The following is a 72,089-nucleotide window of genomic DNA, read 5'->3' on the forward strand; positions in this document are numbered from 1 at the left end:
TCATAATTTTGATTTTAACTTTGATTTAAAAAAATAAAATATAAAAAATAAAAAAATCTGGCTGCACAAACGTTTGTACCTTCCGTAGTTCGGTCTTGGAGATTGAAGAATGTATGGGTGTCCGAGCTGTGTGCTAGTAGTTTAAAACAGACAGCTCGGTACATTCAGCTTGTCAACATTTCTTACAAAAACAAGTAGTGATGAAGTCAAGCTCTTCCCATTTGAGCCATGAGATTGACATGTATATAATTAGAAGAAATGTTCATATTTGGATGGAAACCAAGCTAATGAGAGGTATCAAGGAAAGTTGTAATTTCAGTTGAAAATTACCAACACTGCATCCAACCACAGCCCTGTTGACCTCACTTTGGCGAAACACCATCTGCTATAACATTGAGTCAGTTCATCCTACTGGACATTGGAAAGCTTGTTTTGACACCCATTGTTTGTCTTAGACAGGAAATTGGTGTGCAACACTTATCTCCCTCCGGTGGATGGTTCAGAGTTCCATGCTTACAAAAGGGTTGATTGATACACGTCAGATGACAAGCCTACTACATGCGCCTTGGTATTAACTGCAAATCAGATACAATTAAGGTAGTCCAACGGTTAGGATTGTTTTATATAGAACACTTTATTTGACATGTTAGAGACATTACACCCAAAGAATGTATCCAGAAGAAACATATAAATGACGCTCCTCAAAGAGGTCTTTGACATGTCGTTGACCTGTTGAGAGGGAGAGAAGCTATTAGTTCAGTTATGGTCTGCCAGGGTCTGAAAAGCATAAAACAAGACCAACCTCTTGTCGGGTTGTCCTGATTCACACATTGTCCACTACAGGGGCCGCCAGAGGGACTACTGGCATCACAGATGCCCACATCACAATGGACAAAGACCTAGGAATCAAAGATTTCATGGAGTCAGATTTAAAAAAATAAATGGATGAATGCCACACAAAATTAACCAATAAAGATTGTTGGGTGAACTTCGTTACCTGGCCACTCGGCTCAACCGCATCCTCGGCGAAGGCAAACATATAGACCTCAAAGCGTTTGACGTGAGGGGGGAAGTGGACCCTGGCGTCAGCTACCACCGGATGGAAGACCACACGGTATGGATCACCGGGGTTCTCACAGCTGCCAGTGTAGAGAGAGGGACCAAGTTAGGCACAAGAAAACGCTGCAAACCCCAACCGCCTTGTAGCGGTGTCATGAATGTCCTGTGAGGATCAGATCAATTTACAGCAGAAGTGGGTTATTTCTCCCCCTCCAGCATGAACTAAAGGAATGTCTTTGTTAATAGGCTTTTCCCACCAAAAATCACCTTTGTCTTGAAAAAAAATACAATGTAAAGGCTCAAGACTTCCTACCTGTAGAGTGAGCACTTTTCTAGGATTTCCTTTTTACAAATCAAAATAAAAACCAATATGACATTCATTTTCTATAGCTAATCTGTTAGAAATATTGTTCCAGTATTCACTTTTGAACATGTTAGAGAAACTCCCCTAGAAAATTTGCATAGTAAGTAGCCATGCCACGAGGGACATCAGAGAGCGGGTCAGACTGACAGAACCGTCCCCGGCGGCCAGAGTGCATAAAAGGACTGGTAACAGAAATTAACATTAGACCAGAAAAACGTGAGGCGCAAGCTACACGTTTGAAACTTTCCTAAACTCACAAGTACCTAGAAAAGCAAACTTAAGTGGGACCATTCTGCTACTATATCCAAACCATCCTACTCTCATCACCCACTGAGAAATCAGCGACAGGGTTGATTAGCCCATCTTCCAGAACGAGTGAAAGGATAATCCATCCTGTAGTTCTGTTCTAGACGCGTCATTGGAGCCACGAGCAACCAACGACATTGTGACCTCGTGTAGCCAATCAGAGAGAAGACCCAACCACCTACCTTTCCACGGCGCCATCCCACATAAATGCTTTTCCTCCAAGCTGGGGCCAGTTTGTGTGTTCAAAAATGTCTCAACAACAAGTGTCCCTTCTGGAACGGGGGGGGGGGGGGGGGAGACATCTTGTAACAAGCCATCATATTGTGTCAGTCCGCTAGGGACCTGTGTTTAGCTAGCAATTCAATTAAACCAATTTGTATAGTACTGAATCATAAGGTTGGGGTTTTGCAGCTGCAAGGAGGATACGATGTCATGGATAATAAGTTGACTTTATCAATGGAATAGATTTCTACCGTCGAGTTTAAGTAGGGAGACGGTAACTTTTTAAAACCGCTTCCTCGGCACCCCAAATCCTAACCTGATTCATTTAGTCGGCTAACAATTAAACAGTCCTCAGAATTCAAGGTCACGTCACGACAGTGGTTTGTTGGTTTTAATTGCTGATCTTTTGGCCCATCAGACCTGGATGAATCTGATTTAGGCCATTTTATTTTAAAACAGAAATTGAGCTGCCTATTTGAAAAACAAAAATGCACATTCAGCATTTCTCACCAACAACATTACTTTGTCTAGTGCAATGGCTTTTATAGCTTGTTAAATGACAGATGTCAAACATGTATATTCAATTACATTGACATGAGGTGAGATGTCCCTCTAAATGGTTCTTAAAATTCTAAATGATCACACTACAGGCGACCTGAATATTGATCAATTGACTGTGGTTTAACCAAAGTTGCCGAATAGACAGTCGGTATCAACAAGGCAATCATATTTTTCAAAATAAGTACTTCATTTTAATTAAGAATTTCATGCAATGCGCCAAAGCAATTCTTCCGCTGTCAGAAAGTGGTCACAAAATAAATTCTACACCCATGGCATCGGATTCAAACGTAGCTCTACTATACAAAGTAACCTACGCATTGGAAGTTTAGGCCTACTTTTTTTATTTGCATCTTTGGGAGGTTTATCATTTACTGTTTAACTGCCAGATATTAGCAAAAAGGATTTGTGAAATCTGAAGACATTATATTAAGAGACAAACGCCCACACCAGTACAAATCCACTTGAGCTGACAGACAATGGCCACGATTTTGCACAACGATATAGTTGCAGCTGAAGTGAAATCTAAACTGCCCATTTTGTGCACAGCCATGTGAATGGTGTCTTTTCCTATGATACACAAAACATTCAGCCTGTCTTTTTAAAACTGCTATGAAATTTGATTTAAGTTGCAAAGTTACTTCCGTGATAGATGAGCCTTGTCCACATTGACAAATTTAGGTTTTTGCGAACATTTCACAAAAATTGTCAAATTGCGTGATTTGTTAGCATTTTGCAAAACCGATCGCCCAAATGAATGGTTTTGACCAATAAAGTTGCTTCACTACACTGCTTGGTGTAACATGTATCCAGATACTGAAAAGGCACCCGCAAAATAGTCATTTGCAGTGTGCATAATCATGGGCAGTCATTGTAGCCCATTACGATGTAGGAAAAAAAAGTCATCTTTCAATAGTTACCCAATTTAAATTCTTGAGATAAAAATTAGGCCAGCAGTGTCCATCTGTGGCAAAGTGCTCACCCAAATCAAAAATGTAATGCATTTTTTAAAACTATGAACATTAGCAAGATGCTGCTACACTTGACCTTGGCATTTGTTCATGTTTAGCAACTCCCAATTAGCGCATTCCTCTAGGAGAGGAAATTCCATTGAAAGCGGCATCAACTTCTGGGGATCCTGTCAACTGATCCTATTCCATTTCAAACATCCATGCTGGACAGGCGTGTGAACCATCCTTTACGTTTAGTGCAATAACTGTTTTAAACACAAGAGGTCACTTGTGCCTGAATTCAACCCAAAACCAACAAGTATTCAGTCAGTGTTAAGAGCAGTTGTATGAAACCAATCGGAAAGGCAAGCTGAGCTTGCCAGCCGCTCTTGACTTCCATTCGACTGACCATCAGTTCGGCTAAACACTGAACTGTAGCAAACCAAAAGGATAACATTGAGTAAAAAGGTGTAGGTAACGCCAACAACCTTTTCACACGCGAGTTCCAAATATCTTCAACAGTCGCCCCAGCAGTGGGAGTTGATTTTATGCGCGTGACGTCACAATGCACTCCCTGCTCCAAAATGTGCACAGTTAACCTGCGCTGACCTCAAACCAAGGCACACTACCTGCTAATTTTCTATAGGCCGTTTCAACTTCTCATTTTCACAAAAGTAGCCCATTTCACTGTTGCAGACCATTTCTATTTGAGAATTTAATGAGCCGGACAAACTTTCCTTCAAAAGAAACTCCAAGCACTTCCCCAGATCAGGTATACAGGCCTTCCACATTTATTGCCTCCCTTACAAATAACTGTGGACATGCGTGCATTCACATCAAAGTGCCTTATTTTCCGCATAACGTGTTGTCGTTTCTACTGTAGCGTACCGTAAGTATAATGTACTTAGTGTTTTATTCGTATGCGTTCTGATTTTTGCCTAGATTGTAATGGACACGCGTGTAAAACACTTTTGAAGGTGGTACTGAATATGAGCTAATGCTAAAGCCATACAATGCAATCGGGTTAGACGCTTACGTGATGTCAGACTCGACTGACTTATGGTGATCAACTGGAGTACCCCCATTGTCTTGAATGCACTGAAGTCGTTAGTTGATTTGAACACGGGATCAGAGTGTAAACTATGGTACCTCAGGGTTGCCAGATCAGACCCCTCCTTTCCAGGGGTATTTAGCTTAGAAAAACTGTTGATAAATCCCCATCTTAGTAATGTTTCCTGCATCATCCTCCCCACAATACCATCCAAGGACTTAACCCCCCAAAATGGATTGAGCTATATCTTGCAACTCTGTTTAGCTTTTGTGCTACGGTTGTATTTGGGGAGGTGACAACAATTGGCTTTTTGATTAGTTAACTGTAAACTACTTGTCATGTGTACGCCGTAACAAGTACAAAGATTTGTCACATGCTGAAGTGGCCAAACTAAGTTAAGATCTCAGGCAACGGGCGCAGTGAACGGCATGCCATATTTTCTAAACTAGATTTACATGGTTCCCTTGTACCGCATCACATTGAAAAACAAGTCAACCTGTTATTTAGACTAGATGATAACGTTAACATTTAAGGTGGAATAAAGTTGTGAAGACCTTTATTTCTCATCAGTACAAAACATTGTTTAGATGCTTTTCAGACAACGCGGTTTAGAGTCGTTTGTTGCAGCATGCGTTCCGTTCCAATGGTACGCTGCAGGGACCACAAAAATGTGATCGTACGCACCAGAATTGGGTGGCGATCTGGTGACAGACCGCACACGGCTTTTTAAGCATTGTGACCACTCAGGACCTATGGATGGGGGCATAGCCACGGTAGCCAAAGTAAATGGCCTGCCAAGCATGATAGGTTGCTAATTACTCAGGAACCACACCTGTGGAATAACACTTGTTTAGGCCCAAAAACAACATGTTACCCATTAATGATGAGATTCCACCGGGGTCGAGAGTCGCGGTCCTCGTTCAGGGTGGCCCAGCAGTGGTCAAGCACCAGCACTACCTTGGGGTCAGAGGACGTGGTCAGCTCCACCTCAAAGTGCAGAGGCTGTCTCAGGTACCTCACCACTGGATAGTCCTCCTCCTGGTGGAACGTGTTATACGAGGCGTCTGGAACACAGAACAAGACAACCGGGGATCGTGTTCAGTGGGCACCATCTGAACATGTCCATTAAGAAATGCTCGTTTATCATATCCTGTTGTGCCCCGATGAACACAAGTCATTTATAGCCAACACTACCACCCCAAATCAGCTCCTCACCGTTACTCCATAGCCACACCTGTAGATCTCAGAACGCAAGGCTTACATTTTGTGGGAAGCGTTTTGTAAAAGGAGACCTTCCAAGATTCTTTTAGAGGCTAGGGGTCAAGTTGAAATTCTGAATTTGTGCACGCTTACCCTGAGCGAGTCTCATTCTGACCATTAGTCGACCCGTCCCAGTCTCGACAAAAGGCTCGTGGTCACGCGGCCTGGTCAGGAAGGCCAATGTGCGAGTGGTGTTGGCCACGTAGTAGCAGGAAACCTTTAACCTAAAAAGAGGGATGTAGGCAACTTCAAGCAGTGGAGTGGACACACTGGTAGTAGAGGCACATTTTCCCTGTATACAAAGCATTGAGCAATTGGCGAAGGAAAAAAAAAAAAACACCCAATAAAAGCCAATGCCACAATTGGGATGCGTAATACACTTACTGATATTCCTCCTCTGAAGACACCGTGGCATTCAGCTTCACCTCAAGTTCATCTGGCAAGGAGATTTCGTTCTCATACAGCATGACATTGTTGATAAACTGTAGTAGAGGGGAATTGCTTATTACAGCCTGCAGAAGCAAACAGTCCGTATCACCTCAGGGTAATCGTCATTTTACCTTCCTGGTGGTGCCACAGGAGTTCACAGTGAAGTGGAAGTAGGCGAAGCGATCGTCGCTGTAGGTGGGACCACAGGCGGGGTCGCTCAGGGTCAGCTGACCGGGGTTCAGACCGGGAGCAGACTCCACCTTCACCGCCAGCGCAGTCATCGTTCCGTTAGAGAAACACTCTTGGAGGTGGGGGAGCAAAAGACAGGTAGCCATCAGACCTGGGTTCTGTATTTGTGACACTTAATTGAGCTTGAACCAATGGAATAGCACCAAAAGTGCAAACCATGCCCATCTGTGGCACTACTATTAGACTCACAGTATTTGCAAGGAACCCAGGTTTGGTAACCATGTCAAACGACTATTTATCGGAAGCAATTGTTTGAGAACCAACCAGTCAGCGTTTTGAGGAAGCTGCAAGCCAGGGAAAAGTATTTGATGGTCATGTTGTTGTAAGGATTCAACAGAGCCACATCCAGTCTGCTCCTGACAGAGGACGAGTGAACCGACTGGGAACCAATGGGAGAGTTCATTAGTCCAATATCGTACGCAAGTATACAGGGTAGCTGCAGCAATTTAGGTTAACATGTTTTGGGAGAGCGTCGTACCTCAAACACTGCGTCCGGCGAAGAGAAGGGCAACGTGATGGTGAAGTCTGCGTCGCCCTCTGTCAAATACTGTTGAGCAAGCTCATGGTTAAGCAGCCGCTTGCCAACCAAGACCACGAAAAAGGGATCTTGGTTCCTGTAGTCCACAGTGATGTGGAAGTTCTCCTGATCACAGTTGCCAGTGACTGAGGGTGGCACTACAAGGACAAACAGGGTTGTGTTCATTAAGCACAAAAAACAGGAAGGTACTACTTGAACTTGTCCAAGAAGAAGCCCTTGTTTTGCAACGGTGGGCCTGAATAAACACGATTCTGGCAAATCAGGAACAGGACAACGGGGTCCAAATACTCTAAAGCTTAACATTTTCTTTGTAGAGAGACCGCATAGGAAAAACCTACAGTATGGCTAGTTGGGCTTCCACTGACAATTTCCTTTCAGGGCAATCATTAACGAGAGGAAACCATTCAACAGTAGTTTGGCGTAGTCCAGAGACATACCAATGTCCAGCAGTACAGCGTCCACAACGGCAGAGTGAGAGAAAGGAGCGTACTCTGGAAAGACGACCAGGCCGTAGATCAGCTGAAGAGTGAAGGTTGTGACACCTTGTTCCGCCCTTCTCTGTAGTGAAGTTAAAAGCATTGGTCAATTGATACAACAATAATGCTAACAGAACCTTACTCAACATCAAGTGACAAGTACATATGGGGACTATTAAAACAAACTATATACTTAAAGTAATGTTGCCCTCATTCCTCTAAATCAAGCACTATTGGCAACTGCCAAAATAATGGAAACACTTGAGTAAATGAGGGATACAAAGTACATTTGTGCCATTATTTCTATTTTGTTGGTGGCCCACTTATTAGGGCATGTACAAATCACTGCGTGTGGCTTTGCATTTAACAGAAACACACCTCCTTGACGACCACCGGGTCTGAGAAGGGCACCTCCATCCTGAAGGTCTTCAAGGTGTTGTCCGGGGATCTCTGCTCCTGAACATTGAAGCCTCTGGCGTTGCACTCTGCAACAGTTAGCACCATGGTGGGAAAGGTGATGTTCAGCAGCTCCACATCAAGGTTGAAGGTCCCCAACTCAAGCACAAACACTGCCTGCTCAGGAACTGTGTCTAAGGGCGTGTCTGTTCATTGGCAAACAAAGGAAAACATTTTGAAATGCGGTACAATGGAAGTTGAAAATGGACATTTGTTATTGGATAAGTCCGGGTATTGCCTCCCCGTTTCAGTACATTTTCTTCTGTTTCGTCGTGCCTAATGAACAACCCAGGCATCCCAAATTACCATAGGCACTGTTTAACTAAACCAGACTCACAGTTGCGAACTTGTGGAGGCCTGGCCATCGGAGGTGTTGTGATAGGGAAGAGGACTTTGTAGCTGGTGTCCTCGTGTGCGACCTCCTCGATCCACAGCAACTCAAGCATGGGCTCAATGGTGTAAGTGACAAAGTACTGGTCATCCTGAATATGGCTCTGTAAGGGAGACGAGTGATGCAGTCAGGCTGTAATACACAATTGGAGTGCAAAAACAGGTCAATGTTCCTTATAAGCCAGAAAGTTAAATACAATCATTCTACCGCTTGTCTTTTAGCCGCTTGTAATTTAAGACAAAATATCCAAAGGAAAGTATTGTTTACCAGACTTTAGAGAGCTGGTAAGTATACGCTTGCATTTTCAAAGCAACTGACACGCAAAGTAAACACTTGCACAATATGTAAACAGCAGCCGAGTGTTGCTTGCATTCAGTTGACAGTGGCAAAGCTACCGGCTCCCTAAAAAGTCCAGTAAACAATACTTTAGTGTGGATATTTGGTCTCAAATGTGAAGCGGCTAAAGGACAAACTGCAAAGACAAGCGGTAGAGTATGTTTAAGTGTCATTTTATACAGCATTCACACAATTTGCAATCCATTGTATATTAGCCTTATTAAGCAGACAATTGCTCAATAAGAAACATTTTACACAAAACAACGGTTCTAGGAGTTTACCCATGAGAGATGGCAAAGGGTTACTGCAAAGCACTGAAGGCTCTACAAATAAGATTTAGAAATTAAACAGGAACATTTTACTCATCCAACGCTGACCTTGAAATAGCCGCCAACAGCCCCCACCGGAATTTCAACAATAATATGAGCCTCCGTGACTAAAACCGAGTAGTTTCTGGCAGCCATTTCTTCAGTGTCCAGCCTCTTAGCGTCAATTCCCATGTACACCTCCAACATAGTGAAGGCATCAGAGGAGAAAAGTGGGTCTATGTGCTTGGGCATGTACCAGGTGATCACTTCTGGAGTAAAGACCACTGCCTCTGCAGTGACACAAGAAGCCAAGTGCACATCATAACAGAACATTTTGCAACTGAAAACAAATGTGCCATTATTTGGAAACAATTCACCCCCCAAAAAAATCCCAACTGAACACTACATAACACAAATGAAAGTCTTGTCTGGAGCCAATTAAGAACTGGGTTTAAAGGATCTTAAATGATTTCACACTCAACCTGGTGTTGGACAAACAGCCGTGGCATCTACTCGAGTAACCAGCCACTTCTGCTCAAAGAAGGTTGAGGTTGAGAGCACCCGCATCGGAACCCCAGCTACCTGTTCAGGGGGCAACCACACCAGGGCCGTGTTCAGTGGGGCAAACCGTATTAACAATGTTGCAGAGTTCAGGTAGGGCCACGCTTTCCAAATGTTTGCTCTACTGAACATGACCCAGTTCATGGAGGAAGTGGACAAAATCAGCTTACATTCTGGAGGTATGTCTCCTCTGCATTATGAGGGCTTCTTAACACCAGCCGTGTGGGTGTGTTGGCTATTGCATAGCCCTTTCTTTGGACCTCATCCACATTCATGACCTTCTTGCTAGGACTAAAGACAACTGTCATTTTGTATCCTGAAGCAACAGCCTGTCTCAGGAAATGGAAACATGAATTAAACAAATTGTCAATAAAAGCACATTGTTTAGCGCCATCCTGTCATTTTGTAATGAAATAAAATATGGCTACCTCAGCTCCTCTCCGGAAGTTGGCGCTCCTTGCTTTCGGTTCCCCAGTGGGCTGTCCGGGGACGGTTTGGATGTCTGGAAGAGTCCTTCTGACAGACACCTAGAGAAGAAAGGCCATTATTCCCTATGCATTTTCTCCCTCCCATACAATGGGAAATCAAGGGCCAGTTCTCAATCTATCCACTCGCCTCCTTAAATGCATTGAGAATAGGCCAAGATTCCTCACCTCTAAAGTTGTCCTATGTGCATTTTGAAGAGGCGTGCAGAATTGAGAGAGAGTCAAGACCTCTATGTTGTGTCACAGAAGAAATGAAACACTGGACAGTTGTAGCTCTAGACAGATCATTTATACAGGCTGTACGACAAGCTTGACTGTAAACATGTCCATTAGGGAATGCTCTGCTCACTTGCCTCCATGTAGTTGCGGTCGCACAGAATCTCTCGCGAGGTCCAGGGGGTGTAGCTACAGGTTTTGCCCACTCTATACACAGGGTCTTCAGTCATGTGGTTTCCTGGCAGCCTGAACTGCATGACCAAGCTGAACATCTTATCCTAAAATGAGGGGGAAGGAAAAAAAGGCTTTCATTATATGGCAAAAAAACAAATAATTCAGGTGACATTCATGCAAGTTATAGACTGTGGCAAAATTGGCTATATGAATGCAGCTGCCACTATTGAAGCCACACTACAGGAGAAGAGCTCAGTAGTTCACATCACTGCAGTCTGTATCAGAAAGTTGGCTGGCCCTCTGAAAGCCCTCCATAAACTTCTGCTGTACCTTCTGTCATCGTTAACTTAGAGGTAAGAGATACCAGACCCAGGGGTGGCCACAGAGTTCAGTAAAACTGCTTCAATGTTTCTGGCACCGTACTTCTAATAACCTCCATGCTCTAAAATTGTATGAATTACCACCTCTACGGCAACTCGGGCTTATTGAGGACATTTTTACTGAAGAATGTGTTTGTTTTCAATGATTTCATTTTTCCATCTAGTGATGCAAATATTGACTTGAGCCCTGTATACACCAGGATACATATGTAAAAGAGCCTGGTCTCAGCATGACTCCATGTCAAAGGTTAAATAAAATGACGTTGCTACATTATGGGTTGCAAATGCAGTGATACTGAAAGGCAAACTGTCCATTTGAAGTTCAAGCAAACACTACAGCGCTTACCATGTGTTGGGAAAAGCAGTTTTGAAGAGAAGCAAAAAACATGGCATTCCCCATGGGGTTAAATTTAAAGCTGAATCCACACTGAGTAGCAAGGCCAGGCGTCAGGTTAATGATTTGTGTGTCATCTGGAAGGGATGGAGATGGTGTGAACACAATAGTTGACAAGCAATATCAAGCAATGAATTATGAAAGGAGAGAAAGAGAATCATAAGAGGCAAACTCACTGAAGACAGCATCAACCTCTTCAAAGAGAGGAGCGACACTCAAACGAACAACGTTACCAAGGCATTCAGCGTGGAGGTCATCTGGAATTGGAAAGCTTAGTTAAAATTCAAAAAATATATATTGTCAAATGCTTAGTGCTTGAATTTGCAGGGTGCAAAATGCATACTTATAGAAGGTGTCTGTTGTGCTTTTATGCCCACAGCTGCCATCAAGAGGCAAAACAACCTGTAAGGCATTTGACAAATTATGATTGATTAAAAGGAGGACAAACTCCTCAAATGTTTGCGTCGCATAAGACTTTTCTAGGCCTGCTACTACTTACCCTGAGCTAAGGAAAAGAACCATTGTAGAACAGAATTGTTTCGATAAAATGCACAGCTACAGAACCTACTATTTGACCCAAGGTGTGCAGCCTACAGCCCAGGGGTATGCAACTTTTACCCTCTGACAAAGGCTTCCCACACTCAGTCACCTGAACCCCAAAGGGCTGCACATTTTCTTTTTATTCCCCTAGCCCTACAAAGCTGATTCAAATAATCAATCAGCTTTGTTAATCTGAATCAGCTGTGTAGTGTTAGGACAAAAACCAAAAGGAGCACCAAGTTTTGGAAACGCTGCTCTGCCCCTTCTTGCCCGTAAAGCAACTTATTTGAAAAGTCATTACGGGCTCTATGGACACTGCAGCTTCAGCATGCTTTTGGTGCACAGTCGACAGCACACTGGACTTCATGCAAGTGGGTTGAGGGTTCGAAACTTGCTCCCTGCTTGTTTCATTTGAAGTCGTGCACAGTTATTAGTTAAACATTTGGTTTATATTGCCCATTCATTGTCAGTTAGAGACACAGTAGTACATTGGGACCCAAAAGCATAATCAGTGCTCTAACTCCCTCTTGGTCTTTAGGGCAAATCTGGTCTGTGTGAGGATCCTGTTTTTTCACACCTAGCTCAGCTATTAGACTATTCTTTAGTAAAGGTTGAAAAGTCTATTGTTCAGCTATTAGCCCCCCTCCCCAACTTGCAAAAAATGGATGACTTTTAGTTGAGAGGAAAACCATTTTATTTTCAAGCCTCCCCCAAAAAATCTGAAAACAACTGTTTTATTTTTCGTCAAAAATAATTGTTCTGAAAGCAAAAACGAGGCTTCAAAATAAAAAACAAGTTTTGCAATCAAATATTTTGTAATGGAGTGCAAGACTTTATGCATTTAATTCCCCCAAAATATTTTGAGAACAAAAATAGTATTTGAAAACAAGACTCCAATTTAATTTTCGCTGTCAACCACCCTCCACTTTGGCCATTTGTTGAGTGTCAGTTTGGCTACAACCAATACAGCCTTTCTTTCCGACATAAAGGAAGTCATCGCTTCAAGATCCAAGATGGCGTAGCAGTCAGACGTATTTGTCGTATTTGTCCTTCGTCTTGTCGTGTAAGAGAGGCAAAGAAAAATACGTTAGAGAAAAAGCAGGTCCACACCACATTGGGTGAGGCGGGTTGCAGGAGAGTGTTTTGAAGTAAGGGTTTAGAAAAATCTAAAAAGATATGCGAAGAAAAATATATAAAAATATATATACATGGGGTATATATATTTTTATATATTTTTCTTCGCATATCATTTTAGATTCAGTGTCGGTTCATAACATTCTACTATATTACATACAGTTGAAGTCGGACGTTTACATACACCTTAGCCAAATACATTTAAACTCAGTTTTTCACAATGACTGACATTTAATCCTAGTAAAAATTCCCTGTCTTTGGTCGGTTAGGATTAATACTTTATTTTAAGACTGTGAAATGTCAGAATAATAGTAGAGAGAATGCTATATTTCAGCTTTTATTTCTTTCATCACATTCCCAATGAGTCATAAGTGTACATACACTCAATTCGTATTTGGTAGCATTGCCATTAAAATTGTTTAACTTGGGTTAAATGTTTCGGGTAGCCTTCCACAAGCTTCCCACAATAAGTTGGGTGAATTTTGGCCCATTCTTCCTGACAGAGCTCATATAACTGAGTCAGGTTTGTAGGCCTCTTTGCTCGCACACACTTTTTCAGTTCTGCCCACAAATTTACTATAGGATTGAGGTCCGGGCTTTGTGATGGCCACTCCAATACCGTGACTTTGTTGTCTTAAGCCATTAAATGTATTTGGCTAAGATGTATGTAAACGTTCAACTTCAACTGTGTCTATTGTAGATCCTAGGATACAACAATGAATAATGTGGAACAAATAAATACCATACAACTTACAATAATGAAAACCTCATGAAACAGCTGTGAAAACCAACCTGGTAATATTTAATATTTTAATACATGAACTTTTATAGTTTTTGGTACAGTTGTCATTATTTTATTTTCACAGATTTGTTGTACAATCACATGGCAATCATAGACTAAAATTCTGAATTATGGTGTGTGGAATTAAACCTGTCACTTGTTCTCAACATGCAGCCAGCCTCTGAAGGGGGACTTGAAGAGTGAGACTGCAAAGTCCAGGCACTGCTGCTCTCTTTGCTTATGTGTTTGTAGTGCTAGTGTTTTTAGTTAATCTGTGTATCTCACATATTATGTGCCCAGTAAGATAGTTTTTGCCCTTTCTTAGCAGACAATGACAACAACAGTAGCTGTAGATGATGTAATGAAAAGTTGGAGGGTGGTTTGTAATGGAGGACATCAGGTGGGTCCACGTCTGGGTTTTGGGCGGAAAACTTAGCTCCTGGAGAACAAGAGCAGAGTTATAGGGAACAGGGTAGGAGAGAGAGACGTAAACAAGCAAACACACAGGAGAAAATTTGATGGATTATTGCGGTGTTACAAAATAAATTAACAGCGGGCAATCTCAGTCCGTGCCTGAAACCCACATCAGGTGAGGTTTCAGTGATCTGAAAGTACGTTATTCAAAAATAGCAATACACAAACAACAACACTAAGTCAATCACAAATTTGAAAGACTGCAGTATATGCAATAATTTTATGTACAATTGCATCGTTTACCTCAGTCAACAGCTGAGGCTTCTAAACAGCTTCTACCTCCAAGCCATAAGACTACTGAACATCGAGTCAAATGACTACCCAGACTATTTGCATTGCCCCCCCCCCTCCACACCACTCTCTGTTGTCGTCAATGCATAGTCACTTTAATAACTCTACCTACATGTACATACTACCTCAACTAACCGGTGCCCCCGCATATTGTCTCTGTACTGGCTCCCCCCTGTATATATTGTCATCTTTTACTGCTGCTCTTTAATTACTTGTTACTTTTATCTCTTCTTATCCGTATTTTTTTTAAACTGCACTGTTAGTTAGGGCCTCGTAAGTAAGCATTTCACTGTACACCTGTTGTATTCGGCACATGTGACTAATAAAAGTTGATTTGACTTGACTTCACACAAGGCGCTAGTGTAGAAAGTAGGATTGTAGCTTTTATTGCATAGATAGTTTAGTACTGGTGACCACAGTTGGACCTATTATTGGACAGTTCACAGTTAAGTTTAGTGTAGAACAATTTTGTCTACCATTCGGCTTTCTCCGAAACAATTTAGACTGGGAACGAGGTTAGTGTCGAATGCAAGGTCAGCAGGAAGTAGGAATCTCAAACCGAGGCATCATGGGAAGAGGGAAGGATCTTGGCAGAATGGGAGAGTATGAGATAGTGAGATGAGGCCTGGTCCAGGACCGGTGCAAAATTCCCGATCGTCTGTGACATTCAGACTGGAGGTGTGTACTCACCTCTGGAACACACTCCTATAACTCAGGAGTGGGACATTCTTGAGGGGAGAAGAATGTGATGAAGCCATATGAATGGAGCTTTTGATTCCAGATAAAGCGATAACATCAGCAAAGGCCCAAACAGCATGTTACTGCGTTTATGTGTTTTAGCTTTTATGGGGATTGAGTTTGTATAAAGGCAAAGGAATAGTTCATTTAAATGTGAGACACCTAGTTTGGTAACTGTATATTTATTTTGTCTTTGATTGACACCGTAAGAAATCATTTCTGTCTAATGTAATATGCGAGACACCAAGCTTTGCTAGGGTGTATTGTTACTTTTTTATTGGCACGAGTTTGATTGACACTTGGTTTTGATTGAAACTTTACTTATTTGATTGACAGGTGGGTGCTGTATGAGGGGATCAACTACCGGGGTGCTCAGATTCTGCTGAAGCCCGGCGAGGTGCCTGATTGGCGCACGTTCAGTAGCTGGCAGCAAATCGGACCCCCGCGCCCACTTATCCAGGTGAAAAGCCATCTCAAATGTGATTATGTGATTATGTGGGGCATACAGAGATTAAGGCCAGGATTCAATCCAAGGCGCGTTAATAGAGCTGCACACTATAACAGACATTTAAAGGGAATTTACGCTTGCGAGCAAAATGAGAGCTCTACAAAAGTCAGGAAAAAAACACTTTTTAAAAGTGCTTTTTCAGCTATCTAGTGCACTGCTCTGTAACAGGCCTAGGATTGAATCTGTGCCTAAGCCTATTCATGGGTTTGCATAATGTTCTCCAATGTTGTGAGCAAAGGCCCTGGATGGCAGACATACAACACATGACCAAAAGTATGTGGACACCTGCTCGTCAAAAATCTCATTCCAAAATCATGGGCATTAATATGGAGTTGGTCCCCCCTATGCTGCTATAACAGCCTCCATTCTTCTGGGAAGGCTTTCCACAAGATGTTTCTGCAAGGACTTGCTTCCATTCAGCCACAATAGCTTTGTGTGTGTGTGTATCCATATCCATGCATGTCCATTTGTGTGTATATCCATGCGTGTGTGTGTGTGTGTTACCTGAGCAGCGACAGGTGTACTTCCGGTTGATATGGACGACGTCAATCTGATGCGTATCCAGACAATGGAGGAGAAGGGCGGAGTCAAACAGATCTGGATCTATCAGGACGGACATCTCCACTGCAAGGTATGTTAGCTACCATTGTCATGGCAACGGGGTGTTCAGAGGAGTAGGTGGACAGGCCAGGAAAGCCCTAAATTTAGTGCTGTGGCATATCAAGCTTTTGAGCAGGGGTATTTCAATCTTAGCCTGGAGTAGTTGGTTTTCCGCTCTATCTGATAATGAATTGCACACACCAGGTATCTGAGTTCTAATCAGTCCTTGATTGGAGGGGAAAAATAAAAATCAGCAGTGGAACTAGATTCATGGTCCAGATATAAATATCCCTGCACTAGAACCATCTTTGTAGGGTTTTGCGCAAAAATGTTTGTCAGACGCAGTTCTTGGTTAATACATTTTCCCTTGGGGATTTGTTAAGTATTCTACCTATTTACTAGTCTATGTCTCGGGCGTGGGCTCCTGGCTCTTCGATGGCCATGGCAGAACATGGCATTCCTGTCTTGCAGGAAATCACGCACAGAATGAGCAGTTTGGCTGGTGGCATTGTCATGCTGGAGGGTCATGTCAGGATGAGCCTGCAGGAAGGGCACAACATGAGGGAGGAGGATGTCTTCGCTGTAACGCACAGCGTTGAGAATTCCTGCAATGACAACAAGCTCAGTCCGATGATGCTGTGACACACCGCCCCAGACCATGACGGACCCTCCCCATCCAAATCGATCCCGCTCCAGGGTACAGGCCTCGGTGTAACGCTCTTTCCTTCGACGATAAATGCGAATCCGACCATCACCCCTGGTGAGACAAAACCACGACTCGTCAGTGAAGAGCACTTTTTACCAGTCCTGTCTGGTCCAGTGACGGTGGGTTTCTGCCCATAGGCAACATTGTTGCCGGTGATGTCTGGTGAGGACCTGCCTAACAGGCCTACAAGCCCTCAGTCCAGCCTCTCTCAGCCTATTGCGGACAGTCTGAGCACCGATGGAGGGATTGTGTGTTCCTGGTGTAACTTGGGCAGTTGTTGTTGCCATCCTGTACCTGTCCCACAGGTGTGATGTTCGGATGTACCGATCCTGTGCAAGTGTTGTTACACGTGGTATGCCACTGCGAGGACGATCAGCTGTCTGTTCTGTCTCCCTGTAGCGCTGCCTTAGGCGTTTCACAGTATGGACATTGCAATTTATTGCCCGCAGTACTCATGCCTCCTTGCAGCATGCCTAAGGCACGTTCACGCAGATGAGCAGGGACCTTGGGCATCTTTTTTTGTGTTTTTCAGAGTCAGTAGAAAGGCCTCTTTAGTGCCCTAAGTTTTCATAACTGTAACCTTAATTGCCTACCGTCTGTACGCTGTTAGAGTCTTAACTAACGACCGCTCCACAGGTGCATGTTCATTAATTGTTGATGGTTCATTGAAGCATGGGAAACAGTGTTTCAACCCTTTACAATGAAGATCTGTGAAGTTATTTGGATTTTTATGAATTGTCTTTGAAAGTCAGGGTCCTGAAAGAGGGACGTTTTTTTGTTGTTGATGAGTTTAGTTCATAATTCCAGAGAAGCACTGAACGAGGCCTTGTAACTTCACATAAATTGAGGCTTTTGGAATGTTTTCCATCACATTCCTCATGGATTATGGACCAGGATCCAGCACCCATCTATATTTTGGGTGTAGAATAACTTTTGAGTGAGCAGACCCAATTTTTTTAATGTGTGGTTTACTGTCTATAGTTTTGGTATGTATGTATGCTGCACAATACAGTTTTCCTATCTAATCTTGTCCCCGTCTGTCCAGATGCTTGAGGATTGCTGTGTTGCTCCATGCAGTAGTGTGGTCATGGCAGGCACCAAACATCCCTCCTGAGCCCACCAAACATCCCTCCTGCTGGAGCATCACTCCTGACGGCCTCATCCGCTATACCGCCACATCCGACCTTGCTCCTGGAGGTCAATGGTGAGGCAGAAACAGATTCAGATTTAGATCAACTTTATTATCCCACCAGGGGGAAAGTCATTTGGTCATGTGCTTAAAAAGCTAATACATAAAACATAATTAATTCAGAGTGCTATAGCTACACATTTAAAGTGAAAATGCAATATGCTGTATCCTCGAGAAACAACAACAGACATGGGTTATCAGGGTCATATTCACTAGTCCATAGTGTGCACTGATGAATAGGACTCATGTTTGCTGAATTCCAAATGGACCCTCAGCCCTTACTTCCCTGCCACTCCTGTAGATCTGAGAGGATTGGACAGAAGCAATATATCTATTTTTTATTTATTTAACTTTTATTTAATGTCAGTTTAGAACAAATAGTTATTTGCAATGACGGCCTAGCCCGGCCAAACCCAGATGATGGTGGGCCAATTGTGTGCCGCCCTATGGGACTTCCAATCACAGCCAGATGTGATACAGCTTGGATTTGAACCAGGGACTATAGTGACGCCTATTGAACTGAGATGCAGTGCCTTAGACCGCTGCGCCACTCTGTATTTCCACCCAGCCAATCAGAAGGCAAGAGAAAGCGCCTGTGCTGTAGTGATCTGGGTGTCCATTTGGAATCCAGTGTAACTTAATATTCACTGGTTTCACTTCATTGTCCCCCACAATGAAATCGGAGGGGGGACTATGGATCTTTCTCCGCCCATTCGTACATTAATACGCGATATCTCAGAAACATGTGAATACATATATTATAATGTGATGTGTCGATATCTTGTCACTAAAATATTTGGAATAACAAAATACCTAGCAAGGTTAGTAGTAACAAAATTAATATATTTGACTTTGCAGTAATGAATTCTCAACTCACACACACAAACCCACAAATATACCAAAATATACTGTAAATAGATAGCCTTTGTCGAACAAGCAGTTTATCTGGAGAAACAGCTCTGGGGTAAGTTTCCCCTAGGTTAAGATCTAGGATCAGCTTCCCCTTCCCTAATCCTTACCTAAACAATTAGTGGGAAAAATGCATATATGACTCAAGATCAGGGTATATGGGCAACTTCACTGCAGGAACACAAACAATGCATCCCAAACATTGTTGGGTTTCTATTGGACAAATGCAGGTGTGCTTATCTCCATTTTGATATTTTCTTCCGTTTAACCCCCTTAGGTTGATGTCCGTGCCCCCACAGAAATCAAATTACCATAATAAAAAAATCCCCATCAAAATCCGTCAGTTTATGCTAGAGACAGTTTTGTTTTGCAATGGATGCGTCTCATTTCACCGCATCCGCCTATGTTGCACTTCCGTGGTGAAAGGTGACATCCCTAAAATCTGTATTTTCACAAAATCGGCTATAGAATCTGAAGTATTTGACCTACAAACTATTATGACACCTCCATGGAAAGATGACTCTCTCTCCGTTTTGCTCTATGACCTCCACAAGTGTCAGAAGACTCGTTTGAAGTCGGTACAGCCGATCAGTCAAATTCTGTCTAATGTCCCAAACATTTCGGCTACACACTAATATGTGCAAAGGAGAGCTCTCTCCTCTCACCATTTCCCTTCACTTGTGAACTTCATTGCACAACTCATCAGCTTCTGTGACCAGGCGAAAAAACATTTCCAAGACAAACCCTAATATCATAACCGCTAACCTCGACACACAGCCTACATCATTGTCTTCAGCATAGCTAACAGATCTAATGTGTGAGTAAACCCGCTACAATCATGTAGTACAGTGTACAGCCAGCAAGCAGTTCAGCAGTTACACTGGCGACCACATTGGCAATAAATGTATAAAACAAAAAGCTTACCTTGACTTGGAAGAGTTCCAGTGTTGGACAGCCATAGCCAGCCAGCTAACATAGTATCCCTTTGTTTGAGCCGGGTGTTTAATGAGGGTTAACTACCTAGCTACATTCACTAGCTAAGTAAGTGAACGTGAACAAAATACAAGGAAATATAGCTAGCTCTCTCTCTCTCCTGCTCTCTGCCTTGCTTCTCCTTCATTTTTGAATAAATTAATTTGTTCAAAACAATTCAACTATTGTTTTTCTCTCTGTAACTACTCACCACATTTTATGCACTGCAGTGTATGCTTCCAGTACTAGATTCATTCTGATTCTTTGATTGGGTGGACAATATGTCAGTTCAAGCTGCAAGAGCTCTGGTACGTTTGAGGACGTCCTCCGGAAGTTGTTATAATTACTGTGTAAGTGGAAGGTGGTGAGAACCATGAGCCTCCTAAGTTTTGTACTGAAGTCAATGTACCCAGAGGAGGACAGAAAATAGCTGTCCTCTGGATACTACACCATGATGCTACCCTACAGAGTGCTGTTGAAGTTACTGTAGACCTTAATTTCAAAACAGTGTGTTTTAAACAATTATTTGGTGACGTGAATATATTTAGTATAGTTTTATCTAAAAAATAATAACTTTTTTCATGTTTAAACATTTACAGTTGAAGTCGGATGTATACATACACTTAGGTTGGAGTCATTAAAACTCATTTTTCAACCACTCCACAAATTTCTTGTTAAAACAAACTTTCGTTTTGGCAAGTCGAATAGGATATCTACTTTCTGCATGACACAAGTCATTTTTCCAACAATTGTTTACAGACAGATTATTTCACCGTATCACAATTCCAGTGGGTCAGAATTATACATACACTGAATTGACTGTGCCTTTAAGAACAAATTCTTATTTACAACAACGGCCTAGGAACAGTGTGTTAATTGCCTTGTTCAGGGGCAGAATGACAGATTTTTACCTTGTCAGCTCGAGGATTCGATCTAGCAACCTTTCGGTTGCTGGCCCAGTGCTTCAGCAAGGCTGGAATCGGGCAGATTTGTCTTTGTGAAGGACGCATTAATCAAGTCACGTACAAGGTCGTCCTGGAAGAAAACTTTCTTCCTTCTACTCTGATAATGTTCCCAAACTCTGAGGATTGCTTTTTCCAGCAGGACAATGCTCGATGCAACACATCCAGGTCAATCAAGGTGTGGATGGAGGACCATCAGATCAAGCCCAATCTCCAGACCTGAACCCCATTGTGATTTTGGGGCGGCAGGTTGCCTAGTGGTTAGAGCATGGGGCTAGTAACCGAAAGGTTGCTAGATCGAATCCACAAGGTAAAAATTGGTTGTTTTGTTCAGGGGAACAAGGCAGTTAATCCACTGTTCATATGCCATCATTGTTCTTAACTGACTTGCCTAGGTTAAATAAATAATAATTATAACAAATTAAAAGTTGAAAAACACTTCTAAAGTTTGTAATTACTACTTTAAACTGTCTGACTTAATTTGCCCTGACAAAAAATGTATCAACCCCTACAGAATTAATTATAATTCTCATAACAACTCACATTTCCTCTTAATGCAGGATTATTTTCCTGCTGTAGCAAACTGGTTTAAATTAAGATACAGATTACAATTATATGAATATCTATAAATACAACTGGGAATCCTACAAAACACTCTCCTTCATTATCTCCCCCCACCACCCATGCCAAATCATCTCAAAATGAATGCACAACCGTCAACAAAAAAACGAGGGACGGAGGAAGGGAGGGAGGGGCTGGTGTTAAGAATATGATGAGGCTAGACAATCCTATGCCCCCCACCCTCCCAACATGTTATTCTCATCAGCCTCTCTTGTCCATTCATTGTTATTGACTGGGTACTGGCGTCACAGTGAGAGACCAGCCATCCGGCTCAGTCTGACACCTCAACCCCTGTCAGACTCAGCCGGATGGCTGGTTTCTCACAGTGACGCCAATACCCGGTCCATTCACTGTTAATGACAAGAGAGGCTGTGTGTGTGGGTATATCTGTGTGCGTGTGTATGGATTCCCATCACCAGCCCGGCAAGCCAGCTCCCCAAAATGCTGTGCTGTCCATGTAAGCCCTGGGACAAAGGGGTATGGATTACACCCGCGATGGGGGGGGGGGGGGTGCAGTTCAGCAAATGGCTGCTCAGCACTGTTGAAAACACATTCACTGTTCAAGTTTGACTCATAAACAACCACACACACTGACACATGGGAATGTTCACACACACATAAAGATACTCAATATCAGACTATGCATGGAGACTATGACAGGTTCAGAGCCCACTCTTTGTCGGATCGCTCCCTTCCTTTACTATATAGAATATTTATTTTGACTATTCATGTTGTTTTACCCATCCTCATAGAGTATCCTCCTATCACAACCCCCCTCTCCATTATGGTTGAGATAGTAGCGCATGCAATGTGGTTGACATGAACGAGCATGCAGTGTGGTTGACATGGTAGAGCATACAGTGTGGTTGGCATGGTTGAGCATCAAGTGTGGCTGACATGGTAGTCTGTGCAGTGTGGCTGGCATGGTTGAGGATGAAGTGTGGCTGACAAGGTGGTGTGTGCAGTGTGGCTGGCATGGTTGAGCATCAAGTGTGGCTGACATGGTAGTCTGTGCAGTGTGGCTGGCATGGTTGAGCATGAAGTGTGGCTGACAAGGTGGTGTGTGCAGTGTGGCTGGCATGGTTGAGCATCAAATGTGGCTGACATGGTAGTCTGTGCAGTGTGGCTGGCATGGTTGCGCATCAAGTGTAGTTGGAAAACTAGTGCATGTGTAACAGGTGTGAAATATACTTGATCTATTTCACTGAAAATCCCTCATATTTATTTGTATTTATTACTTGAAGGTTATTTTGAGATGTATTACATTACTTTCAAGAGTGAACTATTTTATTGTATTTATTTTCTAAATTGTGTTAATTCTCTGATGTCATCAATGGGAGCCATGCTTTACTCCTCAGTTTGCTCAGAGCGTGATGAGGAGAAGTATGTACATTTGAAGTCGGCAGTTTACATACACACAGGTTGGAGTCATTAAAACTCGTTTTTCAACCATTCCACAAATTTCTTGTAAACAAACTATTGTTTTGGCAAGTCGGTTAGGACATCTACTTTGTGCATGACACAAGTCATTTTTCAAACAATTGTTTACAGACAGATTTTTTCACTTATAATTCACTGTATCGCAATTCCAGTGGATCAGAAGTTTACATACACTAAGTTGACTGTGCCTTTAACTTCTTAGGGGTGGGGGCAGTATTCGGAAGTTTGGATGACTGAGGTGCCCAAAGTAAACTGCCTGTTACTCAGGCCCAGAAACTAGGATATGCATATAGTAGTATTGGTTAGAAAACACTCCAAAGTTTCTAAAACTGTTAAAATAATATCTGTGATTATAACAGAACTGATATGGCAGGTGAAAATCCGAGCAGAATCCATCCGTAAATCTTTTTTTTTTTTAGGTCACCACTCATTGAAATGGCTGTCTATGGAAAAATTAAAAGAAATCCTCCCATACTGCAGTACCTAGGGCTTCCACCAGATGTCAACATTATTTTTAAAAGAGTTTCAGTCTTGTTTTTTGAAAAATGAGCTAGAATTTGAAGTTTTTCTAGGTGGCTCCCATTTTGACTGTAAAATTTTGGCGGGCACTTCGTTATTTATCTCCGGTAATGGACATACAGTGCCTTGCAAAAGTATTCGGCCCCCTTAAACTTTGCGACCTTTTGCCACATTTCAGGCTTCAAACATAAAGATATAAAACTGTATTTTTTTGTGAAGAATCAACAACAAGTGGGACACAATCATGAAGTGGAACGACATTTATTGGATATTTCTAACTTTTTTAACAAATCAAAAACTGAAAAATTGGGCGTGCAAAATTATTCAGCCCCCTTAAGTTAATACTTTGTAGCACCACCTTTTGTTGCGATTACAGCTGTAAGTCGCTTGGGGTATGTCTCTATCAGTTTTGCACATCGAGAGACTGAAATTGTTTCCCATTCCTCCTTGCAAAACAGCTCGAGCTCAGTGAGGTTGGATGGAGAGCATTTGTGAACAGCAGTTTTCAGTTCTTTCCACAGATTCTCAATTGGATTCAGGTCTGGACTTTGACTTGGCCATTCTAACACCTGGATATGTTTATTTTTGAACCATTCCATTGTAGATTTTGCTTTATGTTTTGGATCATTGTCTTGTTGGAAGACAAATCTCTGTCCCAGTCTCAGGTCTTTTGCAGACTCCATCAGGTTTTCTTCCAGAATGGTCCTGTATTTGGCTCCATCCATCTTCCCATCAATTTTAACCATCTTCCCTGTCCCTGCTGAAGAAAAGCAGGCCCAAACCATGATGCTGCCACCACCATGTTTGACAGTGGGTATGGTGTGTTCAGGGTGATGAGCTGTGTTGCTTTTACGCCAAACATAACGTTTTGCATTGTTGCCAAAAAGTTATATTTTGGTTTCATCTGACCAGATCACCTTCTTCCACATGTTTGGTGTGTCTCCCAGGTGGCTTGTGGCAAACTTTAAACAACACTTTTTATGGATATCTTTAAGAAATAGCTTTCTTTTTGCCACTCTTCCATAAAGGCCAGATTTGTGCAATATACGACTGATTGTTGTCCTATGGACAGAGTCTCCCACCTCAGCTGTAGATCTCTGCAGTTCATCCAGAGTGATCATGGGCCTCTTGGCTGCATCTCTGATCAGTCTTCTCCTTGTATGAGCTGAAAGTTTAGAGGGACGGCCAGGTCTTGGTAGATTTGCAGTGGTCTGATACTCCTTCCATTTCAATATTATCGCTTGCACAGTGCTCCTTGGGATGTTTAAAGCTTGGGAAATATTTTTGTATCCAAATCCGGCTTTAAACTTCTTCACAACAGTATCTCGGACCTGCCTGGTGTGTTCCTTGTTCTTCATGATGCTCTCTGCGCTTTTAACGGACCTCTGAGACTATCACAGTGCAGGTGCATTTATACGGAGACTTGATTACACACAGGTGGATTGCATTTATCATCATTAATCATTTAGGTCAACATTGGATCATTCAGAGATCCTCACTGAACTTCTGGAGAGAGTTTGCTGCACTGAAAGTAAAGGGGCTGAATAATTTTGCACGCCCAATTTTTCAGTTTTTGATTTGTTAAAAAAGTTTGAAATATCCAATAAATGTCGTTCCACTTCATGATTGTGTCCCACTTGTTGTTGATTCTTCACAAAAAAATACAGTTTTATACCTTTATGTTTGAAGCCTGAAATGTGGCAAAAGGTCGCAAAGTTCAAGGGGGCCGAATACTTTCGCAAGGCACTGTACTATTCTCCGTCTTAAATTTGATCATTTATTTACATATTAGGGTACCTGAAGATTGTTTAGAAACGTTGTTTGACTTGCTTGGACGAAGTTTATTGGTAACTTTTGGGATTCCTTTGTATGCATTTTGAACAAGGGAAACCGGTGGATTACTGAATCAAGCTCGCCAAATAAACTGACTTTTTGGGGATATAAAGAAGGAATTTATCGAACAAAACAACAATTTGTTATTTAGCTGGGACCCTTGGGATTGCAAACAGAGGAAGATCTTCAATGGTAAGTGATTTATTTTATCGCTGTTTCTGACTTCCGTGACCCTGCTTGTTTGGAAAATGTTTGTAATGCTTTTGTATGTGGGGCTTTGTCCTCAGATAATCGCATGGTACACTTTCGCCGCAAAGCCTTTCGAAATCTGACAAAGTGGGTAGATTAACAAGAAGTTAAGCTTTTAAAAGATGTAAGACACTTGTATTTTCATGGATGTTTAATACTACGATTTTATTTTTGAATTTCACGCTCTGCAATTTCACCGGATGTTGTTGAGGTGGGGTGTTAGCGGCATGCCTAGCCCAAAGAGGATCCTCTTGCAGCTCCCCCCCCTACTTTGTGCAATTTCCACCTGAAGACATACCCAAATCTAACAGCCTGGAGCTCAGGCACAGAACCAAGGATATGCATATTCTTGGTACCATTTGAAAGAAAACACTCTGAAGTTTGTGTAAATGTGAATTGAATGTAGGAGAATAACACACAATAAATCTGGTTTAGATAAAACAATGAAAAAAAACATACGTTTATCTTTTTCTTTTTGTATCATCATCTCTAAAATGAACAAGATAAAACAAACATTCAGATAGGATGATGGGGACAATTTCAGTGAAAAATATAAGAGGGCAACAGTACTTGTGCAAAGTTTCAGAATGTTAACTTCCAAAATGAGTGTGCTACATGACATTTATCATGAAGTCACCCAAGTGGCCAAATTGGTGAAGGTATACATTTTGAAACAAATAACTATATACAAAATGCCAAAATGGTATTCTAACACACACCGAAAAATAAATGAAAAAAATAATAAATGTAAAAAATAATAATTATTGATAAAAAAATATGAAGAAAAAAAATGTATACATTTACAAAATAACATGGGTAACTATTTACACACTTTCAATATTTGGATGACCCTCAGTCCTCTATCAAATCAAATCTATTTATATAGACCCAGCCTAAAACCCCAAACAGCAAGCAATGCAGTTGTAGAGGCACGGTGGCTAGGAAAAACTCCCTAGAGAGGCAAAAACCTAGGAAGAAACATAGAGAGGAACCAGGCAATGTGGTGGCCAGTCCTCTTTTGGTTGTGTCGGGTGGAGATCACAGTGGTTGTAGAGGGTGCAACAGGACAGCACCTCAAGAGTAAAAATTAACAGTTTAGGGTTCCATAGCCGCAAGCAGAACAGTTGAAACTGGAACAGCGGCAAGGCCAGTTGGACTGGGGACAGCAAGGAGTCATCATGCCAGGTAGTCCTGACGCATGGTCCTAGGGCTCAGGTCCTCCTCCGAGAGAGAAAGAGAGAATTAGAGAGAGAATACTTAAATTCACAAAGGACACCGGATAAGACTCCCATGCGGAGTCAGTGTCACCGTGAAAGAAAATGTTCAGTTAGAATAGTTTCACATATGAGCCCTGTATCAACAGGTATAATAAACATATATATATAGAGAGAGTTGAAGGTTGAATATATTATTATATTATTATTACCTGCTAGATCTACTGTCTCTTTTATACTATGACATTTCAGCTAGATCTACTGTCTCTATTATAATATGACAGACCAGCTAGATCTACTGTCTTTATTATATTACAACAGACCAGCTGTATCTACTGTCTCCATTTCACTTTGGCCATTGATGTGGTCCTGCCCTCTCCTCAACAGCCTCAAATAGGCTATTTCATGTGGGTTGGGGTGGGGCGGCAGACACGTATCTCACATTTCATGACATTAAATGTTTATATATTGCTTCTAAAATTAATAAAAAATCTCAAATAATATTTTAATATTATTAATTTCAAACAAGGGCATTAGCATGATAAGAACTTACCAGTCCAAAACGATGTCCTCTCCCGTTCAAAAAATATTCCTCCACAATCGCTAAATTAACTTCTTGCTCCTACTTGAGACGCAGATGTCTCAACTAGGCACCTGGAAATGCAAATGCGCTACACTAAATGCTAAATGTACTCGTTAAAACTCAAACGTTCATCAAAATACACATGCAGGGTATAGAATTAAACCTACACTCGTTGTGAATCTAGCCAACAAGTCAGATTTTTAAAATGCTTTTCGGCGAAAGCATGAGAAGCTATTATCTGATAGCATGCAACACCCCAAAATGCCTGAAGGCGACGTAAACAAAAGATTTAGCGTAGCCGGCGCTACACAAAACGCAGAAATAAAATATAAAACATTCATTACCTTTGACGAGCTTCTTTCTTGGCACTCCTATATGCCCCATAAACATCACTATTGGGTCTTTTTTTCGATTAAATCGGTCCATATATACCCAAAATAGCCATCTATGGAAGCTGTGTAATTCAGAAAAAAAAATATTGTTTTAAAACGCAGCGTCATTTTTTAAAATTAAAAAAGTCGACGATAAACTTTCACAAAACACTTCGAAATACTTTTGTAATCCAACTTTAGGTATTAGTAAACGTTTATAATCTATCAAAATGATCACGGGGCGATGTGTATTCAATAGCTCCTCGTCTTCAAATCAATGGCCGAAAATGTGCACTTCAAAACATCCTGGCGGAGACCGGAAGAAATGGAATCCAGTTAGTTGGTTTTACCAACAAATAACTCCCCGGATAATGACGACAATGGCGACATCGTGTGGAATATGTAGGAATTGCATGCAGGTCCATAATTAATTTTGTGCGCTTTTAACAATCCATGAAAGTGACGCATGGATATTATTTTTAGCTTTCAGTGAGCAGTTTTTCTTGCGCTTTTCGATGAAACACACGATCTGTTATAGTCACAGCCGTGATTTAACCAGTTTTAGAAACTTCAGAGTGTTTTCTATCCACACATACTAATCATATGCATATACTATATTCCTGGCATGAGTAGCAGGACGCTGAAAAGTTGCGCGATTTTTAACAAAATGTTCGAAAAAGGAGGGGGTAGGCTTAAGAGGTTTTAAGCATCCTACAACAATCTCTGTCTCACCTTCCCAATTAATTTATTCTAAAGTTGTGTGTACATCTGTATATCTAGACTTAGAATTAGCTTTCCCTGACTTAGTCGCCATAATGATTGATATATGAACAGCTGAATCTGCGCATTCACCAAACAATGCAGTGAGTAATATGCGTAGCTTCTTCTGGTATGAAAATTCAATAGCGCATGACTATCTTTACGCTGGAGCTTACTACATGGGTTGGTCTTGCAACACATAAACATGGCGTATTGCCGTTTAGCTCAGCTTATTGGCTATCTACCCAGCTAGATTTCAAGACGATCAGTGGTCATTGGGTTAAAAGACAGTCAATCAACGAAACAGCGGGCAAATAATTGGTGCACAATGATGTCATTACTTGTTGTCTTCAAATCGGTTTCTTTCAGTCAATACGTCCCGAGAAATGGCCATCAGGTTTGATTGTGTTACAAACGAACCAGTTGATTGCTGTGAAACCAAACATGACTGGAAAAGTCACGTTCTCTGTGGGTGATGTACCAGGAATGTGTCATCGAAAATGGAATGAGACGGAATTCACTACACAAAATGTCACAAAATGTTTCGTGTTAGGCTATTAAAACGGATTTTATCAAACACAAGATCATTCATTGTGTAACAATGAGCATTGGAATTGCAAACAGACGAAGATCGTCAAAGGTAAATGATTTAATTTAATGCAGTTTGTGATTATGTTACCCCTGTGCTGGTTAAAAAATTTTTTTTTATGGGGCTCTATGCTCAGATAATCGCATCGCATTCTTTCGCGATGGTTAACGTGTATGGCATTAGTTGTTTAGTTCCTGTGCTCATAGTCCCAGGTCAGCATGATGATCTCATTCTCGGTACAAACTTGATAAAGCACCTTATGCATCAAATGAAGGGTACTGACAAGTACTGGAGACTCATATCAGAATGTACTTCGCATCCATCACCTGCAGGTGAGTACTTCTTGAACATGATGACTAACCTGACATGTTGGCAGAGTGAAGAAATGCTCCGAAAAATAGGGACAGTCAAACTCAATCACGCTGTCACACTCCTCGCTAAACAAGAGCATCTAGTATGGGGAGGCTTTCCAACAGAGTGCCAATGTCTCCAAGGAGCACTATTGTGGTCGAACCCACTTCATCCAAGACCATGCCACGAAATATCATGGTGGGTTGAGTCATCAAACCCATGTGGGGCGACAGGTGGGTGCCCATGAAAGTCACTAACCTGTCGGACAAACCTATCACTCTAAAGAGAAACTGCAAGCTGGCTGATGTGTCTCCCTGTGGATGGCTGTGGAGGACTTCACCGTTTTGAGTGGTGTGCATGACCTTGCTGGCCACCAAGGGCAACCTAGAACTCTTAATTTGGCAAGGCAGTGTTTCTTCTGTCCCACGATCAAGCATGATGTGAAGGAGCATGTCAAGTGTTGTCGGAGATGCATCCTGGCTAAGTCTCCTGAGCCATCTGCTCGAGCTCCCCTCGAAAGCATCGGAACCTCCGCACCTATGGAGGTAGTATATCTCGACTTTTGGAATGCTGAGGACAACAAGCAGCACTCAGTGGATGTACTGGTTCTGACAGATCACTTCCCCAAGTTAGCTTACGCCTTTCCATGCTCAAATCAAATGGCAAAGCAAGTTGCCAGAAAGATATGGGACAACGTATTTTGTGTTTATGGATTTGCTGAGCGGATCCACACGGATCAAGGGGCCAATTTTGAGAGTGAGCTAATCGCATAACTTCGCAAGCTCTCTGGTGTTGCCAAGTCATTCACAACTGCGTACCATCCAATGGGGAATGGAGGAATGGAAAGGTTTAATCGAACTCTGGGAAATATGCTTCAGTCACTGCATCTAAAAGCTAAAGAAAAATGGTACAGCAGATACAACCTCTAACTTTTGCCTACAATGCTACTGTACACGGGACCACCGGCTATGCTCCATTCCAGCTCGTTTGGTCGCGTTCCAAGTTTTGAGGGAACCTGTGGTTGTTGACTATAGTAGCAATGTCAAAACACGAATGTCCCATCTCCATGAAGCAGGGAGCATTGTTCAACGGCATACAGTTAACCTCTTCATCCTACCCCATCCTTTTTCGAACATTCTGTTAAAAATCGCGCAACATTTCAGCGTCCTGCTACTCATGCCAGGAATATAGTATATGCATATTATTAGTATGTGTGGATAGAAAACACTCTGAAGTTTCTAAAACTGGTTAAATCACGGCTGTGACTATAACAGAGCGTGTGTTTCATCGAAAAGCGCAAGAAAAACTGGTCACTGAAAGCTGAAAAAAGTATCCATGCGCCACTTTCATGTATTGTTTAAAGGACACCAAATGTAATATGGACACGGATGCAATTCCTACAGCTTCCACACGATGTCGCCAAAAACGCCATTTTCATTGACAAAAATCCTTTGAGACGTGACCAATAGATCCCTCATTCCATCCAGCCTACAACAATCGATTTTGGAAGATTGAAAAATGAACATCGTTTTCTTGAGTAGCTGCTATTGAATACAGATCGCCCAGTGATCAATTTGATCGCTTATTAACGTTTACAAATACCTAAAGTTGGGTTACAAAAGTAGGTTGAAGTCTTTTGTCAAAGAATATAGGCAACTTATATCATTTTTAAAAATGACGTTGCGTGTTGGAAGAGAGCTTTTTTCCTGAAGCAGACAGGCTATACAAATGGATATTTTGGGCATACATGGACGGATTTAATCGGGAAAAATACCAATTTGTGATGTTTATGGGACATATAGGAGTGCCAACAAAGAATATCATCAAAGGTAATGAATGTTTTATATTTTATTTCTGCGTTTTTGTGTAGCGCCGGCTACGCTAATTATTTTGTTTACGTCCCCTTCAGGTATATTGGGGTGTTGCATGCTATCAGATAATAGTTTCTCATGCTTTTGCCAAAAAGCATTTTAAAAATCTGACTTGTTGGCTAGATTCACAACGAGTGTAGCTTTAATTCAATACCCTGCATGTGTATTTTAATGAACGTTTGAGTTTTAACGAGTACATTTAGCATTTAGCGTAGTGCATTTGCATTTCCAGGTGCCTAGTTGAGATGTCTGCGTCTCAAGTAGGATCAAGAAGTTAACCTGTCTAGGACTGGGGTTCGCAACAGCCAGTGAAAGTGCAGGGCGCCAAATTCAAAACAACAAAATCGAATTTAAAAAAATCTCAAGCATACAAGTATTTTACACCATTTTAAAGATAAACTTCTCGTTAATCCAGCCACAGTGTCTGATTTCAAAAAGGATTTACAGCGAAAGCACTACAAACGATTGTTAGGTCACCACCAAGCCACAGAAAAACACAGCCATTTTTTTCCAGCCAGAGAGGAGTCACAAAAAGCAGAAATAGAGATAAAATGAATCACTAACCTTTGATGATCTTCAACAGATGACACTCATAGGACGTCATGTTACACAATACATGTATGTTTTGTTTGATAAAGTTCATATTTATATAAAAAAATCTGAGTTTACATTGGCGCGTTACGTTCAGTAGTTCTAAAACATGCGGTGATATTGCAGAGCCACATCAATTTGCAGAAATGCTCATAATAAACATTGATAAAGATACGACTATTATACATGGAACTTTAGATAAACTTCTCCTTAATGCAACCGCTGTGTCAGATTTAAAAAAAACTCTACGGTCAAAGCAAACTATGCAATAATCTGAGTACAGCCTTTAGACAACAAAGCAGCCAAAAAGATACCCGCCATTTTGGGTAGTCAACATTACTCAGAAATAGCATTTTAAATATTCACTTACCTATGATGATCTTCATCAGAATGCACACCCAGGAATCCCAGTTCCACCATAAATGTTTTATTTGTTCGATAATGTCCATGTTCAGGTCACGCCAAACGTCGGATGAAAAGTTCAAAAAGTTCCGTTACAGCCCATAGAAACATGCCAACCTAAAAGTATGGAGTCAATCTTTATGATGTTTTTAACATGTTCCAACCGGACAATTCCTTTGTCTGTACAACTGAAGTGGAACGTAGCAACCTTTCACGTGAGCCCACCAGACCAAGGCTGTGGCACTCTGCCAGACCACTCACTCAAAAAGCCCTTATGAGCCCCTCCTTTAGAGTATAATCCTCAAAACAGGTTCTAAATACTGTTGACATCTAGTGGAAGCCTTGGGAAGTGAAACATAACTAATATCACCCTGTATCTTCAATGGGGGCTGAGTTGAAAAACTACAAACCTCAGATTTCCCACTTCCTGGTTGGATTCTTTCTCAGGTTTTTGCCTGCCATATGAGTTCTGTTATACTCACAGACATCATTCAAACAGTTTTAGAAACTTCAGAGTGTTTTCTATCAAATACTAATGATAATATGCATATATTAGCATCTGGGACATAGTAGGAGGCAGTTCACTCTGGGCACGCTATTCATCCAAAAGTGAAAATGCTGCCCCCTATCCAAAAAAGGTTAAGAAACAACAGAAACAGGCCAAACATTATGACAGAAAAGTCAGAGCCACTCACCTGAACAAAGGAGACAGGCTGCTTCTCGCTAACAAAATGGAAAAAGAAAAACGACCGACAAGTGGAGCGCTAAAGTGTACACGGTCAATGACAGAAACCTACATACACACATATATAAACTGGTGGATGATAAAGGAAACACCAAGGTGGTACATCGGAACCTTCTTCTAGACATCAGCTTTCTGCCGGTAGAAACGCCTATGGATGATTCATGTAGATCTGAAACAGGAGGAGCTGTAGATCAAGAGTTTGAGGATCAGTCAATGGACCTTTCAGACTCTAATGAAGAGGAAAGCTCTGGAGATATGACCAGTTGATGGATACTCAGTGGGGTAGATTTATTTATTTTTATTTATTTCACCTTTATTTAACCAGGTAGGCTAGTTGAGAACAAGTTCTCATTTGCAACTGCGACCAGGCCAAGATAAAGCATAGCAGTGTGAACAGACAACACAGAGTTACACATGGAGTAAACAATTAACAAGTCAATAACACAGTAGAAAAAAAGGGGAGTCTATATACATTGTGTGCAAAAGGCATGAGGTAGGCGAATAATTACAATTTTGCAGATTAACACTGGAGTGACAAATGATCAGATGGTCATGTACAGGTAGAGATATTGGTGTGCAAAAGAGCAGAAAAGTAAATAAATAAAAACAGTATGGGGATGAGGTAGGTAAAAATGGGTGGGCTATTTACCGATAGACTATGTACAGCTGCAGCGATCGGTTAGCTGCTCAGATAGCAGATGTTTGAAGTTGGTGAGGGAGATAAGTCTCCAACTTCAGCGATTTTTGCAATTCGTTCCAGTCACAGGCAGCAGAGAACTGGAACGAAAGGCGGCCAAATGAGGTGTTGGCTTTAGGGATGATCAGTGAGATACACCTGCTGGAGCGCGTGCTACGGATGGGTGTTGCCATCGTGACCAGTGAACTGAGATAAGGCGGAGCTTTACCTAGCATGGACTTGTAGATGACCTGGAGACAGTAGGTCTCGAATATGTAGCGAGGGCCAGCCGACTAGAGCATACAAGTCGCAGTGGTGGGTGGTATAGGGTGCTTTAGTGACAAAACGGATGGCACTGTGACAAACTGCATCCAGTTTGCTGAGTAGAGTGTTGGAAGAAATTTTGTAGATGACATCGCCGAAGTCGAGGATCGGTAGCATAGTCAGTTTTACTAGGGTAAGTTTGGCGGCGTGAGTGAAGGAGGCTTTGATGCGGAATAGAAAGCCGACTCTTGATTTGATTTTCGATTGGAGATGTTTGATATGAGTCTGGAAGGAGAGTTTACAGTCTAGCCAGACACCTAGGTACTTATAGATGTCCACATATTCAAGGTCGGAACCATCCAGGGTGGTGATGCTGGTCAGGCGTGCGGGTGCAGGCAGCGAACGGTTGAAAAGCATGCATTTGGTTTTACTAGCGTTTAAGAGCAATTGGAGGCCACGGAAGGAGTGTTGTATGGCATTGAAGCTCGTTTGGAGGTTAGATAGCACAGTGTCCAAGGACGGGCCGGAAGTATATAGAATGGTGTCGTCTGCGTAGAGGTGGATCAGGGAATCGCCCGCAGCAAGAGCAACATCATTGATATATACAGAGAAAAGAGTCGGCCCGAGAATTGAACCCTGTGGCACCCCCATAGAGACTGCCAGAGGACCGGACAGCATGCCCTCCGATTTGACACACTGAACTCTGTCTGCAAAGTAATTGGTGAACCAGGCAAGGCAGTCATCCGAAAAACCGAGGCTACTGAGTCTGCCGATAAGAATATGGTGATTGACAGAGTCGAAAGCCTTGGCAAGGTCGATGAAGATGGCTGCACAGTACTGTCTTTTATCGATGGCGGTTATGATATCGTTTAGTACCTTGAGCGTGGCTGAGGTGCACCCGTGACTGGCTCGGAAACCAGATTGCACAGCGGAGAAGGTACAGTGGGATTCGAGATGGTCAGTGAGCTGTTTGTTGACTTGGCTTTCAAAGACCTTAGATAGGCAGGGCAGGATGGATATAGGTCTGTAACAGTTTGGGTCCAGGGTGTCTCCCCCTTTGAAGAGGGGATGACTGCGGCAGCTTTCCAATCCTTGGGGATCTCAGACGATATGAAAGAGAGGTTGAACAGGCTGGTAATAGGGGTTGCGACAATGGCGGCAGATAGTTTCAGAAATAGAGGGTCCAGATTGTCAAGCCCAGCTGATTTGTACGGGTCCAGGTTTTGCAGCTCTTTCAGAACATCTGCTATCTGGATTTGGGTAAAGGAGAACCTGGAGAGGCTTGGGCGAGTAGCTGCGGGGGGGGGGGGGGGGCGGAGCTGTTGGCCGAGATTGGAGTAGCCAGGCGGAAGGCATGGCCAGATGTTGAGAAATGCTTGTTGAAGTTTTTGATAATCATGGATTTATCGGTGGTGACCGTGTTACCTAGCCTCAGTGCAGTGGGCAGCTGGGAGGAGGTGCTCTTGTTCTCCATGGACTTCACAGTGTCCCAGAACTTTTTGGAGTTGGAGCTACAGGATGCAAACTTCTGCCTGAAGAAGCTGGTCTTAGCTTTCCTGACTGACTGCATGTATTGGTTCCTGACTTCCCTGAACAGTTGCATATCGCGGGGACTATTCGATGCTATTGCAGTCCGCCACAGGATATTTTTGTGCTGGTCGAGGGCAGTCAGGAGTGAACCAAGGGCTATATCTGTTCTTAGTTCTGCATTTTTTGAACGGAGCATGCTTATCTAAAATGGTGAGGAAGTTACTTTTAAAGAATGACCAGGCATCCTCAACTGACGGGATGAGGTCAATGTCCTTCCAGGATACCCGGGCCAGGTCGATTAAAAAGGCCTGCTCACAGAAGTGTTTTAGGGAGCGTTTGACAGTGATGAGGGGTGGTCGTTTGACTGCGGCTCCGTAGCGGATACAGGCAATGAGGCAGTGATCGCTGAGATCCTGGTTGAAGACAGCGGAGGTGTATTTGGAGGGACAGTAAGTCAGGATGACGTCTATGAGGGTGCCCTTGTTTACAGATTTAGGGTTGTACCTGGTGGGTTCCTTGATGATTTGTGTGAGATTGAGGGCATCTAGCTTAGATTGTAGGACTGCCGGGGTGTTAAGCATATCCCAGTTAGGTCACCTAACAGAACAAACTCTGAAGCTAGATGGGGGGCGATCAATTCACAAATGGTGTCCAGGGCACAGCTGGGAGCTGAGGGGGGTCGGTAGCAGGCGGCAACAGTGAGAGACTTATTTCTGGAGAGAGTAATTTTCAAAATTAGTAGTTCGAACTGTTTGTGTATGGACCTGGAAAGTATGACATTACTTTGCAGGCTATCTCTGCAGTAAACTGCAACTCCTCCCCCTTTGGCAGTTCTATCTTGACGGAAAATGTTATAGTTGGGTATGGAAATCTCAGAATTTTTGGTGGCCTTCCTGAGCCAGGATTCAGAAACGGCAAGGACATCAGGGTTAGCAGAGTGTGCTAAAGCAGTGAGTAAAACAAACTTAGGGAGGAGGCTTCTGATGTTGACATGCATGAAACCAAGGCTTTTTCGATCACAGAAGTCAACAAATGAGGGTGCCTAGGGACATGCAGGGCCTGGGTTTATCTCCACATCACCCGCGGAACAGAGGAGGAGTAGAATGAGGGTGCGGCTAAAGGCTATCAAAACTGGTCGCCTAGAGCGTTGGGGACAGAGAATAAAAGGAGCAGATTTCTGGGCATGGTAGAATATATTCAGGGCATAATGCGCAGACAGGGGTATGGTGGGGTGCGGGTACAGCAGAGGTAAGCCCAGGCACTGGGTGATGATAAGAGAGGTTGTATCACTGGACATGCTGGTTGTAATGGGTGAGGTCACCGCATGTGTGGGAGGTGGGACAAAGGAGGTATCAGGGGTATGAAGAGTGGAACTAGGGGCTCCATTGTAAACTAAAACAATGATAACTAACCTGAACAACAGTATACAAGGCATATTTACATTTGAGAGAGACATACAGCGAGGCATACAGTAATCACAGGTGTTGAATTGGGAGAGCTAGTTAAAACAGTAGCTAAAACAGTAGGTGAGACAACAACAGCTAATCAGCTAGCACAACAACAGCAGGTAAAATGGCGTTGACTAGGCAGGGAGGGTCGGATTAACTACACACAGAGCCTGAGTGCGGCTGGGGCCGACAGATAAAACATAAACAAGCAGAATGGAGTACCGTGATTAATGGACAGTCCAGCATGCATCAGCTATGTAGCCAAGTGATCAGTGTCGAGGGGGCAGCGGTGGATGGGTCAGGGAAGCTGGACTGGTGAGTATTATCCAGGTTAAAAAACTGGCTGGCTGTGCAGAAGGTAAAAGGTAAAAGCCGCTAGCAGTGGCTAACAATGACTAAATAGCTTGTAGCTAGTTAGCTGGTTAGCTTCTGGAGGTTCTTGAGTGTGTTCTAAATTAAAAATAATAGTGTTTCCGTATCACATTGGGTGAGGCAGGTTACCGGAAGGAATAAACAAATTAAAAATCGAAAAGAGATTGAAAGTAAATAAGGGTCCAGTGAGTGTTTGGGACGCGGCGATTCAGACGGTTAGCAGGCCTGTGCTAACAAGCTAACAGTTAGTAGGCCGGGGCTAAACAAGGTAGCAATTAGCGGACCGGGGCTAAACAAGGTAGCAGTTAGCGGACCGGGGCTAAACAAGCTAGCAGTTAGCAGGCCGAATTAGCAAACAAGGAGATAGCAAGGGCTAGAAAGTTAGCCTTTGGGGGGGCGTCGCGATGGGGTGAGTCTGTTTATGCCTCTTCATGCGGTGACATCGATAGACCGGTCATGGGTCCGGATATTGTAGCCCAGGAGTATGCTTCGGTGGTAGCACAGGAGCTCTGGCCGGGCTAGCTTCAAGCTAAGTGGGTGGAAACGCTAGCCAGGAGTAATCATCCGGGGTTGCGGTTAGCTAGTCAGCTAGTTGTGAAGATCCAGCTGAAAATGTTCCGTTTGCGGTGGGAATCCGGGAATAAAAAAAATAATAGGTCCGTTATGCTCTGGTTAGAGTCGCGTCGTTCGAATTGGCGAGAGCTTTCCGAGCTAAAGGTTAGCTGATGACCGGTTAGCTGAAGACCGCTAGCAATGGTTTGCTGACTGATAGCTGGTAGTTAGCTGGCCAGCTTCAGTTGAGGGGTTCCGGATCCGAAGTAAATATAAATACTTTAGAAAAAATAGCTACATTGGGTGAGGCGGGTTGCAGGAGAGTATTTAGAAGTTGAGGTTTAGCAAAACATTTTAAAAGATATGCGAAGAAAAACGATATATACAAGGGACACGACACGACAAGACGTCCGACTGCTACGCCATCTTGGAAGCAAAAGGATGAAGTCATGAATCTTCGGAGAGACAGGAGACAGTCAGAGATGAGATGGAGCAATCACAGTCAGCGTACAGCTGTAGGGACAATCCAAATCAAGACCGTCAAGTTCAGCTATCTCTTGATAATGAGACTGCCATTAGCATTCCTGACTATGACAGTGTAGCTGTAGTCCATGACACAGAACCTTCAGGTATTTCTGTCTCAGTTGCATCAGCTGATTTAGCTTGTGACCAAGACTCACTAAGACCGGGTTCACGTGATTCGCAAGATGTGGTCAGAACACGCACTGGCAGGGTAGTGAAATCTGTACGTTGTCTTATTGAGACAATGGCTCAGAGACCATTCACTATGAAGGGCTTAGCCATCAAGCTAGGAAAGAAGTCCCAGTCTCTTCTAACTCTGTTTTACTTTATTTCTTCTGTTGTTTGAGGAATATTCATAGATATGTAAAGCCATCTAAGTGATGTGTAGAATGGTGATAAGGGATAATGTGATGTGAGGACAATTGTTGTATGATGTACTTGGCATCGTATTTCTCTATGAGGTTCTCAGGCCTGATCAACCTTAGATTCCTCTGAATCTGCCTGCAGATGGCTTGTATAGCAGAGACCAAAGATGAGATCTTCGTGTTCACTTGTGCCAGTAGTGACTTAGTAGAGTTTTTTGTCCCTTGTGCTCCATATCTTGTTTGATATGCATTCAGGATTTTGGTGAAATTCAGGAGGGGTAAATGTAACAGGTGTAAAATATATTTGATATATTTCACCAAAATATTTTATTCATTTTAATTGACTATTTTAAGATTATTTTGAGATGTATTACATTACTTTCAAGAGTGAACTATTTACTGTATTTATTTTCTAAATTGTGGTAATGCTGTGATGTCATCAACGGGAGCCATGCTTTTACTCCTCAGTTTGCTCAGAGCGTGATGAGGAGAGGTATGTTTTATGTATGCTCCGGTCTTTTGAATACACATGTTCTCAAATGCACAAGAAAAGACAAGACAAGTAAAAGTTATATTGTCACTGATTGTGTTGCATTGCTGTTTTTAGGAATATATATATATATGGGCATAATGTTTGTGTGCAAACTTTGCAAGGCTAGCCCAGGTACCGTTAGCTTTGTTGCAGGAGAGGGTCTCTTTCAGGTGCAGACATCGTGAGTTTTTTATGATTTTCTCACGGGCATTGATGCTTTTACTAGTCAGTTTTCTCAGAGCGTGATGAGGAGAGGCAAATATAATTGTATGGGAGTCCAGACGGCAGCATTAACTTTTGCCTTGTCTTTGTATCCATTCCATGCAGTCATTAAAAGAGAGGCAACCGGCAGAATTGTGTCCAGAGCCTTATCTTCCACCTACACCTTACCAGAAAACAACGCAGAAAGGTACCGGTACAGAACCGGTTACACATGCAGTGTGTTTGATATTGTAGAGCATGCAGTATGATGGAGATGGCAGTACATCGTGTTGTTGGTATGGTAGAGCATGCAGTATGATGGAGATGGCAGTGCATCGTGTGGTTGAGATGGTAGAGCATGCAGTATGATGGAGATGGCAGTGCATTGTGTGGTTGAGATGGTAGAGCATGCAGTAGGATGGAGATGGCAGTGCATCGTGTGGTTGATGGTAGAACATGCAGTATGATGGAGATGGCAGTGCATCGTGTGGTTGAGATGGTAGAGCATGCAGTATGATGGAGATGGCAGTACATCGTGTGGTTGAGATGGTAGAACATGCAGTATGATGGAGATGGCAGTGCATCGTGTGGTTGATATGGTAGAGCATGCAGTATGATGGAGATGGCAGTGCATCGTGTGGTTGAGATGGTAGAGCATGCAGTATGATGGAGATGGCAGTGCATCGTGTGGTTGAGATGGTAGAGCATGCAGTAGGATGGAGATGGCAGTGCATCGTGTGGTTGAGATGGTAGAGCATGCAATGTATATTCTATTAGTTTGTTTCCGTTTTTACATTTGTTTTTATTTCTCAGGGAAAATGCACAACATAAATATACCTGTCTACCTGGCTAATGTCCATCTCTAGAAATGAGTCACTGTATGTCGCAATAGACTAGAGAAGGCAGTAGTAGCACCTTTCTTGCAGCGACCAGCTGGCTGACCTTTTCCAACTCAAGGCCGTCTGGAGCATTGAACCCCCCAGCGGTAGAACACTCCGTTACACATGTTCTGAGAGGGTGAGTGAGTGAGTGACTAAAATATTAGAGACATCTGTATTGTCCCCGAATACCACTTTGCATGAAAACATACAAACAGACATAGGACCATATATAAAGAGCAAACAAACGCTAGTGGAATCAATGTGCTTGATAATGACTGTTTTGTAGCACAAGGGCAGTACTATGTACTGTACTAGACACATCCTATTCAACTTTGCATTACCATAGAATAAAGCTTACACATTTTGGCATTTTACTATGTGTCTGCAGAAGTAAGTGAAAGTGCTAGCCTGGTCCCAGATCTATTTGTGCTGTCATGTCAATTCCATGTAATGCCAAATATGACAAGTCATTGTCCTGACATGATAGTTCAAACAGATCTGGGACCAGGCAATGAAAGTGTCACTTGTGTTCTAGACTGTTGATGCTGTGTTAGGCCGCTAGATGTCCCCATTGCGTTGTGCTCACTCAGGTGCAGTGTCCAGCACCAGCCCTAGCCTGTCTGAGCCCCCAGGGTGTTCCAGAGTGACTCATGCTTCAGCCCCGCGGTCGCCTGGTATGGCCAGCCGGCTGCTCACACAGACAATAGGATCCTGAGCCAGAGGCTTGGCAGGAAACACACACACTCAGGCATTTAGAGATCTGACTGCCTAAATACTGCTGTTTCAGCAGCCCTGTGTATGTGTGACATAGATACACACAATCGCACACAGACAGGGACACACACACACACACGCGCGCGCGTGACTAGTGTAACTCACTGCCAGAGTCGTTGCCCTCGCCTACCTGGCTTGTGCTGCTCAGTAGGACCACATAACAGCAGCAGCCTCACCCTTTTCCAAACCATCCATCCAATTAGTTCAGCCCCACCAAACCCACCACGCCAAGGCTATTTGAAATGCACTCCACAAACTGCCTATCTGCATGTAATGAGCACACACACTCACAGAGAGACAAACACACACACAGTACAGAAACAAACAAAGGCGGATTCCTCCTCTTACCCAATCTAATTTCTATCTCATAAAAACAATTAGATTTGACACCCTGCATGATTATTTCCACTGATGAAGCACAAATAATATTGAAGGCATGTGATGCTATCTAGTGTATATAAAGCAAAGCCAGGACAGAACATGTCATGACTCTCTCTGTATGACTGTTTCACATCCATCCACTCAGCTGACGTACTACAGGCAAAACACGTCGGCCAGTATTCACAAAGAACTTTAGAGTAGCAGTGCTGAGTCCCTTACTCTGAGACACTACTAATACAGGCCCTGGAGGAAGCAGTCTCATGGTGGTAACTGCCCCACACTGGCCAAACTGGGGGGTTTCACATATGTTTTCACACTATGATAATGTGTTGGCACAGATCTTGAATTTCCACATTCTCTTTTCCAGCATGGTTCCAGCAACTATGTTGGATGCGTTACCAGGAGAGTGCTGTGTGAAAAGGGGTGTCATGACTTCCCCTCCTGGGTGAGGAACAAAGAGAGCCCCCCTCACTGTAATAGCTAATGTAAATTGGACACCACAGTTAGATTAACAATAATTTAAGATTTCTACCAATATCAGATGTGTATGTCCTGGAAAATGTTCTCATGCTAATCACATTAGCCGATGTTAGCTTAACCGTTCCGTGGATGGGACACCGATCCCAAAGAATTAAACAATTATACCAAACAGTTGCTAATGATCATCAATTCAATATGAAACAATCATTAAATGAAACAGAAACAGCTGTGTAGGAGGAATAATACTGGGTTAGGAACAGCCAAACTCAGTTAACAAGGTGAGGTTGTAGAAAACAGTTGACTGTCAAAAGTCATACCCCTGGCAAGACTGAGCACAGCAACAAGACACAAGGTAGTTATACTGCATCAGCAAGGTCTCTCCCAGGCAGACATTTCAAGGCAGACAGGGGTTTCCAGATGTGCCGTTCAAGCTCTTTTGAAGAATCACAAAGAAACAGTGTTGAGGACCATAGACGCAGTGGTCGGCCAAGGAAACTTACTGCAGACACATCATGCAATACTTCCCTTTGCAATCGGAAGATGTCCAGCAGTGCCATCAGCTCAGAAGTGGCAGACAACAGAGGGACTCTGGTACACCCATCTACTGTCCAGAGAAGTCTGGTCAGAAGTGGCCTTCATGGAAGACTTGCGGCCAAAAAGCCATACCTTCAACATGGAAACAAGGCCAAGCGAAACTCAACTATGCACAAAAACACAGGAACTGGGTTGCAGAAAAATGGCAGCAGCTGCTCTGGACTGATGAGTCAAAATTTGAAGTATTTGGCTGTAGCAGAAGGCAGTTTGTTCACCCAAGGGCTGGAGATTGGTTCACGGCAGTGAAGCATGGTAGAGGTTCCTTGCAAGTTTGGGGCTGCATTTCTGCAAATGGAGTTGGGGATCTGATCAATGCTGGTCTCCTCAATGCTGAGAAGTAGAGGCAGATAATTATCCATCATGCAATACCATCAGGGAGGCATCTGAGTCGGACTCACACTCTTGTGATGAGGTAGTCCTGCCTGCGACTTGGTCTAATGCTGAAGACATTGGTTTCCTGAGCAGAAACTGGAGATCAGACCCCACCGGTGAAACGTTCACACTACCAGTATGCATCGTTCACACTACTATCAACTTTCTTTTGCATGCTTACTGTGATGGCCTTCTGGTGCAGGATGAACCCTGAGTGCATGGGTCCCTCCAGCAGGCCCATGGAGTCAGTATTGAGCAGGAAGGGGGTGACCAGGGTCACATACTTGGCCTCTGTCCAGGGCTTCAGCAGGCTCAGGGCCCACTGCTCTGTCCCACCACATTGTCCAGGATCACGTCAAACCTTAAGGGGGAACACAGGGAGACAGATAACTGGTGAAATAAAAAAGTCTAATACCCTTTTCACACTATTGTATCAACCCGACATGCACTAGGCTGGCTCGAGTATTTATTTTCACTTTGTCCTTTCCAGTACGGTGCCAGCAAAGATGGAGGATGCATAACCAGGTCAGCGCAGTAGAGAACGACTTGATTAATTTGTGTAAAAGGGGTATGACAGGAGGAAGAAAGAGAGACAGAGACAGGAAGAAAGGAGATAATCCGATCCACAACAACACAACAATCAAGATGTTCTTTACTGCTATACCTTCATGCTATCCAACAGACAAATAAACACCTTAACCTGAAGATAAACTGAGACATCTAGCCAAGCCTAAGTGATTGAAGTGTGTTTCTTAGTAATCACTGTATGTCTCTACACAGGGCCACTGAGGCAAGGTTAACAGGGTTTATCCTGATCAGCCTCCCATAGGAAGGCATTTAGCCTCCCACTGTAGTCCTTGAGCCTTGTCACCATGGAAACCAGGAAGTGAATCAGTGGGCAGGTGTGCCAAAGTGCTCTTGCCCTGCTGGGTGGGTAGGTGTGTGGGAAAAGTTGTTTATGATGTTGACCGTGGGGTTGGGGGGGGGGGGGGGGCGGCGACAACATGTTCTCTCACATGTACTCTTTGAGGCACTCATTCTGAGTGTTGTGGCGCTGTGTCTCAGTTGACACATCATGTGGTTGTTTACATGATCCGAGGACCTGGGTCATGTTCATTAGGCACCATACTGAAGGAATTGAAAAAATCAGGGAGGGACTACCTGTACTTGTCCAATAAGAAACACAAGTTGTTGTTTGTTGCAAAATGGTTTTAAAGATTTTCTGTTACATGACCTAATTATGAACATGACCCAGCTTTGGACTCCCCCCTCCACACACACACACACACACACACACACACACACACACACACACACACACACACACACACACACACACACACACACACACACACGTCTCCTGGTGTGTAGTCTGCCACTTCATCTGTCCCCAGACCCCTCACAAGCCACTCTGCATTGTGGGAGCAGGTCACTGTTCACATGGGCTCCCCGAGCCTTCAACAGCTACGGAGGAAACAGACCACTCTCTGTGTGTGTTTGTATTTGTACGTGTGCATATACTCTTTATGATTGCTCAAGGTCACCACTTGTGCTGGTTTAAGAACCATGTTGAGTGTCGGTGCTATGTGCTACTGGTCAGTGTCCTTACCTGGATGGAGAACTTTCCAACACCACCTGAGGCTCCAGAGATAAGGGAAGAGGGAAGAGAGAGAGAGAGATCCGACAAGGTCAGCATTCATAGAGAGAAGAGGATCCATTCTTTTTCAGTGTAGCACATGTAGCAGACATAGTATTATCACTGGCTGGCTTGCCGAGCACCAGAGTGAGCATCGTGCAGCAGTGACGTCATCCCGCATGAATTAAAGCATTAAGAATTAAAGCAGTGTCACTCTCAATCAAACAAGACCATGTTTTGGTATAGTGATTGGTTAGAACGCTGCTTCGGAAGTGCAAAGTGTTGTTGTTGGGCAGATGGTCTTGGGTTTGATGCCAAATTGGAACATGGTGGGGACCTACTGTTACATACAGCGATGGCTGGGAGAGGGCGTATTTGATCATGTAAGGACCTGTGTGTTACTTGCCGTTTGTTAGCACAATTGTCTCGGCACAGGTAGCCTGCATTGACCAGGGCAGTCAATGCCATGGTGGCCACGTAGGAGATGGATGCAGCCTCCCTGTGACTCACTGCCTTGATTTGGGGGAGACCTAGGGTGGGAGGGAACACACACACATGTTGATTTATAGAAGGACGTAGGCATACACTCTCACACGCATGCACGCAAAAACACACATCTGTACATTTCCCTCCCTTCTCCCCTTTGTTCTGTTTTAGGCAATGATGGGAAAGTGGAACTACTGGAGTTGCTGCGAGGACAGGACAACAGGAAAGGACAGCTTACTGAGAAGTGCCAAACAAATGATGCACCCCACAAGTCACAGGCACAGTGGGCACACAAAGGCCAGTTTGTCTGGTTAGTCTAATTGCTGCTTTTGCTGGCTCACGGAACCAGTTGTACTGTGAGTTTTAATTAATTATGCACACTTCGTTGCAATATGATTAAATGATTACATAATAGACTTGTGCCTTGTCCAAGTTGTATTTTTTACAAAATGTTCTCAGTGATCAGGGCCAGATTGAAACCCCTGAGCACAGGCCCAAGAGGCAGCAAAATTATATTTATACAGTATATTCAGTTGAAGTCTGAAGTTTACATACACCTTAGCAAAATACATTTAAACTCAGTTTTTCACAATTCCTGACATTTAATCCCAGTAAAAATTCCTTGTAAGGGGTTGTAGGCCTCCTTGCTCACATATGGCCACTCCAATAACTTGACTTTGTTGTCCTTAAGCCATTTTGACACAACTTTGGAAGTCATTGTCCATTTGGAAGACCCATTTTTGTGAAGTACACCAGTCCCTCCTGCAGCAAAGCACCCGCACAACATGATGCTGCCACCCCCGTGCTTCACAGTTGGGATGGTGTTCTTCGGCTCACAAGCCTCCCCCTTTTTTCTCCAAACATAACGATGGTCATTTTGGCCGAACTGTTCTATTTTTGTTTCATCAGACCAGAGGACATTTCTTCAAAAAGTATGACCTTTGTCCCAACGTGCAGTTGCAAACCGTAGTCTGGTGTTTTTATGGCGTTTTTGGAGTGGTGGCTTCTTCCTTGCTGAGTGGCCTTTAAGGTTATGTCAATATAGGACTCATTTTACTGTAGATATAGATACTTATGTACCTGTTTCCTCCAACATCTTCACAAGGTCCTTTGCTGTTGTTCTGGGATTGATTTGCACTTTTCGCACCAAAGTACGTTCATCTCTAGGAGACAGAATGCGTCTCATTCCTGAGCGGTATGACGGCTGCATGGTCCCATGGTGTTTATACTTGCGTACTATTGTTTGTACAGATGAACGTGGTACCTTCAGGTGTTTGGAAATTTCTCCCAAGGATGAACCAAACTTGTGGATGTCTACAATTTTTTGGTCTACAATCAGGTCTTAGCTGATTTCTTTTGATCTTCCCATGATGTCAAGCAAAGAGGCACTGAGTTTGAAGGTAGGACCTTGAAATATATCCACAGGTGCATTTCCAATTGACTCAAATTATTTCAATTAGCCTATCAGAAGGTTCTAAAGCCATAGCAAATTGCTAATGTACATGTAAAATGTGGATTTTATGATGTAATGTCAACTTCATACATTTCTATCCCGGGACCATTCAATGTCCAACTCACCCACAGCAATTCTCCATAAATCTGCTGTGGATCACCTAGAATCCCATACCTTTATCACTGAGTGTATTAGACAATGTAGACACACTAATCCACCAGGAGGTGGCATAATACCCATTTTATGCTGGAATTTAATTTAATCACACCGTTACACTAACACCTAATGCAGTCCCCACCTGTGACTGAAAACAGGGGGAAAAAGAAAAAAAAGAAAAGCCCTCTTAAAAACTTTGCTGGCTATAGGACATAAAATGCTGTGTAAAATAGTGTAAAGACCCTGGGTTTATAAGCGCGGAAATCGACTCTGACGCCACTCACCGAGTTTAATTTAGTCGGCTAGCTAATATCCCATGAAGCTCAAATACAATTGTGTTTGTCACATGCTTTGTAAACAACAGGTGTTACAGCGAATTGCTTACGGTTCCTTTTCCAACAATGCAGTTAAAGATCAAAATAACTTAAAAATAGAAATAGTGACACAAGGAACAAGTACACAGTGAATAACGAATATCAATAACGAGTAAAAAATAACATGGTTATATACAGGGAGCACCAGTACAGAGTCAATGTGTAGGCGTACAAGGCATTTTTTAAAATTTATCCGTTATTTTACCAGGTAAGTTGACTGAGAACACGTTCTCATTTGCAGCAACGACCTGGGGAATAGTTACAGGGGAGAGGAGGGGGATTAATGAGCCAATTGTAAAATGGTGATTATTAGGTGACCGTGATGGTTTGAGGGACAGATTGGGAATTTAGCCAGGACACCGGGGTTAACACCCCTACTCGTACGCTAAGTGCCATGGGATCTTTAATGACCTCAGAGAGTCAGGACACCCGTTTAACGTCCCATCCGAAAGACGGCACCCTACAATTGAATTAGCTACAGTATGTACATATTGAGTTAAATCGTTGTGCAACATCATGGATGAGCTATGAGCATCGTCTTTCATCTGAAAAAAGTGAATTCCCGCTCTTATGGGCGTTTATTGGTAAAAAAATATATGTTTGGAGTAAAATAGAGTTTGGCAATAGAATAATTTTTCTGATGGTGCACTCTGATGTCAGAGAGCATTAGTAATGACATATTTTTTGTAGGAACTAACTATGGGTCATGGACTATGGGGAAATGAATGGAGTTTTTGTAGGGTTTTTGGATGAAGGCCAAAAATAAGGTCTGTTGCAAACACAGGCTTACAAGATCTTATACATTTTGTTCTATGAGATATATATAATTTATTTATTATCCTATCATGGGGAACTACATTTTAAAAATAAATTATACATCTAATTTATTTATTTTTGGTCCTATATTGACCACAACCCTATACCCTAGACACCCACCTGAATGACCCAGATACTGAGGAGAAGTCCCTATCTGTTTTATGGGCCTGCTGTAAGCGGCCTGTATGCAGCCAAAATGCGGTCAGAGACCTAGAGCAGCACCGCCCCCTCAAGATTCTGAGCCTGCTTGGCGGGGTTGGTCCTAAAAAGCCAAAGCCCCCTGAAGGGAGAGCATGATATACAAGGAAATTCTCAAAGCTACTAATGAGAACCTTGATGACCTTGTACCTAGCCGGGTATATCTGACCTCCATCATCTAGGATGTCACATTGGTTAATCAAATCTCCCCATTTCTGACCATTTTTTTGTGCAGTATTGCAGGCCTTATCATACATCTGCAACTGTATAGAAATGATCTCACTTCAAAACATTTTTATAGAATGTAAGCAAAAATAGATAAGCTCTTGCTGCCATGGAAAGGAAAATACCTGTATATTTGTGGAAAAATCACCCTGATTAACACTTTAGTCATCATAGTTTATCTATTTGCTTATGTCTACACCTAGTGACCTGCTTTTTAAATTATATGAACCAAAAATAATCAAATTTGAATTGGATTGAATTGGGCAGAAAATATTAAATATTAAAGCATTAGACCTCTCACTAAAAGTGTCTGGTCCTAGTATTTTGTGTTTTTCTTTATTATTTTGGTCAGGCCAGGGTGTGACATGGGTTATTTATGTGGTGTGTTTTGTCTTGGGGTTTTTTGTAGGTTATGGGATTGTGGTATAGTAGAGTTGTCTAGGTAAGTCTATGGTTGCCTAGGGTGGTTCTCAATCAGAGGTAGGTGTTTATCGTTGTCTCTGATTGGGAACCATATTTGGGCAGCCATATTCTTTGAGAGTTTCGTGGGTGATTGTTCCTGTCTCTGTGTTTGTTTGCACCAGATAGGGCTGTTTCGGTTTTTCACGTTACGTTTATAGTTTTTGTATTGTACGTTATTATCTTTATTAAAGATGTATAAAGATAACCACGCTGCATTTTGGTCCTCCTCTCCTTCGACGGAAGAAAACCGTAACAAAAGGCATCAGTCATACAAAAGTTATACTTAAATCCGAGATGGTTCTCTAGTAAATTAGTGAGAATGTCTCTCCCCATGTTCAAGAATGGCCCTTTTCCCTTTATTCAGATTACAACTGCTCACCGTTGGTTATTTGAAAATTAAATCTCCAAAATATCGTTATTTTTTTAAACAAGCCTTAGAAAGTTGGTTGCAATTTCAGTTTAATCCACCTGAAAAGACAGAACAAATATTACAACAAATGTTGTGGTTAAACTCAAATATACTATTTTATTAAAAAGAAATGATCAAATGTTTAAAACATGTATAATTTTTTTAAATGATATCATAAACAGGACTGGTGGAGTTATGTCACACATGCATCTAACACAGACATGTGGAAATGTCTGCTCTACTGAAAATTACAACCAACTAATTGCAGCATTACCACAAAAATGTAAGAGGCAAGTAGAAAGGGGGAAAAGTAAGGAACTTGTCTGTCGGCTCCCTTTAAAGACCATAAATGGTTAAAGAAAATTGTGATAAAGAAAAACATATTCCAATTTCATTTAAGGACCAAAAAATTGACATCTGTGCCATATAAATTGCAAAATAGCTGGGAAGAAATTTTCGATGTACGGATTCCATGGTACATGAAGTGACACGCAAAACGTCGGATTCAAAACTTTAAATGTTTCTATTTATATAATGCAAAATTCTTGCAACCAATAGAATGTTATATATGGGATACAATCTTCCCAGCTCTGCAGATTTTGCTGCGAGGAGGCAGAGTCATTAGATAATTCATTTTGGTACTGTCCATATGTAGCTCATTTTTGGTCACAGGTCCAAGAATGGCTGAATAATTACAACATTTACCTAGAATAATAATATAATTATTATTTTAGCAAAAGTGTTTCTTTCATTTATAATCTGTGGAAGCTACGAAAATAGAAATGTTCAGTACTTTTGTAAAGAATCACAGCACAGTTGAAAAAGATATGGCAAATAGAAATCCAAAATGGATGGTGTTAAGAGATAGCTGGGAGTGGTTGAATGTAGGTGAAGGGCGGGACTAATAACAAGAGAACCAATGTAAAACATATGGGGTCTGTAAAATGTACATAGGTTAAGAAATGATGTGAAATAGCACAGTTACAAATAGAAATCCAACTGGATGGACATCAGAAATAGAGGACGTACTGAAAACAAACAAAATATAACTATTGTAAAATAGATTGTGTCTGTAAAATGTGTACAATATGTATAAACTGAAGGTAGAAGCCTAAGTATTATTGTTAATTAGATAACTCCAATTGGTAGAGGGGCGGTATGGTTTGCAGGAAATAATAAAGGTATGTTCTAAAAAATAATGTATATACTGTGCATTGCGAAAGTATTCGGCCCCCTTGAACTTTGCGACCTTTTGCCACATTTCAGGCTTCAAATATAAAGATATAAAACTGTATTTTTTTGTGAAGAATCAACAACAAGTGGGACACAATCATGAAGTGGAACAACATTTATTGGATATTTCTAACTTTTTTAACAAATCAAAAACTGAAAAATTGGGCGTGCAAAATTATTCAGCCCCTTTACTTTCAGTGCAGCAAACTCTCTCCAGAAGTTCAGTGAGGATCTCTGAATGATCCAATGTTGACCTAAATGACTAATGATGATAAATACAATCCACCTGTGTGTAATCAAGTCTCCGTATAAATGCACCTGCACTGTGATAGTCTCAGAGGTCCGTTAAAAGCGCAGAGAGCATCATGAAGAACAAGGAACACACCAGGCAGGTCCGAGATACTGTTGTGAATAAGTTTAAAGCCGGATTTAGATACAAAAAGATTTCCCAAGCTTTAAACATCCCAAGGAGCACTGTGCAAGCGATAATATTGAAATGGAAGGAGTATCAGACCACTGCAAATCTACCAAGACCTGGCCGTCCCTCTAAACTTTCAGCTCATACAAGGAGAAGACTGATCAGAGATGCAGCCAAGAGGCCCATGATCACTCTGGATGAACTGCAGAGATCTACAGCTGAGGTGGGAGACTCTGTCCATAGGACAACAATCAGTCGTATATTGCACAAATCTGGCCTTTATGGAAGAGTGGCAAGAAGAAAGCCATTTCTTAAAGATGTCCATAAAAAGTGTCGTTTAAAGTTTGCCACAAGCCACCTGGGAGACACACCAAACATGTGGAAGAAGGTGCTCTGGTCAGATTAAACCAAAATTGAACTTTTTGGCAACAATGCAAGACGTTATGTTTGGCGTAAAAGCAACACAGCTCATCACCCTGAACACACCATCCACACTGTCAAACATGGTGGTGGCAGCATCATGGTTTGGGCCTGCTTTTCTTCAGCAGGGACAGGGAAGATGGTTCAAATTGATGGAAGATGGATGGAGCCAAATACAGGACCATTCTGGAAGAAAACCTGATGGAGTCTGCAAAAGACCTGAGACTGGGACGGAGATTTGTCTTCCAACAAGACAATGATCCAAAACATAAAGCAAAATCTACAATGGAATGGTTCAAAAATAAACATATCCAGGTGTTAGAAAGGCCAAGTCAAAGTCCAGACCTGAATCCAATCGAGAATCTGTGGAAAGAACTGAAAACTGCTGTTCACAAATGCTCTCCATCCAACCTCACTGAGCTCGAGCTGTTTTGCAAAGAGGAATGGGAAAAAATGTCAGTCTCTCGATGTGCAAAACTGATAGAGACATACCCCAAGCGACTTACAGCTGTAATCGCAGCAAAAGGTGGCGCTACAAAGTATTAACTTAAGGGGGCTGAATAATTTTGCACGCCCAATTTTTCAGTTTTTGATTTGTTATAAAAGTTTGAAATATCCAATAAATGTCGTTCCACTTCATGATTGTGTCCCACTTGTTGTTGATTCTTCACAAAAAAATACAGTTTTATATCTTTATGTTTGAAGCCTGAAATGTGGCAAAAGGTCGCAAAGTTCAAGGGGGCCGAATACTTTCGCAATGCACTGTATGTATGTATGTGTATATGTATGAATGCTTATGTTTACATTAATGGGTATTTATAAGGACGTACAGTTGAAGTCGGAAGTTTAAATACACTTAGGTTGGAGTCATGAAAACTAGTTTTTCAACCACTCCACAAATTTCTTGTTAACAAACTATAGTTTTGGCAAGTCGGTTAGGACATCTACTTTGTGCATGACACAAGTAATTTTTCCAACAATTGTTTACAGACAGATTATTTCACTGTATCACATTTCCAGTGGGTCAGATGTTTACATACATTAAGTTGACTGTGCTTTTAAACAGCTAGGAAAATTCCAGAAAATTATGTCATGGCTTTAGAAGCTGATAGGCTAATTGACATCATTTGAGTCATTTGGAGGTGTACCTGTGGATGTATTTCTAGGCCTACCTTCAAAATCAGTGCCTCTTTGCTTGACATAATGGTAAATCCAAAGAAATCAGCCAAGACCTCAGAAAAAAATTGTAGACCTCCACAAGTCTGGTTCATCCTTGGGAGCAATTTCCAAACGCCTGAAGGTACCACGTTCATCTGTACAAACAATAGTATGCACGTATAAACACCATGGGACCACGCAGCCTTCATACCTTTCAGGAAGGAGACGTGTTCTGTCTCCTAGAGATGAACGTACTTTGGTGCGAAAAGTGCATAGCAATCCCAGAACAACAGCAAAGGACCTTGTGAAGATGCTGGAGGAAACAGGTACAAAAGTAGTTATATCCACAGTAAAAACGAGTCCTATATTGACATAACCAGAAAAGCCGCTCAGTAAGGAAGAAGCCGCGGCTCCAAAACCACCTTAAAAAAGCCAGACTATGGTTTGCAACTGCACATCTGGATTGTACTTTTTGGAGAAATGTCCTCTGGTCTGATGAAACAAAATAGAACTGTTTGGCCATAACGACCATCGTTATGTTTGGAGGATAAAGGGGGAGAAATGCAAGCCGAAGAACACCATCCCAACCGTAAAGCACATAGGTGGCAGCATCATGTTGTGCGGGTGCTTTGCTGCAGGAGGGACTGGTGCCCTTCACAAAATAGATGGCTATATTGACGCACCATTTCAAGACATTAAAGCTTGGTCGCAAATGGGTCTTCCAAATGGACAATGACCCCAAGCATACTTTCAAAGTTTTGGCAAAATGGCTTAAGGACAACAAAGTCAAGGTATTAGAGTGGCCATCACAAAGCCCTGACCTCAATCGTATAGAACATTTGTGGGCAGAACTGAAAAAGTGTGTGTGAGCAAGGAGGCCTCTAAACCTGACTAAGTTACACCAGCTCTGTCAGGAGGAATGTGCCAAAATTCACCCAACTTGTTGTGGGAAGCTTGTGGAAGGCTACCCGAAACGTTTGACCTAAGTTAAAGAATTGAAAGGAAATGCTACCAAATACTAATTGAATGTATGTAAACTTCGGACCCACTGGGAAGGTGATGAAAGAAATAAAAGCTTAAATAAATAATTCTCTACTATTATTCTGACATTTCACATTCTTAAAATAAAGTGGTGATCCTAACTGACCTAAGACAGGAACTTTTACTAGGGTTAAATATCAGGAATTGTGAATAACTGAGTTGAAATGTATTTCGCTAAGGTACAGTGGGGCAAAAAGGTATTTAGTCAGCCACCAACTGTGCAAGTTCTACCACTTAAAAAGATGAGAGAGGCCTGTAATTTTCATCATAGGTACACTTCAACTATGACAGACAAAATGAGAAGAAAGATCCAGAAAATCACATCACAGGATTTTTAATGAATTTATTTGCAAATTATGGTGGAAAATAAGTATTTGGTCACCTACAAACAAGCAAGATTTCTGGCTCTCACAGACCTGTAACTTCTTCTTTAAGAGGCTCCTCTGTCCTCCACTCGTTACCTGTATTAATGGCACCTGTTTGAACTTGTTATCAGTATAAAATACACCTGTCCATAACCTCAAACAGTCACACTCCAAACTCCACTATGGCCAAGACCAAAGAGCTGTCAAAGGACACCAGAAACAAAATTGTAGACCTGCACCAGGCTGGGAAGACTGAATCTGCAATAGGTAAGCAGCTTGGTTTTAAGAAATCAACTGTGGGAGCAATTGTTATGAAATGGAAGACATACAAGACCACTGATAATCTCCCTCGATCTGGGGCTCCACGCAAGATCTCACCCCGTGGGGTCAAAATGATCACAAGAACGGTGAGCAAAAATCCCAGAACCACACGGGGGCCTGGTGAATGACCTGCAGAGAGCTGGGACCAAAGTAACAAAGCCTACCATCAATAACACACTACGCCGCCAGGGACTCAAATCCTGCAGTGCCAGACGTGTCCCCCTGCTTAAGCCAGTACATGTCCAGGCCTGTCTGAAGTTTGCTAGAGAGCATTTGGATGATCCAGAAGAAGATTGGGAGAATGTCATATGGTCAGATGAAACCAAAATATAACTTTTTGTTAAAAACTCAATTCGTCGTGTTTGGAGGACAAAGAATGCTGAGTTGCATCCAAAGAACACCATACCTATTGTGAAGCATGGGGGTGGAAACATCATGCTTTGGGGCTGTTTTTCTGCAAAGGCACCAGGACGACTGATCCGTGTAAAGGAAAGAATGAATGGGGCCATGTATCGTGAGATTTTGAGTGAAAACCTCCTTCCATCAGCAAGGGCATTGAAGATGAAACGTGGCTGGGTCTTTCAGCATGACAATGATGACAAACACACCGCCCGGGCAACGAAGGAGTGGCTTCGTAAGAAGCATTTCAAGGTCCTGGAGTGGCCTAGCCAGTCTCCAGATCTCAACCCCATAGAAAATCTTTGGAGGGAGTTGAAAGTTTGTGTTGCCCAGCAACAGCCCCAAAACATCACTGCTCTAGAGGAGATCTGCATGGAGAAATGGGCCAAAATTACCAGCAACAGTGTGTGAAAACCTTGTGAAGACTTACAGAAAACGTTTGACCTCTGTCATTGCCAACAAAGGGTATATAACAAAGTATTGAGATAAACTTTTGTTATTGACCAAATACTTATTTTCCACCATAATTTACAAATAAATTCATTAAAAATCCTACAATGTGATTTTATGGATTTTTTTTTCTAATTTTGTCTGTCATAGTTGAAGTGTACCTATGATGATGTACAGGCCTCTATCATCTTTTTAAGTGGGAGAACTTGCACAATTGGTGGCTGACTAAATACTTTTTTGCCCCACTGTATGTGTAAACTCCAGATTGTATATATTTAACCCAAAAATAAGTGGGGGATTGGAAATTAAGCAAACAATTACATGGAAGGAAACAACAATCTATCCTCATAATTAAAGCTGATCCTCCCCTTACATAAACATTTTTTTGTAAATGAAAATTTTACAAAAAATAAAAAATACTCAGATGAAACATAGTGCTATTTATCACAGACTTCTTTGTGTCAAAGTTTAAGGACTCTCGCCAGTGTCATGATGAAAGATATGGTCAAGAGCCTCACATACAGTATATTGTTTGGTCATTGTGCTGCCACAGAATGAATTGTGAGCAAAGCCTAAAAAAAAGATTTATATATAGCAGAGCTGTGAGAAAAGTTCTATATATTATCGAATACATTTTCGATTGTTAGTGAGAATGGCAACAGGTGTAGTTCCCATGGGGGAAAGATTCTATTGAGGAAAGGTTCCCGTGGGGGTTGCCATGGAAGCCAAGAAGGGGAGTAAGGTGTGTATGTGTGTGTGTGTGCTCAAACACACATGCATGTGGGGGTCTGGGAGAGGAAGTGTGCCTGAACTCAATTTTATACACTAATTGCAGTCTCACCCATTAATTTGTAATGACCGGTCATTTTGATCTGGAACACCACAGGTGTACAAAAGTTGAATAAAACACCCAAAATGTAATGAAAATGATCAAAATGTATTTTGTGTGTTCAGATGCCCTGTGTGGACAAAGTCATTGAACCTTATGACAATCAGATTAAATGAACTACAATTTTCTGAGAGAAAACGTGTAAATCAGTCCAATTCGACCAGAACACATCAGGAGGGTTAACATAACTTTTTGTACATTTTGAAGCATTTAGGTCACATTAATCACAAAAGTCACAAAAATCACATTAAGCACATGGGATAGCAGGTAGCCTAGTGGGTAGAGCATTGGGCCAGTAACCAAAAGGTTGGTGGACCAGTAACCGAAAGGTTGTTGGGCCAGTAACCGAAAGGTTGTTGGGCCAGTAACCGAAAGGTTGTTGGGCCAGTAACCGAAAGGTTGGTGGGCCAGTAACCGAATGGTTGGTGGGCCAGTAACCGAAAGGTTGGTAGGCCAGTAACCGAAAGGTTGGTAGGCCAGTAACCGAAAGGTTGGTAGGCCAGTAACCGAAAGGTTGGTAGGCCAGTAACCGAAAGGTTGGTAGTCCAGTAACCGAAAGGTTGGTAGGCCAGTAACCGAAAGGTTGGGAGGCCAGTAACCGAAAGGTTGGTAGGCCAGTAACCGAAAGGTTGGTGGATCGAATCCCCAAGCATAAGGTAAAGGTAAAAATCTGTCATTCTCCCCCTGAACAAGGCAGTTAACCCACTGTTTCTAGGCTGTTGTAAATAGGAATTTGTTCTTAACTGACTTGCCTAGTAAAATGAAGGTCATGTTTAACTGACTGATATTATCTCATAGAACAAAACGTTTAAGATCTCCTAATCCTGTGTTAACCTCAGATCTTATTTTCTGTGTTTGTCCCAAAACCCTATTCTTTCCCCATTAATTTACCACATAGGAATGGCTGAACGAACCAGGGGCAACTCATTTTCGTTTTTTAGGACTACAAGCTGGCGAGCTCTAAAGAGGATCACTAGAGGACAAGAGTTGGCAACATCAATTACCTAGCTAATCATCTCTAAAACCTGTGAATTGTTTGTGTGATCTTTAACTGGGTGATTGATAGCCTATGACTTCTGCTGGCAAGCTTTTGAAAATGTGTGGTGATGTTCCATCAAGACCCTTAAGTCCCCCACACTTGTATCAAGTCCCCTCACGTGTACGTGGCCTAACATCCCACTGCTGACAACAATGTAGCAAACAGTGACAGGGCAGCGGCAGTCAACAACAGACATGTAGTTAAAAGCCGAGTCATTAAGGCCAAGGATGATTAAATTCAAGTAATTACTCGGATGAACAATGCTAATTGTTGCACCAAATCATTGTGTCAGCCAGGAATAACCAGATTTGTAAGACTTTGGCTTGATTTGTTTGTAGGATTTGTTTCTGAGTCTGTCTTTCATCTAATTACATCTATAGTCATTCACCTGAGCTTTTCAAGCTTTATACAGTATTTGTTTAGTGAAAGAACAGGGGTTTATAAGGTTAGCAGTGTTGTTAAGGTTTGGGTTAAGGTTAGGGTTAGGTTTAAAATCACATTTTATGAACATAAATTGTGGAAATAGGCATGACTTTGTGGCAAGTAGTTACGACCAAGACAAATTGATGAAAAGGGGAGGTCTAACTGAATTTGTCCAATAAGAAACACTTGTTTCCGTTGCAAAACAATTTGCTACGGTGTTCACTAAGGAATACACCTCTTGTTCTGGTTCCCCAAGTTTTCCCCCCTGCCACACCTTAGATTCTAATGTAATTTATGTCAGGCTATATTTCTATGTATGATAGTGTGTACAGACATGACGACGCACATTTCCAGGACCGTAGGACTAAATATGAATAAAGGTGCCTGTTGTCACCTGAGGTCAGAGATTGGCTCACATTGATTTGGAATAGTTTGTGTCATGCACAGTAGGTTCTAAGAGCAAAGTTGTAATGAATCTGATGATGGTTTGGGTTTCTAGATGAGAATATGTTGGAACAATGATAATGTGATGATTTGAATGAGTCTAGCGAGTCTATCCTGGTTTATCTTTATTGAGTTCTCTGCCTTGATTATACTACAGGTATACTACATGTGCAGCCTACTTCTCCACTGCTTCCCTATTTGTAACAAAAAGCCACTAGTCACAAATATACAGTAGTCCCACTTGTATCATGTTAAAAAGCTCTCCAGCAGTAGTCTACACGGCCCTGGCATTGGTTCAACTTCAAACAGTAGCAGATGAGCCATAAAGTTTCACAGTAATACTCTGCATCAAATTAGTGCTAGTAGAGATTGGAGCGAAAGAGTGTCCCCAGAGCGCCTGAAGCAGAATAACCATGGTTCTGTTCCAAATGTCACCTTATTCCCTATATAGTGCACTACTTTTGACCAGATCCTTATGAGCCATGGTCGAAATCAGTGCACTAGATATGGTCTATGTCCCAAATGACACCAGAGCAACAGACAGCTGCTTTTATAATCACAGAGCTTTTGGGGATAGAAAAGAGGACACACATATTATATGCTTTGTTTCAGACCGCCTCATTACAGTAGAGGCTGCCTAATGAAGTGTGAGGGGTGATTCTCATGATAACAAGAGTGAGTCCCAATTATCTCTCCTTTCTCCCAGTTTGCACTTGTTCATTTCCCTTCACTGATTCAAAAAGAATTAACTGGTGTAAGAAAAATGCTAGACATTCCGAACAGCAAATGCCCCCACTAAGCCAATGCTTTTAGATTTGTGGGAAGGATTAAACAAGTGCACCACTTCTATGTGAAAAAGGATAAATGATTGGGATGCACGGAAGGAACTTGGCTACAGTTTCTGATTATTCTGAGGGGGGGAGCCATTTCTCCTTACTACACTATGTAAATCATGGACAGAATAAAAAGACTCTTAGATGACTGACATTTTTGGTGTACAACGAGCTCTGTGAACGTTGCAAGGTCCAATGCCTTTTAGAGCCAGAAAGAGAGATGTGTTGCATTTTCTGGCCTAAACAGACAAATAATCAAGTCTGGGAGACGGCATATTAAAGGGGACAGTTTAGCGAATCCAACAATCTCGCTTCAATATTCTTAGCCTGATTTTGTCAGGATTTGGCCAGGATTGTTCCGGTTTTGGCCACTAGATGCCCCCATTGTGCTTTTTTGACCCTTTTGTTTTCCCTTGTTTTTTATTATTTGCACCTGTGCCTCATTTCCCTTGAATGTATTTAAAACTTCTTAGAGAGAGGGGGCAGCATTTCTACTTTTTGATAAATAGCGTGCACAATTTCAACTTCCTGCTACTCATGCCAGGAATATATAATATGCATATGATTAGTAGGTGTGGATAGAAAACACTCTGAAGTTTCTAAAACGGGTTCAATCATGTCTGTGACTATAACAGAACTTATGTAGCAGGCAAAACCCCAAGAAAAAACTGTTCAGAATGTTTTTTTTTTTTTCCCCTCTGACAGTTCCCTCAATTGTCTTTGTCAAGGGAAATTAGATAGCGCCCATTTTACGACTTCCACAGGATGTCACCAGTCTTTGGAATTGGGTTGAAGTCAATCATTGGTGAAACGAAGAAGAGGCACATCCTGGAACGACGTTACACTTTTGATAGTTACGCAAGAGGGAAAAAGGAGCATGTTTTGTTTACTTTCTCTATCGAATACAGTTTGCCCCGTCTACAATTTGATCGATTATTAACATTTAAAAATACCTAAAGTTGTATTACAAAAGTAGTTTGAAATATTTTGGCAAAGTTTATAGGCAACTTTTGAAATGTTTTGGAGTGACGTTGTGTTTTGGAAAGCTGTTTTTCTCCGGATCAAACCTGCTTTATAAATGGACATTTTGGGTATACATGGACGGAATTAATCGAAAAAAAAGGACCAATTGTGATGTTTATGGGACATATTGAAGTGCCAACAAAGAAGCTCGTCAAAGGTAATGCGTGTTTTATATTTTATTTCAGCATTTTGTGTAGCGCCGGCTACGCTAATTCTTTTGTTTACTAATTATTTTGTTTACTAACTAATTCAGGTGGTTCAGGGGGGGGGCATGTTATCAGATAATAGCTTCTCATGCTTTCGCCGAAAAGCATTTTTAAAATCTGACATGTTGGCTGGATTCACAACGAGTGTAGCTTTAATTGAGTACCCTGCATGTGTGATTTAATGCATTTCCCGAGGCTATTGGCCACTTGAGACGCTAGCGTCTCACTATCCCTAAGAGGTTTTAAACCCCTAGTTTTCCTCAGTTCTTTGCTCTGTGTTTGAATGTTAGCATCCAACCCCAGCGATGCTGTGAACATTTGTTACTCCAGTTGGACTCTCTTGTGGTACTCTGTTTTTGTTCTCGTTTATTTATTTTTGATTATCTTTTGAGGCTTTTTCCCTGCTGTACCTACCACCTTGTGGATTTACCTTTTGACTTAGAGGATTACCTTTTTGTCTTGGAATTACTTTTGATGTTGTGGATTTATACTTTTGTCTGAAGAACCTTCCTTTTTACTTTATTAAAACACTGTCTCAAGTACTGCTGTCTGCCTCATCTTCTGGGTTCTGCCGACTATTAGTGGCTCAGTTTGCTAAGTGACTGTTTCTCACACCGGAGACCTGAGTTCGTAACTGGGTCCTGACAGAAATACAGAGCCAAAATGAACCCAGAGGCAGCCAGTTCCCAGGACCTTTTTGCCACACTGTCCCACCACGGGGGGACTGTCCAACGCCACAAAGCCGCTCTGGTTCAGCAAGAGGCCTTAATGGCTTGTCATTCTCAACTTCTGTCGGAGATGCTGACTTCCATAAAGCAGATATCTGATCGACTTCCCCCGGCAACCGCTCCCACCCCAGTACCTCAGATTCAAGTGCCCGTGGCAGTTAACCCCCTGGCTGAACCTCGTCTTCCGCCTCCCAAACGGTTCTCAGGTGATCCGAGTGCTTTTAAGGGTTTTTTCACCCAATGTTCTCTCTCCTTTGAGCTGCAACCCTCATCATTTCCCACCGACCGGTCCAAGATTGCATATATCATCACCCTGCTGTCGGAAAAAGCCCTGGCCTGGGCTACTGCTGTGTGGGATGCCCAAAGTCCCTGCTGTGCCAGCTACTCTGCCTTTGCTGAGGAATTCAAGCAAGTGTTTCAAGGTCCTACCAGTGGCCCTGACTCAGCCAAACAGCTCCTGACTCTCCACCAAGGTCGGCGCAGTGTGACAGACTATGCCATCCAGTTCAGCACGGTGGCAGCAACGAGTGGCTGTAACGACGAGGCGCTCACAGTGTGCTTTCTGAAGGGTCTTTCCGACACCATACAAGATGAACTGGCCACTCGGGAACCACCGGACAACCTCGAGTCCCTGATCAAGTTGGCCTCGCGCATAGACCAGCGTCTGAGAGAGAGAGAACTCAACCGTAGACCTCTCGCCCTAGCTCCTATCGGTCCCAGATCCGAGTCCCCACCTTTATCCTTGCTGGCTCTACCGGAACCCATGCAGGTTGGACGCATCTCCCAGGCTGAGAGAGACGGCCGGATGAGGGACGGATGCTGTCTATATTGCGGCAAACTGGGCCATTTCCGCTCCACGTGTCCCGGGCTCCAGGGAAACGCACTATCCCGTGCAGGCCTGGGGGGACTGTAACGGGAAACATAACCTCCTCCCATCCGTCCAACTCCCGGCTGCTCATTCCAGTCACCCTTTCCTGGGACAACCACGAGCTTCCCCTTCAAGCCTTGGTAGACTCTGGAGCCGCAGGTAACTTCATGGACGGTATCTGGGCGAAGGAGAATGGCGTCCCTTCTGAACCTCTAAGGGACCCCATGAGGGTTACTACGTTGGATGGAAGCCCTCTGGGATCTGGACTTGTCACTTGCGTCACTACCCCCTTGCGACTTTCAGTTTCCCAGCACCAGGAAGTGATTAACTTTCATCTGATCCCCTGTTCTGAGTTTCCTCTCCTCCTTGGCTACCCCTGGCTTCACAGCCATAACCCTCACATCGACTGGTCTGTGGGAACTGTCAAGCAGTGGGGACCTACGTGCCAAGCCACTTGTATCTACCCCAAAATCCCCAAGTTCTCCTCCCGAGTCTCTAGAATCCATCGACCTGTCCCGAGTTCCCGAGTGTTACCATGACCTCAAACCGGTATTTAGCAAACAGAGGGCCACCATGTTACCACCCCATAGACCTTACGATTGCCCCATCGACCTGTTTCCGGGCACCTGCCCCCCAGGGGTCGGATCTTTCCCTATCTCCTCCCGAACGAGCTGCTATGGATACCAACATCAAGGACGCTCTGGCAGCAGGCCTCATTCGTCCATCCACGTAGCCCGCTGGAGCAAGGTTTTTCTTTGTGGCCAAAAAAGACGGTGGATTACGTCCTTGCATCGACTACCGGGGACTCAATACCATAACCGTCTGTAACCGCTACTCGCTACCCCTTATGGCCACAGCATTTGAGCTGCTCCAGGAAGCAGTTGTCTTCACTAAGCTTGACCTGTGGAACGCATACCATCTTGTGCGGGTCAGACACGGTGATGAGTGGAAGACCGCTTTCAACACGCCTACTGGTCAGTATGAATACTTGGTGATGCCCTTCGGCCTGACCAACACCCTGGCTGTGTTCCAAGCGCTCATAAACGATGTGCTTAGGGATATGCTTAACATCTTCGTGTTCGTTTACTTGGATGACATCCTCATCTTTTCTAGCTCCCTTCAAGAACACACAAAGCATGTCAGACAAGTACTCAAACGCCTCTTAGACAGCCATTTGTACGTTAATCCGGAAAAATGTGAATTCCATTCCTCCCGAGTACAATTCCTAGGATTTGTAGTGGAACCCGGTCGAGTCCAAATGGACTCCAGGAAGGTAGGGGCGATAGCGGATTGGCCCACCCCCAAGTCCGGTAACTTCTTGAATCTAGGGGGCACTATTTTCATTTTTGGAAAAATAACGTTCCCTAAGTAAACAGGCTATTTTGTCAGGACAAGATGCTAGAATATGCATATAATTGACAGGATAGAAAACACTCTAAAGTTTCCAAAACTGTAAAAATTTTGTCTGTGAGTATAACAGAACTGATATTGCAGGCGAAAGCCTGAGAAAAATCCAATCAGGAAGTGACTCTTATTTAGAAACCTCTGCATTCCTATGTGTCCCTATTGAGCAGTGAATGAGATATCAACCAGATTCATTTTTCTATGGCTTCCCTAATGTGTCTAGTGTCACAATACATAGTATCAGGCTTTTATTTTGAAAATGAGCCTGAACGTCAACATTGCGTCAGTGGTCAGCTGAAGTCTCTCAGAGTGTTTTGTGCGTAAAGGACAAATGCGGCCATTGTTTCTCTCTTTCTACTAAGAAGCCATCTGTCTCGGTTGAGATATTATCGAATAGATATTTGAAAAACACCATGAGGAATGATTATAAACAACGTTTGCCATGTTTCTGTCGATATTATGGAGCTAATTTGGAATATTTTTCGGCATTGTCGTGACCGCAATTTCCGGTCGAATTCTCAGCCAAACGTGAAGAGCTAACGGAGTTATTTCGGCTACAAAAATAATATTTTTGGAAAAAAGGAACATTTGCTATCTAACTGGGAGTCTTGTGAGTGAAAACATCCGAAGCTCATCAAAGGTAAACAATTTAATTTGATTGCTTTTCTGATTTTTGTGACCAGGTTGCCTGCTGCTAGCTAGGCATAATGCTATGCTAGGCTATCGATAAACTTACACAAATGCTTGTCTTGCTTTGGCTGTAAAGCATATTTTCAAAATCTGAGATGACAGGGTGATTAACAAAAGGCTAAGCTGTGTTTCAATATATTTCACTTGTGATTTCATGAATATGAATATTTTCTAGTAATGTTTATGTCAGTTGCGTTATGCTAATTAGTGCCAGTTGATAATTACGCTCCCAGATCCGGGATGGGTAGTTACAAGAGGTAGGAAATTCAGCGTTTCCTGGGCTTCACAAACTTTTACCGCAAGTTCATCAAGAACTTCAGCTTGGTGGCAGCCCCTCTCTCCGCTTTAACCAAAGTTGGCAACGCAAGGTTTCTGTGGGGAAAAAAAGCTGAGACGGCCTTCCAAGGACTCAAGCAGCGCATCCTCTCTGCTCCCATCCTGACACTACCGATTGCGGAGGAACTTTTTGTGGTGGAGGTATACGCATCAGAGGTTGGTGTTGGAGCTGTCCTGTCTCAGAGGGGTGAAGACAAGAAGCTCCACCCTTGCGCCTTCTTCTCACACCGGCTTACCCCGGCCGAGAGGAATTACGATATGGGGGATCGTGAACTCCTAGCGGTTAAGATGGCATTGAAGGAATGGAGACACTGGCTCAAGGGGGCTTCTCAACCGTTTCAAGTGCTTACGGACCACAAAAATCTGGAGTATATCCAGCAGGCGAAGCGGTTGAACTCCAGACAAGCTCGATGGTCTCTTTTCTTCAATCAATTCCAGTTTATCCTCACCTATCGGCCCGGGTCGAAGAATCTCAAACCGGACGCCTTGTCCCGAGTCTACGCTCCTGCCATTCGAGAAGATACTGCAATGCCTGTCCTTCCTGCCGCTAAGATCGTGGCCCCGATCTGTCACCCGGGCGTAGGTCGCACCTTGGAGTTCAGCCAGCGAAAGTTCTGGTGGCCCACCATAAAAGAAGACGTTGCCACTTTCGTCAAGGCCTGTCCCGTGTGCTGCCAGGGCACATCTTCTCACCTCCGCCCTCAAGGACTCCTTCACCCTTTATCTATTCCTCACCTACCCTGGTCCCATATCTCGTTGGACTTTATTACTGGCCTTCCTCCGTCCCATGGTAATACTACTATCCTAGTCATCATCGACAGGTTTTCTAAGGCGGCCAGGTTCGTCCCCTTGACTAAGTTACCTTCTGCCAAGGAAACAACTGAGTTGGTAATTAACCATGTGTTCCGAGTCTTCGGCATTCCTCAAGATATGGTTTCCAACAGAGGTCCCCAGTTCGCCTCAAGGTTTTGGAAGGCCTTCTGCCAACTCATAGGGGCCACTGCCAGTCTATCTTCAGGGTACCACCCGGAGTCCAACGGCCAAACCGAGAGGATGAATCAAGAGCTTGGAACCGCCCTCAGATGTATGGCCTCCAACAACCCATCCACATGGTCGTCCTTCATTGTTTGGGCCGAGTACGTGCACAACACCTTGCGCTCCTCCTCCACTGGTATGTCCCCGCACAAGTCAGTTTGGCTATGCCCCTCCATTGTTCCCAGACCAGGAGGCAGAAGTCGGAGTGCCTTCAGTCTTGAAGTTCATCAGACGCTGTCGGCTTACGTGGAGGAAGACCCGTCTTAATCTTCTGCGTGCCTCACAACGGTACCAACGACAAGCCAACAGACGTCGCCGTCCCGGGCCTACCCTGCGCCCTGGCCAGAGAGTCTGGCTCTCCTCAAAAAACGTACCCCTACGGGTGGAGTCTCGCAAGCTGTCCCAGAAATACATCGGTCTCTTTAAGGTTGCCAGGAGAGTGAACCCCGTTACATATCGCCTGCACTTACCCAGATCCCTTAAGATTAATCCCACATTTCACATTTCCTTATTTAAACCTGTTGTTTTTTCTCCCCTTGTCCCGGCAGGCAGACCTCCCCCTCCGCCCATGTTATCGGAGGCCAGCCGGCTTATACCGTCCATCGGTTACTGGATTCCGGTTCCGATTCCGGGTGCAGCGGTCCTGGCAGTATCTGGTGGACTCGGAAGGCTACGGTCCCGAGGAGCGCTCCTGGGTTCCTGCAAAAGACATACTGGACTCTGACCTCATTCGACAGTTCAGGGCCCTCCACCCCGATAAAGCTGGTAGGAACATCAGGAGCCGTTCCTAGGGGGGGGGATTCTGTCAGGATTTGGCCAGGATTTTTCCGGTTTTGACCACTAGATGCCCCCATTGTGCTTTTTTGACCTTTTGTTTTCCCTTGTTTCCAGTTATTATTTGCACCTGTGCCTCGTTTCCCTTGAATGTATTTAAATCCTTATATTTCCTCAGTTCTTTGCTCTGTGTTTGAATGTTAGCATCCAGCCCCAGCGATGCTGTGAACATTTGTTACTCCAGTTGGACTCTCTTGTGGTACTCTGTTTTTGTTCTCGTTTATTTATTTTTTAAAATCTTTTTCCCTGCTGTACCTACCACCTTGTGGATTTACCTTTTGACTTGGAGATTACCTTTTTCTCTTGGAATTACTTTTGACGTTGTGGATTTATATTTTTGCCTGAACAACCTTCCTTTTTACATTATTAAAACACCGTCTCAAGTACTGCTGTGTCTGCCTCATCTTCTGGGTTCTGTCGACTATTAGTGGTTCAGTTTGCTAAGTGACTGTTTCTCACACCGGAGACCCGAGTTCGTAATCGGGTCCTGACAGATTTAGAGTTCTCAACATGAAAAAATACAAACTCATTTTGTAAAATATGAAATAACTTTGTAGAATTGAAACAAACACTTTCTGTTGGTCACAGAGAGACATAGTCACTTTGTGCGTAAAGCTGAAGTTGTAATGAGGCTGCTAACATTTGAATGGTGTCTCTGCATCACTCAGAGTGACTTGGGAGAAAATGCTTTGTCGTCAGTTATATGAAATGGGGACAAAATTGTACTGTTACTAATTATAATCATATTTATTTTACAGTTGTAAGAAAGGTGAAATCTTAATGTAATTTGATTGTTACTATATTTAGAAAGCATTTCAGTCCTTTCAAGCCCTATTCCCCCACTTTTGTTGAAAAAAAGTTAACACTTGTAATTACACTGCAACGAGTGTTGTAGTTAACTGTAATAACAACATGTAACTGGTACTAATTGTGGTCTGTAATTACAAAGGTGTAACGATGAACGTTTGTTACCATGCTTGTTACAAATGGGTAGGTTTCAACAAAATTCCCAAATGTAGTGTTTTAACTTTGTGGGATAACTGTGGTAGCCATGATGGTTACGTGTGCCTTGAATTCTAAATAAATCACAGACTGTGTCACCAGCAAAGCACGTCCACACCATCACACCTCATGCTCCATGGTTCACGGTGGGAACCACAGATGCGGAGATCATCCATACAACTACTCTGCGTCTCACAAAGACAAGGTTGGAACCAAACATCTCAAATTTGGACTCATCAGACCAAAGAACAGATTTCCACCGGTCTAATGTCCATAGCTCGTGTCTCTTGGCTCAAGCAAGTAATTTCTTCTTATTTGTTACACCATGACCTTAGAGATCCTTTTTATTCTCTATTTTGGTTAGGTCAGGGTGTGACTAGGGTGGGTACTCTAGTTTGTATATTTCTATGTTGGCCTGGTATGGTTCCCAATCAGAGGCAGCTGTCTATCGTTGTCTCTGATTGGGGATCACATTCAGGCAGCCGTTTCCCACCTGTTGTTTGTGGGATCTTGTTTTTATATTGTAGCCTTTTGCACTACAAAGCTGCACTTTCGTTTTGTTACTCTTTATTTGTTTTGTTGCTGGTTCACATTAATAAAAATGATGAATGGCTTCCACACTGCACCTTGGTCCAATCCTTCCAACAACGAACGTTACAGAAGATCCCACCACCCACGGACCAAGCAGCGTGACCAGGAGGAGCAAGGATCCTGGGCCTGGGAGGAAATTATGGCAGGAGACAGAAGCTTGCCATGGAAGCAGGCGGAGGCAGCGAACAAGCCACAACAACGACACCGGGGTTCACGGCCACGACGGAAGCAAGAGAGGCAGCCTCAAAAAAAATGTTGGGGAGGACACACGGGTTGGTCGGTGGAGCCGAGGTGTGAACCAGAGCCAATCCACACGGGGTGGTCGGCGGAGCCAGTCTGGGAGAGGAAGGTGAACTTGGAGGGGAGTGAAGGGAGTGAATCAGAGGCAGTTAAGGAGTTGATAGGGAAATTGGAGGAGAGAGTTATGAGAGAGCTGTTGTGTTGGTGCATGAGGCACGACATTCGCCCTGAGGAGCGTGTCCTCAGTTTAATACCACCTGAGTCAGCTCTCCGTACTCGTCCTGAGGAGTGTGCTAGCCGTCTGGTGAAGACTGTGCCTGCCCCATGCAACAGCTCTTCAGTACGCCTCCCCAGCCCTGCACGTCCTGTGCCAGCTCTACGCACTCGCTTTGAGGAGCGTGTTATCGTTCCGGTACAATGTGTGCCAGTTCTACGCACCGTGTCTCCAGTGCGCCTCCACAGCCCAGTACGTCCTGTGCCAGCTCCCCGCACTTGCCGTTAGAAGGTTGTCATCTGTCCAGGACACGTTGTGCCAGCTCTACGCGTCTCCCTAGCCCGGTACATCCTTTGCCAGCTCCACGCACCAGACCTCAAGTGTGCATCCACAGCACGGTACGTCCTGTGCCGGCTCCACGCTCCAGGCATCCTGTGCGTCTCCCCAGCCCGGTATGTCCTGTGCCAACTTCACGCACCAGGTCTCCTGCGACGGTCTGCAGTCCGGAGCCTCCTGCCACGGTACCCAGTCCGGAACCTCCTGCGAGGGTTCCCAGTCTGGAACCTCCTGCGAGGGTTCCCAGTCCGGAACCTCCTGCGAGGGTTCCCAGTCCGGAGCCTCCTGCGAGGGTTCCCAGACCGGAGCCTCCTGCAAGGGTTCCCAGTCCGGAGCCTCCAGCGACGGTCGACAGTCCAGAACCTCCAGCGACGGTCGGCAGTCCGGAGCCTCCAGCGATGGTTCCCAGTCCAGAGCCTCCAGCAAGGGGTTCCCAGTCCAGAGCCTTCAGTGAGGGTTCCCAGTCTGGAGCCTCTGGCGCCGATCTACGGTCCGGAGTCCCCGGCGACGATCCACGGTCCGGAGCCTCTGGCGACGATCCACGGTCCGGTTCCACGAAGCGGAAGGATCCACGAGCGGAGCGTGGTCTATGTCCTGAACCGTCCTATTTATTCTCTATTTCGGTTAGGTCAGCGTGTGACTAGGGTGGGTACTGTAGTTTGTATATTTCTATGTGGTAACCTGGTATGGTTCCCAATCAGAGGCATCTGTCTATCGTTGTCTCTGATTGGGATCATATTTAGGCAGCCTTTCCCACCTGTTGTTTGTGGGATCTTGTTTTTGGACACTTTTGCGAGTTGAGCAAGACGTTAAAAGCAGTGCTGGTTTCTTTTCTTTCCTGTATTGAATACAGATTGCCCCGTCTACAATTTGACCGATTAACGTTTAAAAATACCTGACGTTGTATTACAAAAGTAGTTTGAAATATTTTGGCAAAGTTTATAGGCAACTTTTGAAATATTTTGTAGTAACGTTGCGTTTTTGTAAGTAGTTTTTTTCTGGATCAAACGCGCTTTATAAATGGACATTTTCGATATATATGGACGGATTTAATCGAACAAAAGGACCAATTGTGATGTTATTGGGACATATTTGAGTGCCAACAAAAGAAGCTCGTCAAAGGTAATGCATTTTTTATATTTTATTTCTGCGTTTTGTGTAGCGCCTGCTATGCTAGCTCCTTTGTTCACTGCTGGTGCAGATGAGGCAGGCTATCAGATAATAGCTTCTTATGCTTTCGCCGAAAAGCATTTTAAAAATCTGACATGTTGGCTGGATTCACAACGAGTCTAGCTTTAATTGAGTATCTTACATGTGTGATTTAATGAAAGTTTGAATTTTATAGCATTTTATTTGAATCTGGCGCTCTGCATTTCCTCCAGCAATTGGCCAGTTGAGACACTAGCGTCTCGACTATCCATAAGAGGTTTTAAAGTAATGATGCACTGTCGTTTGTCTTTGCTTATTTGAGCTGTTCTTGCCATAATATGGACGTGGTCTTTTACTAAATATAGCTATCTTCTGTATACCACTGCTACCTTGTCACAACACAACTGATTGGCTAAAACGCATTAAGAAGGAAAGAAATTCCACAATTTAACTTTTAACAAGGCACACCTGTTAATTGAAATGAATTCCAAGTGACTACCTCACGAAGCTGGTTGAGAGAATGCCAAGAGTCTGCAAAGCTGTCATCAAGTCAAAGGGTGGTTACTTTGAAGAACATAAAATCTAAAATATATTTTGGTTAGTTTAACACTTTTTTTGGTGTCTACATGATTCCATATGTGTTATTTCATAGTTTTGATGTTTTCCCTATTATTGTACTGTACTATATCAAACATAGTAAAAAATAAAGAAACTATTGAATGAGTTGGTGCGTCTAGACCTTTGACTGGTACTGTATATTCTGATATACTACAAGTATACTTAAACATACAAATTCTAATGATATACTACAAAAATAAATATTGTATTTTAAGTATATCTTAAGTATACTATAAAATAATATCATTACTGTAACGGTGGGTGAATGATGGGTGTGGAGTCAGACACAGAGAACAAAAGTAAACGGGAAAAAACGCTTTACTGTCCTCTACAATGTAACAGGTCCAAACGTGGGTGAAGCCCTAAACAGAGGTAAAAACAAACCCAAAACCTTAGTTACAAAACCCGGACAGCGAAAACCCAAAAGACAACGATACACCACAAACGTAACAATACCAACAAGGAACAGATGAAAACAATTAGACAAAAACAAACTAAAAGGACAAACGGATCGGTGACAGCTAGTAGACCGGCGACGACGACCGCCGTGCGCCACCTGAACAGGAAGAGGAGCGACCTTCGGTGGTATTCGTGACAATTACACTTCACACTTATTAAATGTGTGCTTTATATTAATAATTTTTGCAGTCTTTGTAAATTATGCATTTGCTATCGGCACACTTCAATATACTTATTAAAGTGAACATTAAATTCTTTGTTTTTCAGTCTTTTAGTATACTGTAAATATAATATCATCAACCTTCAATACACTTATTAAAAGTGTACTTAATAAATCTTCTTGATGCACCCATCCTGTTACCGGGATCATTTTCGTCAACATCCGCTAAATTGCAGAGAGCCAAATTAAATTACTAAAAATATTTAACTTTCATGAAATCACAAGTGCAATATAGCAAAACACAGCTTAGCTTGTTGTTAATCCACCTGGCATGTCAGATTTCAAAAAAGCTTTTCGGCGAAAGCATACCAAGCGTTTATGTAAGGACATCTTCTCAGTAGACAAAACATTACAAACAGCTAGCAGTCAAGTAGATTGGTCACGAAAGTCAGAAAAGCAATAAAGTGAATCGCTTACCTTTGATGATCTTCGGATGTTTACACTCACGAGACTCCCAGTTACACAATAAATGTTCCTTTTGTTCCATATGGATTATTTTTACATCCAAAATAACTCCATTTGGTTGGCGCGTTATGTTCAGAAATCCACAGGCTCGAGCGGTCACGACCAGGCAGACGAAACTATTTGGAATTTTCCGTAAAGATCGTAGAAACATCTCAAACATTTTTTATAATCAATCCTCAGGTTGTTTTTTACAATATGTAATCGATAATATTTCAACCGGGACTGTAGCTTCTTCAATAGGAGAGAGAGAAAAAATGTCTGCTCCAAGCTGTTGCGCATGCAAAACGCTGCAGGTACCCAGCCATACATTGACGCGATGTGATCTTTCTCGCTCACTTTTCAAAACAAAAGCCTGCAACTATGTCTAAAGACTGTTCATACCATGGGGAAGCCATAGGAAAAGGAATCTGGTTGATATCCCTTTAAATGGAGCGAAGGCAGGCAATGGAACAGAGAGCAGGAAAAACAGCACTTCCGTGTTGGATTTTCCTCAGATTTTCGCCTGCAATACCAGTTCTGTAATACTCACAGACAATATTTTGACCGTTTTGGAAACTGTAGGGTGTTTTCTATCCTAATCTGACAATCATTTGCATATTCAAGATTCTGGGCCTGAGAAATAGGCAGTTTCATTTGGGTATGTTTTTCATCCAAACATCAAAATACTGCCCCCTACACTCAACAGGTTAAATTAATAGTTTCAGTCTTTAAGTAAATTATGTGTGACTGGAATGAGCTGCAACAAGCACTCAAACTAGACAGTTGTGTCTCCATCTCTTCATTCAAAGACTCAATCATGGACACTCTTACTGACAGTTGTGGCTGCTTTGCGTAATGTATTGTTGACTCTACCTTATTGCCCTTTGTGCCCAATATTGTTTGTAATATGCTTTGTGCTGCTACCATGTTGCGCTGCTGCCATGTTGTGTTGCTACCATGTTGTTGTCATGTTGCTGCCATGCTATGTTGTTGTC

The 72,089-nt window shown here is 42.8% G+C and overlaps 1 protein-coding gene and 1 long non-coding RNA gene across 2 annotated transcripts; one reads left to right on the forward strand and one right to left on the reverse strand.

Annotated features, from left to right (window-relative positions):
• Positions 1-615: 615 nt before the first annotated feature.
• LOC118964393 (uncharacterized) lies at positions 616-11,810 on the reverse strand. Its single transcript, XM_090233452.1, has 21 exons — positions 11,663-11,810; positions 11,507-11,565; positions 11,340-11,420; positions 11,116-11,240; positions 10,353-10,493; positions 9,943-10,041; positions 9,685-9,843; positions 9,436-9,535; positions 9,023-9,243; positions 8,256-8,412; positions 7,841-8,064; positions 7,424-7,544; positions 6,927-7,123; positions 6,713-6,827; positions 6,331-6,500; positions 6,155-6,252; positions 5,864-5,994; positions 5,385-5,574; positions 998-1,139; positions 803-899; positions 616-729 (listed from the first exon to the last, which is right to left on the reverse strand). Exons 1-21 carry the CDS (start codon positions 11,683-11,685, stop codon positions 656-658), a joined length of 2,724 nt encoding a protein of 907 aa, XP_090089578.1. The 5' UTR covers positions 11,686-11,810; the 3' UTR covers positions 616-655.
• A 47,715-nt stretch (positions 11,811-59,525) lies between these two features.
• LOC149984083 (uncharacterized) lies at positions 59,526-66,207 on the forward strand. The gene is made up of 2 exons (XR_016495547.1): positions 59,526-59,877; positions 65,536-66,207. It is a non-coding gene; the product is annotated as an uncharacterized LOC149984083 (long non-coding RNA).
• Positions 66,208-72,089: the final 5,882 nt, after the last annotated feature.

This window comes from Oncorhynchus mykiss, chromosome 4, assembly GCF_057628025.1.
Source record: "Oncorhynchus mykiss isolate SJ-2025 chromosome 4, ASM5762802v1, whole genome shotgun sequence".
NCBI classification, from domain to species: domain Eukaryota; kingdom Metazoa; phylum Chordata; class Actinopteri; order Salmoniformes; family Salmonidae; genus Oncorhynchus; species Oncorhynchus mykiss.

Coding starts and splice junctions, on each gene's coding strand:
- LOC118964393 (XM_090233452.1), bottom strand. CDS start 11,685: ATGGTTCTTTTCCTTAGCTCAGG. Junction 5,575..5,863: donor CAGAATGAGACTCGCTCAGG/GTAAGCGTGCAC, acceptor TCTGTGTTCCAG/ACGCCTCGTATAACACGTTC. Junction 730..802: donor TCAGGACAACCCGACAAGAG/GTTGGTCTTGTT, acceptor CCCTCTCAACAG/GTCAACGACATGTCAAAGAC.